The 72089-nt window shown below is 40.6% G+C and overlaps 2 protein-coding genes across 2 annotated transcripts in view; one reads left to right on the top strand and one right to left on the bottom strand.

The window, feature by feature from the left end:
• LOC102226750 (hexokinase-2-like) overlaps window positions 1-23048 on the top strand; it is a 79198-nt gene extending 56150 nt beyond the window's left edge. Inside the window, exons 14-18 of the mRNA XM_005802139.3 lie at window positions 17455-17554; window positions 17696-17879; window positions 18679-18834; window positions 21282-21518; window positions 22219-23048. Of these exons, the coding sequence (XP_005802196.2) occupies window positions 17455-17554; window positions 17696-17879; window positions 18679-18834; window positions 21282-21518; window positions 22219-22363 (822 nt within the window). The 3' untranslated portion in view covers window positions 22364-23048. The remainder of the gene's footprint in view (window positions 1-17454; window positions 17555-17695; window positions 17880-18678; window positions 18835-21281; window positions 21519-22218) is intronic.
• Window positions 23049-33171: 10123 nt separating this feature from the next.
• On the bottom strand, window positions 33172-61184 carry LOC102234104 (neuropeptide FF receptor 1-like). Its single transcript, XM_005802168.2, has 3 exons — window positions 60824-61184; window positions 43517-43616; window positions 33172-41423 (listed from the first exon to the last, which is right to left on the bottom strand). The coding sequence occupies exons 1-3, from the start codon at window positions 61164-61166 to the stop codon at window positions 40421-40423; spliced, it is 1446 nt and encodes a 481-aa protein (XP_005802225.1). The 5' UTR covers window positions 61167-61184; the 3' UTR covers window positions 33172-40420.
• Between the last annotated feature and the right edge of the window lie 10905 nt (window positions 61185-72089).

The following is a 72089-nucleotide window of genomic DNA, read 5'->3' as shown; positions in this document are numbered from 1 at the left end:
AAAAACTTAAGCAAATGAGCATTTTTAAATATCATAAAGACAAATCACACCGAGAAAAACTTAAGCAAATGAGCATTATTAAATATCAAGAAAACAAATTTCACAGAGAAAAAGTTAAAGACTTAAGTAGAAAGAAATACCTTGATCCACAACATAAGATCCACAAAATATCAAATGTAGAGCTAAAAAGACGGGAGATTAAAATAAAGTCAAAAGAGTTTGATTTTGTTGTTGCGCAATTTCTAGACAAAGTAAAAGAGGGACCCAATTTTGTATGTTGTGTGTGCTTTCGGTTGTTATTCAAACATCAGGTGTTAAATTGTTGCAAAGATTCCTACAGGAAAACAAAAGAAATGTCTTTAATCGCAGATAAATGTATAAGTAATGATTATATACATATATGTAACAATGTGTGCATTTCACCATGCAATCTCAAAACCTGTCGAAATAAGTTGTATATCTGTTACTGTTGTCATCACAAAATTAGCAAAGGTCAAATGCCCCCAGAAAGTTCATGCAATAATTTGACTGTTGATGACATCCCACCTCAGTTGGCATGCTTGAATACTTTGGAGCAACATTTAATAGCTTTACATATACCGTTTATGAAAATGTTGGCTTTGCCCAAAGGTGGGCAAAATGGAGTGCATGGTCCTGTTACTTGCGTCCCTGCGAATGTTGCTGAAACCTGCAGTATTCTACCGCGTAGTAATATGGAAGGGTCTTTGTTACCTGTTAAGTTGAAGCGAAAATTGACATACAAAGGTCATTATGATTATCAGTATGTTGACTCAATGCATGTCCAGGAAGCTCTTTGGTACTTGAAACATTGTAACTTTCATTATAAAAATGTAGAGTTCAATGAATCTTGGATCAATGAGTTTTGTCAGGAAGATAATAATTCTGTTTTAAACAATACTAGTGTTAATGAAGAAAATGAGGACATGTCCATAGATGAAAATGATGATGACCTTTTACATGACAGACAGCAACACTGCATGTTCCAGGACACTTGTCTTATGCCGGTAGATATAGGACAAGAAGCGTTGGATCTTTATGTTGACAATGTGTTGAATGTTGCACCGGGGGAAAATAATAACCCTATAAAACTGCTTTCTGATTGTACTAACGAAGCAAAATGTTTCCCTGTGTTGTTCCCATCGGGTTTTAACACATACCATGAAAAGCGGCAGTATCGTTTGACTTTAAGTCGTTATTTTAATAACAGACTTCTTCATGCTGATGGTAGATTTGCACGTAATGTGGAATATATTTTCTTTGCACAGTACATGTCAGAACTGGAGCAGGTTGTCTCTAAAGTTTCAATAGCTTTACGTAAAGGTACAAGTCATACACCTCAAAATATGAGTGAGGTTTTAAGGGATGAACAGTCCATAAGTAAGTTGTTGGAGTTTGATGATGGCTATCGTTTCTTGAAACCTATTCGAGGCACACCAGCTTTCTGGCAGACGGCTCAACGCGACTTGCTAGCTTGTGTTAGAATGTTGGGGAAGCCCACATGGTTTGCTTCTTTTTCGTCTGCAGATATGAGATGGACTAATCTGCTTTATAGCATCTTAAAGCAGGAAGGGCGAACGCAGACTTTGGAGCAGTTGCAATGGGCAGAGAAGTGTGAATTGTTGCGTCGAAACCCTGTTACTGCTGCTAGAATGTTTGATTTTAGATGGCATGTTTTTGTAAGAGAAGTCCTCATGTCTCCTGCTCATCCGATTGGAAAAATTGAAGACTACTATTATCGTGTAGAATTTCAGCAGCGTGGCTCTCCTCATTTCCATTGCCTTTTTTGGATTTCTGGTGCTCCAATTTTGGACAAGAACACAGATGAAGAGGTTATAGCATTTATTGATAAGTATGTGACATGTGAAATTCCATCCGAAGAAGATGCATTGTCTGAAGTAGTTACATCTGTACAACAGCATTCAAAACGACATTCAAAAACTTGTAAAAAGAAAAAAACTGTGTGTCGTTTTAATTTCCCTAGGCCTGTGTCGTGTCGCACATTTATATGTCGTGGTGAAAAATATCAAGATCCGGTCAAGACTTGTAAATGCAATTTGGATAAAACTGATGGTAGTGCAGATTGTGAATGTCTTGATAAGAATAAGAGGCATCCGGAACAAATGGACAGTGATGTAGCAAGCAATATTTTAACAAAGATAAAGAATGCCATTTCAGGTGACAACTGTCCATATAATACTGTGGAAGAAATGTTTGAAGGCTTGTGCATGAATCAAGATATATTTGAAACGGCATATAAACGATTTAGTAGGAATACACATGTGGTTTTGAAAAGGCAAATTAATGAAATCTGGATTAATCAATATAGTAGACCGCTGTTAAAAGCTTGGGATGCAAATATTGATATCCAGTATTGTGTTGATGCATATGCATGTTGTGTTTATATTGTATCTTATATGTCAAAAAGTGAACGTGAAATTGGTCTTCTTCTAGGAAATGCACAAAGAGAAGCAGCGAAAGAAGGTAATGTTAGTGCTAAAGAGGCTTTAAAGAGACTTGGTAGTGTCTATTTGCATAATCGTGATGTTTCTGCTCAGGAAGCAGTGTATAGACTCACCAACATGCATTTAAAGGAGTGTTCTCGGAAAGTTGTTTTTATTCCAACTGGGGATAATATTGTGAAAATGAGTTTACCCATTTCTGTTTTGAAACAAAAAGCTACATTACAGGATCTTACTCCAGAAGACATGTGGATGACTGGTATAGTTGACCGCTATAAGAACAGGCCGAATGATGATGTGTTTCCTGATATGTGCCTGGCTAAGTTTGCTTCAGAGTATCGCGTTTTGTCCAAAAATGAGAAGTGTAGAAATCCAGTAAAATTGAATAAGGATTTTGGATTTGTTGTGAAAAGAACTCGGACAAAACCAGCAGTTGTTCGTTATGCGCGTTTCTCTGAAACAAAAGAGCCAGAAAGGTTTTATCAAAGCATAATGCAGCTATTTCTGCCTTATCGCTTTGATAGTGAACTGAAACCTGCACATTGTGAAACTTTTGGTGACTTTTATCAAACTGGTGTGATTAGTTTTGTTGATGGAACAAGGCATTCAGTAAAGTCTGTTGTAGATTTAAATAGGAGTGAATTTGAAGTGGAATCTGATCATTTTGAGGCTGTGGACAATGTTACCGGTGATGTAATGCTGGAAGATGCATGGGCTGAATTGTGTCCTGAGGTTGAATTGGAACGCTTGGAATGTGTGGAATTACAAAGAGAAAGACAAATAGAAAACAGTGACCAGGAACAAATCCCTGATTTAAGTTTACAGTGTAAAGAATTTTCAGTATTTGAGAAAAGAAAAATTACTAGAACTGAAGGCCTTGCATTAATTAGATCTTTGAATGAAAAACAGTTCTCTGTTTTTTATCAAATCAGGCAGTGGTGTCTAGCCAAAGTTAATGGAAAAAATCCTGAATCACTGCATATTTTTATTACAGGTGGTGCTGGCACAGGAAAAAGTCATTTAATCAAGGCAATTGAATATGAATCCAAACGGTTATTGTCCACTGTGTGTCAGTCTCCTGACAACACATGCGTGTTACTGACAGCTCCCACCGGCATTGCCGCATATAATTTAGAAGCAACAACAATCCACACCACATTTTCTATTGGAAAGGATGTACGCCTACCGTATACTCCTTTGAGTGAAGAGAAATTAAATTCGTTGCGTGTCAAATATTGTGATCTCCAGCTTCTTATTATAGATGAAATATCGATGGTTGATCACAATCTCTTATCGTATGTTCATGGTCGATTGCGTCAGATAAAACAAACCGTAAAATCATATGGGAATATTAGTATAATTGTAGTCGGTGATATGTACCAGCTTCCACCTGTGAAAGGCAAACCACTTTATTCTGATGGTGTTGCCACAAATATATGGTCAGATTTATTTAAAATTGTAGAGTTAACTGAAATAGTTAGACAAAAAGATGCTGTGTTTTCTCAACTGCTAAACAGGATGAGAACTCGCTCCAAAGGCACAGCAATATTGGCTGATGATTTACAGATTTTAAAACGTTGTGAAACAGGTGAGGTTAGCTCAGCCTTGCACATATTCGCAACCAATAAACAAGTAAATGAGCACAATATTCATCGATTATATGAGACTTGTCCTGAATTTGTTAGCATTGGGGCACAGGACTATGTCAATGATAAAAAAACAGGAAAATTGAGGTTGTTGGAAGGAAATCATGCGAAAGCTTCAAATACTTGCTTATCGGAAGTCTTGTTATTGGGTAAAGGAGCGCGTGTTATGTTGTGTAAAAATGTGGACGTTAGCGACGGTTTGGTTAATGGTGTTTGTGGTACTGTTACAGAAATATTAATACCAGAAAAGGACAAGTTTCCTAACGTGGTATATGTTAAATTTGATAATGAATGTGTAGGCATGCAGAAGAGGAAGAGCTGCCACTATGCATCATCAGATTTGGCTGGATCTACACCCATTGGACCTGAGGAAGAGAGAGCCACTGTTAAAGGTGGCATGCGGCGACAATTTCCACTCAAGTTGGCATGGGCATGTACAGTACACAAAGTTCAAGGACTAACTGTTGACGAAGCTGTTGTTTCTTTTAGTAAAATATTTGCACCGGGACAAGCTTATGTGGCTATAAGTCGTGTAAGAAGTGTTTTAGGATTGACGATTCAAGATTTTAATGAAAAAAAGATATATTGTAAGGATGAGATTTTGGTTGCACTTCAGAGTATGACACCTCTTTTAAGTGGATCAATTCAATTGGATCGATTTAACACATCTGTTTTTACTGTATTCCTAATGAATGTGCAAAGTTTGAATCGGCATGTAAAAGATTTATCCTGTTATACAGAACATTGGAAACCAAAATGCATAGCCATAACAGAAACATGGGTGTCTTCAACCCACACGGATACAGTAAAGATAGATGGTTACAGCTTTACTAACCGTCCACGATGTTTTTCATATACTAACAGGCATCCGGAACTGATTGCGTTGCAAGACCAACAACATGGTGGTGTTGGCATCTATTGTGCAGATGATGTAGAATTTGAAATCCTACAGCAACCAGAGCTGAATTTGGAGTGTTTAGTGTATCTGTTTTGTAGTTTTAACATGGTGCTTGGGGTAATTTACCGACCGCCACTATACCCTCTGTCACTATTTAAAAATAATTTAGGTCAGTTACTTGATTGGCTTGAGAAACAAAGTGACACTATTGCACTAATTGGAGATTTCAATGACGATATTTTGAAGTCATCAACTATCACAAAATTTGTTTGTGATAAAGGATACCTCCAAATGGTTGTAGAAGCAACCACTGAAAAAGATACTTTGATAGATCATGTTTATGTTAAATCAAAGACATATAAAGTGGAGGCAGTAGTTGTGCCTACATATTTTAGTGATCATGAGGGTATAATGTGTGGTTTTACCTTGTAATCATTTTAGTAATCATGAGGGTGTAATGTGTGGTTTTAAGCTGTTGCAATCATGTGACATTATGAACATTAAAAAAAGGTTTTGCTTTCTTCATCAAAATTAATTGAAATCTTTAAGACATGAATTAATTTTTTTTATAAAATATGAATAAAATCACTTTATAGTGTGAACATTAGTATTCCAATTTACTCAAAAGTATCTTAGCAGCTGTTATTTCAGCTTTATGTGAAAAGTTAACAAAACCTTTTTAGTTGTTTATAGTTCTTTGATATTTAGTTATGTATTTAGGGGTTTCGTTTCTTGCATTAAGACAGCTTTTATGAAAGTTTGATAGTTAAATTGGTGGATACACACCCAAAAGTAATAATGTAAAAGTTACACTTTAGCAATTGGAATATTATTTATTTGTATTCATATTATCTAGTTTCCCTTTGGGATCAAAAAAGCATTTTTGAATTTGAATAATGATTAAAATGTATGTTGTTAAATCTTTGAAGCTGTTCTTAATGCAGGTTTTGCTTTACCTAGTCGCATAGCACAAAAAAAAGCAAAGGCAGTCGTTTTGGAACTCCACATTGTGGACGAGGTTCAAGTCCTTGGACTGCCCTATTGATTGTGCTGGCAATTGAAGGTAAAGGTTTAAAAGCATTAAACCTCCTTTAGTGGGAACATTGTAAAGTTACTATGATTATGAACTGAATCTATGCATAGCAGTATTATGATTCTTGTGTGATGCATGAGCTCAGAAAAAGGCTTTTTACAGCTCTGAGCATTAAGTGCTGGGCTACGGGTTTTGCTTTTCTCTGTCTTTGTGTTCCTCTCCTTTGCAGGTGTTGCTGATCCGTTGATTTGGAGCACAGAGTATTTGAACCTGGCTCTCTCCACCTTCTGGGTCGCCTTCGGCATCCACTCTGCCTTCTTGATGCTTGTGGGGTTTTGTTGCCAGGCCTCAGCTCCTCTACTTTTGCACATTTGAGTTTTGTCTTTGTTTTTGCACTTCAACTGTTCCATATGCACTCATACAAGACATCCAAGCATTAGCATTACATCACTGATACTGACATCCAATTGTTGTTTTTGTTAATAAATATTCCTTTTTATGCACTTTTACCGCTGCATGGTCTCCTGTTTTCTTATGACTTTGAGCCAGTCGTAACATACAGAAAGTGCTGTGAAATTGCATTTATATTTCTCACTGTAATGTAGTAGTTTTAACATGAATTGATTGAAAAAACATTTGTGCAAGATTTTTTTTATGTAAAATCATACAAAGTTTCAATGTAGTGTCCAATTCTGGATTTAGTCAGTCATGTTTAACCTGCTAAATAGTGTTGAATTTCAATTAGAGTTGAAATTAGTTTTATTTCAACACTAATTATTATTAGTGTTGAAATCACTTATGAGATAGGTGAAGTGTAAATAATCATAATTAAAACAATAGTTTGTATGACGTGGGTTTTCTTGTAGAAGCCTGAAACATGCAGAAAAGCGCCAGTCATGATTGCATTACACAGGCGAGCTCTGTCATTTGTAGGGCAATGCTGTGCTCTGGTGTCGAATTACTGATAGTGTCCTTATTTCAGTAATTCGACTCCAGAGGGCAGCATTGCCCTGCCCTACAAAATGACAGACATGCACTATTTAATGTGAAATTAAACAGACAATCTCTCTCAATAGTTCTGAGGGGGCGGCGCTTAGATGACGTTATAATATGGTGACAGGATTTTCAGGCCATCCCTCCAGGATCACTCATGACAAGTTTGATGCAACTCTAGTCTCCAGAGGCGCAGCCTGCTCGCCACCGCAGAAGCTCTGCCGCAGTTTCCAGCACCACCGCCCGCCAGCCACCGCAGTAGCTGTCGCATATTTTCCCCGCCCGTCCACCGGGCGACACACATGAATGCATTCGGCGGTGCTCCCCGACGACTGTCAAAAAATTTGGTGCAGATCGGTCGATGCAGGGAGGAGATAAAGCCGAGTTATTAACTTAGGGGTCGCAGTGGAGTCAAATTAAATCTCAAACCCGTTGGGCTCTTTAGAGGTGAACAAAGGTCATACATATCCAGTTTGGCGCCAATCGGATGATCTATGCCTGAATTAGAGCCAAACGTATGAATATGGCGAGGGACTGATATTCGCCATTTGGCCACGCCCACACGGTTCAGCCAGCAGCGAGCATTGACAGAGTTTATCATCCGAATCATCTTGATTAGGTCAAGAGAGCCATAAACGGAGCTTTCCAAGTAAAAAAACGGCACTTCCTGTTCTGAGGGGGCGGGGCTTAGATGACGTCATAATATGATGACATAGGGTCGTCAAGGATCCCACCAGGGTCACTCGTGCAAAGTTTGGTGCAGAAGCTATCGACCGTTCACAGTAAAATACAAGACTTCCTGTTGTCAGAGGGCGTGGCCTACGTGATGTCATCATTTGACCATTGGATATTATTGGACACAAGATAATGATCAATAACTCAAACTTTGGTGTCTCTGTGAGTTTTTGTGTTAGAATTACAAATTATTTAATTTTTTCCTCTTCAATTCAACATTGAACTGTCATTCGTTAGGGCAATGCTGCCCTCTGGTGTCGAATTACTGAAATTACTGAAATAGTTTCATTATTTCAGTAATTCGACACCAGAGGGCAGCAATGCCCTACACATGACAAAGCCCTTTGTATTACACAGTCGATCACAGGGGAACTTTGAGCCTTGCTAACCCCCCTTCCACCTGTTCAAATGTCACCATATTGATAACTTTAAATCAGACATGCCTTATGATCAGACTGACCGAGTTTGAAGCCGATCAATCGAAATCCCTAGGAGGAGTTCGATCAAATGCAAAGGCTGTAAACGTCAAAATCGAGGTCAAATGAACTTCAATCTAAAATGGCCGACTTCCTGTTGGGTTTAGAGCATCGCTCTAAGAGACTTTTTTGTACGTCCTGACAAGATACACATGTGTACCAAGTTTCGTAATTCTAGGTTTAAGCATGGCTTGGGGCTGTTCATTTAAAATACTCTAGGGGTCGCTATAGAAAAATTAGGCCACGCCCACCAAATATCGCTATGGATTCCTGTTGGCGGGTCTATAAGGATCCATCCTAGTGAGTTTGGAGCAGCTCACCCCGAAACTGTGGAATTCAGAGCCAAACAAAATTCGATGGCGTTCGCAACGCCGCCACGCCCACCTGCTTCATCGCAGCCGGTCGGGGTTGGAATCCACAACACACCAACATGTCTTCTGTCTCTGGACACAGTTTCATGTTGATTAGGTCAAAGGGCTAAGATAGCGACCGTTCACAGTAAAACATTACACTTCCTGCTCTCAGGGGGCGTGGCCTACGTAAAAAAAAAATTTCACTGCAGGGTATTATAGGACACCCGATGACGATCAATCACTGAAAGTTTGGTCCCTCTATGTGTTTTTTTATAGGAAATATAAGAGGTTTTTGTTTCATGGCGTGTAGGTGAACTTTGACCCCTGGTAACCCCCCTTCAACATGCTCCAAAACTCACCAATTTGATAACTTTAAATCAGACATGCCTTATGATCAGACTGACCGAGTTTGAAGCCGATCAATCGAAATCCCTAGGAGGAGTTCGATCAAATACGAAGGCTGTAAACGGCCAAATCAGGGTCCGAAATGGACCTTCAATCCAACATGGCCGACTTCCTGCGATACTTGCACTATGACATTACTTGTAAATTCTGAGCGTCTTAGTGAGCTCTACAACTGTACCGAATTTCAAGTCTCTACGATGAAGTAAGTGAATAGCAATGGGTCTTTTGAAAATTGCTAGTTGCTGCCGTTGAGCAATTTTTTTTGCGATTTTTGCGGCGACCTTAAAATTCAAAATTTTTAAACCGCCTAGTCGCTTCCGCCAAGTTTGGTGAGTTTTTGAATATGATAAAGCCCCCAAAAAGGCACACGAAGAGGGGGGCAGAATCGTAAGAATAATTAAAGCTGCAAGCAGCCTCGGGCGGCCCTCGCAGCAAGCGCCGCTCCGGCCTATTGGCCACCGCGGGGGTTCCGGCCACCGCAGAAGCTCTCGCGCGTTTTCCAGAGCCGCAGCCCGCTCGCCAGTGCGGAAGCTCCGGCGCAGTCTCCAGCACCGCCGCCCGCCAGCCGCCGCAGAAGCTGTCGCGCATTTTCCCCGCCCGTCCACCGGGCGACACGCGTGAATGCGTTCGGCGGCGCTCCCCGACGACTGTCGAAAAATCTGGCGCAGATCGGTCGATGCGTCGAGGAGATACGGCCGATGTATCAACTTAGGGGGCGCAGTGGAGTCAAATTACATCTCAAACCCGTTGGGCTCTTTAGAGGTGAACAAAGGTCATACCTATCCAGTTTGGCGCCAATCGGATGATCTATGCGTGAATAAGAGCCAAACGTATGCATATGGCGAGGGACTGATATTCGCCATTTTGCCACGCCCACACGGTTCAGCCAGCAGCGAGCATTGACAGAGTTTATCATCCGAATCATCTTGATTAGGTCAAGAGAGCCATAAACGGAGCTTTCCAAGTAAAAAAATAGCACTTCCTGTTCCGAGGGGGCGGGGCCTAAGTGATGTCATCATTTGACCATTGGATATTATTGGACACTCGATTATGATCAATCACTCGAACGTTGGTGTCTCTGTGAGTTTTTGTGTTAGAATTACTAATTATTTAATTTTTTCCTCCATTACAACATTGAACTTTCATTCCGTAGGGCAATGCTGCCCTCTGGTGTCGAATTACTGAAATAATGAAACTATTTCAGTGGGCAGCAGAGGGCAGCATTGCCCTACAAACAACGAACATGGACTGTTTATTATGTAATTACACAGAAGATCTCTCTAATTCATTCTGAGGGGGCGGGGCTTAGATGACGTCATAATATGATGACATAGCATTGTCAGGCATCACACCAGGATGAGTCAGGCCAAGTTTGGTGCAGCTCGTTCGAAATATGTGGAATCTAGAAGCAAACGTATGGCATCGGCCTTACAGGTCACTTCGCCACGCCGCCACAGCCAGCTGCTTCATCGCAGCCAGTCAGGGCTTGAATCCTCAACACACCAACATGTCTTCTGTCTCTGGACACAGTTTAATATTGATTATGTCAAAGGGCTAAGATAGCGACCGTTCACAGTAAAACATGACACTTCCTGTTCTCAGGGGGCGTGGCCTAAGTGATGTCATCATTTGACCACAGGGTATTTTTGGACACCTAATGATGATCAATAATTTAAAGTTTGGCATCTCTGTGAGTTTCTGTGCAGGATATATAAGAGTTTCGTGTTTCATGGCGAGTAGGTGAACTTTGACCCCTGGTAACCCCCTTCAGCAAGCTCAGGCAGAATCGTAAGAATAATAATAAGAAACAGTACAGATACAATAGGCCTTCGCAGCGCTTTGCTGCTCGGGCCTAATAATAAGAAACAGTACAGATACAATAGGCCTTCGCAGCGCTTTGCTGCTCGGGCCTAATTAAAGCTGCAAGCAGCCTCGGGCGGCCCTCGCAGCAAGCGCCGCTCCGGCCTATTGGCCACCGCGGGGGTTCCGGCCACCGCAGAAGGTCTCGCACGATTTCCAGAGCCGCAGCCAACTCCCGACCGCAGAAGCTCCGCCGCAGTTTTCAGCACCGCCGCCCGCTAGCCACCGCAGAAGCTGTCGCGCATTTTCCCCGCCCGTCCACCGGGCGACACGCGTGAATGCGTTCGGCGGCGCTCCCCGACGACTGTCAAAAAATGTGGCGCAGATCGGTCGATGCGTCGAGGAGATACAACCCATGTATTAACTTAGGGGGCGCAGTGGAGTCCAAATTACATTTCAACCTCGTTGGGCTCTTTAGAGGTGAACAAAGGTCATACAGATCCAGTTTGGCGCCAATCGGATGATCTATGCGTGAATAAGAGCCAAACGTATGCATATGGCGAGGGACTGATATTCGCCATTTGGCCACGCCCACGCGGTTCAGCCAGCAGCGAGCATTGACAGAGTTTATCATCCGAATCATCGTGATTAGGTCAAGAGAGCCATAAACAGAGCTTTCAAGGAAAAAAATGGCACTTCCTGTTGTGAGGGGGCGGGGCTTAGATGACGTCATAATGTGATGACGTACGATCGACGGGCATACCACCAGGAATTACTCATGGCAAAGTTTGATGCAGCTCGGTCAAAATATGTGGAATGTAGAGGCAAACGTATACGAACGGCGTTGCCGCCATTGAAAACACTTGGGACTTTAAAGCAAGCGAGATCAACTTCCTATCTGTCATCCAACACAGAATCAACTTGATTAGGTCAAGAGAGCCATAAACAGAGCTTTCCAAGGAAAAAAACGGCACTTCCGGTTCCGAGGGGGCGGGGCTTAGATGACGTCATAATGTGATGACGTAGGATTGACGGGCAAGCCTCCAGGATCACTCAGGCCAAGTTTGATGCAGCTCGGTCAAAATATGTGGAATGTAGAGGCAAACGTATATGAACGGCGTTGCCGCCATTGAAAACTCTTGGCACTTTAAAGCAAGCGAGATCAACTTCCTATCTGTCATCCAACACAGAAGCAACTTGATAAGGTCAAGAGAGCCATAAACAGAGCTTTCCAAGGAAAAAAACGGCACTTCCGGTTCCCAGGGGGCGGGGCTTAGATGACGTCATAATGTGATGACTTAGGATTGACGGGCAAGCCTCCAGGATCACTCAGGCCAAGTTTGATGCAGCTCGGTCGAAACATGTGGAATCTAGAAGCAAACGTATGGCATCGGCGTTACAGGTCACTTCGCCACGCCGCCACGCCCAGCTGCTATCTCAAAGCCGGTCGGGGTTGGAATCCTCAACACACCAACATGTCTTCTGTGTCTGGACACAGTTTCATGTTGATTAGGTCAAAGGGCTAAGAGAGCGACCGTTCACAGTAAAACATGACACTTCCTGTTCTCAGGGGGCGTGGCCTAAGTGATGTCATCATTTGACCATATGGTATTGTAAGCCACCTGATGTCGATCAATCACTGAAAGTTTGGTCCCTCTATGTGCTTTTGTATAGGAAATATAAGAGTTTCGTGTTTCATGGCGAGTAGGTGAACTTTGACCCCTGCTAACCCCCCTTCAACATGCTCCAAAACTCACCAATTTGATAACTTTAAATCAAACATGCCTTATGATCAGACTGACCAAGTTTGAAGTCGATCAATCGAAATCCCTAGGAGGAGTTCGATCAAATACGAAGGCTGTAAACGTCAAAATCGAGGTAAAAAATGGACGTTCAATACAAAATGGCCGACTTCCTGTGATAGTTGGCTTATAACATTAAATGTAAGTTCTGAGTCTTTTGGTGAGCTCTACATGTGTACCAAATTTCATGTCTCTACGATGAAGTACGTTCATACCATTGTGTCAACAGAAAATTGCTAGTTGCTGCCGTTCAGCAATTTTTTTTGCGATTTTTGCGACAACCTTAAAATTCAAAATTTTTAAATTTTCTAGTCGCCACCGCCAAGTTTGGTGAGTTTTTGAATATGATAAAGCCCCCAAAAAGGCGCCTCTTTGGGGGGCAGAATCGTAATAATAATAATAAGAAACAGTACAGAAACAATAGGCCTTCGCAGCGCTTTGCTGCTCGGGCCTAATTAAAGCTGCAAGCAGCCTCGGGCGGCCCTCGCAGCAAGCGCCGCTCCGGCCTATTGGCCACCGCGGGGGTTCCGGCCACCGCAGAAGCTCTCGCTCGGTTTCCAGAGCCGCAGCCCGCTCCCCACCGCGGAAGCTCCGCTGCAGTTTCAAGCACCGCCGCCCGCCAGCCGCCGCAGAAGCTGTCGCGCATTTTCCCCGCCCGTCCACCGGGCGATACGCGTGAATGCGTTCGGCGGTGCTCCCCGACGACTGTCAAAAAATCTGGTGCAGATCGGTCGATGCGTCGAGGAGATACGGCCGATGTATTAACTTAGGGGGCGCAGTGGAGTCAAATTACATTTCAACCTCGTCGGGCTCTTTAGAGGTGAACAAAGGTCATACAAATCCAGTTTGGCGCCAATCGGATGATCTATGCCTGAATAAGAGCCAAACGTATGTATATGGCGAGGGACTGATATTCGCCATTTGGCCACGCCCACACGGTTCAGCCAGCAGCGAGCATTGACAGAGTTTATCATCCGAATCATCTTGATTAGGTCAAGAGAGCCATAAACAGAGCTTTCCAAGTAAAAAAATAGCACTTCCTGTTCCGAGGGGGCGGGGCCTAAGTGATGTCATCATTTGACCATTGGATATTATTGGACACTCGATTATGATCAATCACTGAACGTTTGGTGTCTCTGTGAGTTTTTGTGTTAGAATTACTAATTATTTAATTTTTCCTCCATTACAACATTGAACTTTCATTCCGTAGGGCAATGCTGCCCTCTGGTGTCGAATTACTGAAATAATGAAACTATTTCAGTGGGCAGCAGAGGGCAGCATTGCCCTACAAACAACGAACATGGACTGTTTATTATGTAATTACACAGAAGATCTCTCTAATTCATTCTGAGGGGCGGGGCTTAGATGACGTCATAATATGATGACATAGCATTGTCAGGCATCACACCAGGATGAGTCAGGCCAAGTTTGGTGCAGCTCGGTCGAAACATGTGGAATCTAGAAGCAAACGTATGGCATCGGCGTTACAGGTCACTTCGCCACGCCGCCACACCCAGCTGCTTCATCGCAGCTGGTCAAGGCTTGGATCCACAACACACCAACATGTCTTCTGTCTCTGGACACAGTTTCATGTTGATTAGGTCAAAGGGCTAAGATAGCGACCGTTCACAGTAAAACATGACACTTCCTGTTCTCAGGGGGCGTGGCCTAAGCGATGTCATAATTTCACCACAGGGTATTTTAGGACACCTATTGATGATCAATAACAGAACGTTTGGTCCCTCTATGTGTTTTTATATAGGAAATATAAGAGTTTCGTGTTTCATGGCGAGTAGGTGAACTTTGACCCCTGGTAACCCCCCTTCAGCAAGCTCATACAGTCACCAATTTGATAACTTTAAATCAGACATGCCTTATGATCAGACTGACCGAGTTTGAAGCCGATCAATCGAAAACCCTAGGAGGAGTTCGATCAAATGCAAAGGCTGTAAACGTCAAAATCGAGGTCAAATGAACTTCAATCTAAAATGGCCGACTTCCTGTTGGGTTTAGAGCATGGCTCTAAGAGACTTTTTTGTACGTCCCGACAAGATACACATGTGTACCAAGTTTTGTAATTCTAGGTTTAAGCATGGCTTGGGGCTGTTCATTTAAAATACTCTAGGGGTCGCTATAGAAAAATTAGGCCACGCCCACCAAATATCGCTATGGATTCCTGTTCGGGGATGGATAAGGATCCATCCTAGTGAGTTTGGAGCAGCTCACCCCGAAACTGTGGAATTCAGAGCCAAACGAAATTCGATGGCGTTCGCAACGCCGCCACGCCCACCTGCTTCATCGCAGCCGGTCGGGGTTGGAATCCACAACACACCAACATGTCTTCTGTCTCTGGACACAGTTTCATGTTGATTAGGTCAAAGGGCTAAGATAGCGACCGTTCACAGTAAAACATTACACTTCCTGCTCTCAGGGGGCGTGGCCTACATAAAAAAAAAATTTCACTGCAGGGTATTTTAGGACACCTGATGTCGATCAATCACTGAAAGTTTGGTCCCTCTATGTGTTTTTGTATAGGAAATATAAGAGGTTTTTGTTTCATGGCGTGTAGGTGAACTTTGACCCCTGCTAACCCCCCTTCAACATGCTCCAAAACTCACCAATTTGATAACTTTAAATCAGACATGCCTTATGATCAGACTGACCGAGTTTGAAGCCGATCAATCGAAATCCCTAGGAGGAGTTCGATCAAATACGAAGGCTGTAAACGTCAAAATCGAGGTCCAAAATGGACCTTCAATACAAAATGGCCGACTTCCTGCGATACTTGCACTATGACATTACTTGTAAATTCTGAGCGTCTTAGTGAGCTCTACAACTGTACCGAATTTCAAGTCTCTACGATGAAGTAAGTGAATAGCAATGGGTCTTTTGAAAATTGCTAGTTGCCGCCGTTGAGCAATTTTTTTTGCGATTTTTGCGGCGACCTTAAAATTCAAAATTTTTAAACCGCCTAGTCGCTTCCGCCAAGTTTGGTGAGTTTTTGAATATGATAAAGCCCCCAAATGGGCCCACGAAATGGGTGGAAGAATAATAATAAAACAGTACAGATACAATAGGCCTTCGCAGCGCTTTGCTGCTCGGGCCTAATAAGCTTTTTGTTGCCTCGGACCTCCAGGGAGGACTTGTTGGATTCACAGCGAGAAAGGCGGCAGTGAAAGACACATTTTTATTTTCCCTGGACGTGTTTAGGTCACTCTTATCAAACCAAACGATGTGCTTGAATTTTTTCTTTTCTTTAACAACTTAAATCTAATCGTTTTGTGGAAACAAACAAACCTCTTTATCTTCCCAGTTGGAAATAATCTATGTCTCTTCCTGGAAACTGTCACACAAATTCAGATTTCTGCTCGTTACTGGTCCAATTTTTAAACCACTTCCTTGTTTACGTGGTCTTTGCTGTGGAAACAGTGCGCAATAGTTCTCAAGGAAAATTTGGACTTTATTTTTGATAAATTTACCTTTTACTACGGCGGACAGTTTGATCTAATTACAAAGTTTCAAAGTGGTTTTACAAAAAGCGAGAGTTCAGTCTCAAATATTGCTGAAGGCGTTCACATGGACGAGGTTTCGGATTGATCTTTATTTCTCCAGGTAAGCACAGAGCTCTGCTGCTTTAACATTGACCTGGACACTATTAGCTGGTCACTATATATTGAAAAGTTTAAGGGTTGTGAGTCAAAACTAATAACAATTATTATTAGTTTTTTTTTTCTTTTAAAGGGTTGGTACAGAATCTAAGACGGAGTGAGTGAACAGAGAAATGTTTCCTTGCCTCTTAGTTCCAGCAGTCAGCAGCTAAAGAGTGTGAAATTACAACAGAGGCCCTGGCTAATTCCTGGTTAGGATACAGAACACTGGTCAAGGTGGAAAAAAGTGTCAAACTTGTTCTTCTTATTTATTTATTTTTATGTGGCCTTCAATCCAATCTCTGCTTCAGCTTCCTGACAATTTCTCTTGCCCTTACTTTTTTACGTAAGTTTGTTTACTGAAGCAGATCTCGGTTGGATGCTTAAAAATTAAGTCATGGTCAAAATGTGATGAGTGGAAGAAAAGCTTCAGGTTTATGCATAATCATTTGAGATGCGGCGGGAAAACAGAGGAGAGAGAAAAAACAGCAAGATGCAGAAAGAGAGTTAGCAAAAGGACCTTTTAGTAAGTAACCCCACTGTTATTGATTACCACTTCAAAACTTTTAGGCATATTTGATGTGAGTGTTTCCAGTAGGCTGCTACATGCGGACGAAGGTAACTAAATCTCATTTTTTGTAAGCCTTTACCAGCTTTTTACATGAAGCAACTGAAATGTTTGCCAATATAAGGCAAGAAATCCCACTTATTAACCTGACAGGGCAGGTTGACCTATGAAGTGAAAACCATTTCAGGTGACGACCTCTTGAAGCTCATCAAGAAAATGCAGAGTGTGTGCAAAGCAGTAATCACAGCAAAAGGTTGTTACTTTGAAGAAACTAGAATATAAGGGGTATTTTCAGTTGTTTTACACTTTTTTGTTTAGTGCATATTTCCACATGTGTTATTCATAGTTTTGATGCCTTCAGTGTGAATCTACAATGTCAATAGTCATGAAAATAAAGGAAACTCATTGAATTAAAAGGTGTGTCCAAACTTTTGGTCTGTACTGTATATATAATCTGTATTTTACTTTTTTCCCCTCCCAAGCTCTCATTGTTTTTTTTTTCTTTGTTTCTTTCTTACAGAATTTCACGCTAACACTTGAACATTTTATTATTATTTATCTTTTCCTAATTTTTTGTTTTTTTACTGTAAATTGGGTTTGTGTTTCTTCCACATCCAGAAATTTGACCTAAGCTTTGTAGCGGTGGTGAACGACACGGTGGGGACCATGATGACCTGTGCCTATCAGGACCCCAAATGTGAGCTGGGCCTTATTGTAGGTAAGTCTGTCTGTTCCTGTTCTTTCCTGCTTGATTTAAAATAACAATAATAATAATAACGTGCTCACTGTGGCCAATGTGTTTGTAAATGTGACGTTTTTATCAGGACTTGTCTAAGAGCCGTCGTTTTTTTTACATCAGGCACAGGGACCAACGCCTGCTACATGGAGGAAATGCACAACATTGAAACGGTGGAGGGAAATCAAGGCCGCATGTGCGTCAACGTGGAGTGGGGAGCATTCGGCGAAAACGGTGAACTGGACGACTTTTGCACAGAGTTTGATCGTGCTGTCGACGAGTCCTCCAACTACCCTGGGAAGCAGAGGTACGTGAAAATCAGGAATAAGAGCAAACACAAGAATAAAAAGTGTAAGACATGATGAGACTTAAAATACCTTTCATTGATTTAATTGATTTTATTTGACCAAATTCTAGATTTTACACTGTGTTCCAAATTATTATGCAAATTGGATTAAAGTGTCATAAAGATAAAATTTTTAGTTGTGCTATTAAGTTTATAGATGGTATTGTGTGTCAGGGCTCTTTGAATCACTATAATAAATTTCAGAGCTGGTTGATTAGTTTGTCTGGTGAGGAATTGCTTTGTAGAAATCAGTTTTCATTTTGACATTAAAGAGTTTTTTCATACGTTTTTTTTTGTCAAAAAAAGCCAAATTTAGTTTGGTTTGTAAAAGCAATGAAGATGGTAAAACATTCAGGAGGATAGATAATTATCATAGACCCTGGATGTGTTTAATTGTAATATAACAAAATAAAAATCCTACTTTGGGTCAATCTACATTGTTTACTACTTACATTCGTTTGAACCTCTTGAATATTTTTCTGTCGGTTTTGACAGTGAAGCTTCTTCTCTCTTCCGCTGCTGCTGCGTTCGGTTCACATGGCTGAATTTGAAAACTGAACACCTTTGTGCTGCTCTTTAATCACACCTTAAACTTGCATCTGCAATAAGTGACATAAGTGAATCTGCCATGTCATCAAAAAAAAAAAAAAAGAGCTGTGTGCAGACAGTGGAAAAAATGGCTGTGAAGAAAAATGTCTGACTGTACATAATAATGTTGTGTGGGTGTGAAATCCTTTTGTTGTATGTCTTATTTTTGAAGATATGAGAAGATGATCAGTGGCATGTACCTGGGAGAGATAGTGAGGCATGTGCTGATGGATTTCACCACCAAAGGTCTGCTGTTCAGGGGCAAAATGTCGGAGCGGCTGAAGACCAGGGGCATCTTCGAGACCAAGTTCCTGTCACAGGTTGAAAGGTGAAGTATCCAAACAATACAACCGAGCCAGTGAAGGCTGCACCATATGTCACTCAAACCGGCTCTCACCGACGGGACACTAAACTAAACTAGTGTTTTGACACTAGTTAAGAAGAGACATAATCCAGAACACACATTGTTGTTGAAGATTCTTGTTTTTTTTCCTGTTTAGTTTTATTAGATCCCTTTGTTTTCCAGAGGTAGACGTTAATACGAGATGGAATGAAACTCTGTCACAAAGTGGACATAAAGTCCACAAGAGACCAGCGATATTCAGCTCTTGGAAAACACTGACATGTTCCGTCGTTTGTCAGCTGGCTGTCCGTGTTTCCAGCTGGAGTCTGCAGAGGAGAGCGATGTGATGCGAGATAGGCTCCGTGTGTGGGAGGGAAACCAACACGGAAGACATAAACACACACGGGTCCGGTTAAAATTTCAGTCACACTTGACAGATTTTTTGGACGCCGGCGTGACCGCCACGGACGCACTTATGAGCTCAGTGGGCATGTGTCAAAATGAACGCATGAGATTTTATTTGCCTGGGTCCTATTGGATACGTTTGTGATTCAATTGTAGTTTCATACATTAAGAAAAAAGAGAAAATCTATGTGAATGTGACGTGGAGTTAGATTAGCGATTCATCTCTCCAGCAAGACTCAGGATTTGGTGGAAGACGTCCCTTGTAGTTCGTCGCTAGGTGAACAGGCAAAGAAGATGACAGGAAGTGGCGGGACGATGGCGTTGCATGTTTTCCAGTGACTTATCGCGTGAACAAACCTATTCACGTGTGATTTTTAATCGTGCTTCTTATTTAAAGGAAACACCGCAATTGCAAAATTGTGTTTTTTTGGTATTTAATGAATATTGACAAAGATTTGCGCTCACTTGTACTCTAAACGCAGCCACTGCTAACTGCAGCCTGTACACACGGCTTCTAAAGCGGGCCAGCTGTCGAAGCGTGACGTCTTCCTCCGTTATCAGCCATACTTTTTGTGTCGGTGGCCCCAGGAGCTCCAGTCATTAACAAAAGCCTTCCTCTTGATTATACTTCCCCCCAGGAGGCCCTGGTCTTGCATGGAGCTTAAATCTGAGGGCCAAGGATTGACATTTTATTTTTCTTCTATTATAGAGTAATCAGACCAGCAGTTGTCACCTTCTGACTAACCTTCCTGCTGACGGAGTTAAAGCCTCTTTAAGCCTCGCGCAAATCCAACGTGTTGCTTCTGACGTCAACACTCTATTTTTAATTCCCATTTAAGGCGTTTATTCATGAGTTTGCTTCATGTCACATCTGTTTCACATCAAGTGAAGCTGCCGACTGATCACAGAAGTTAGCTAATCGCTGTGCAATTCAGCCTGTTTGATTCCAGCTTTGAGCTGGTTGGTTGGAGAACAAACAGGACAAAGACCCAGGAACGCAGCAGACGCTTCATGAATTGTAGAGAAGTACGGTTAAGTTACATCAAATCATCCCAAGCTTTCAACATCGGTCAACAAAGTCATAGTTGAAAGAAATCCCGCTCGCAGTTTGACACAAACCATGTTGGAGATTGGAGAGAAGGTGCTTTGGTCAGACGAGACCAAAATGGAAGGAAATGCAGAAAGGTACACATAGCGAACATGGTGGTGACGGTTTCATACTGTGGGGATTCGTTTCCTCTCTAAAGGTGGAGAAGCTGGTTTGACTTGATGGGAAAATGGGTTCAGAGGAGGGCGAAATCCAACACCGTATTTATTTTTCTTTTACCTTTAATTATCCATGTAAGTTGATTGAGAATAAATTCTCGTTTTGAACAACGACCTGTTCAGGAAACATTCCAACTTCATGCAGCAGCGCATCATATGGGGGGAAACAGAAGAATATCATAAAACAAAAAGGAAAAAGAGGATAAAAATACAGCCATGTTTCTGCTGACCAAATGTACTATAATTCACATACACGTCATTGGTTTTTAAAAGAAGCCATGTTGATTATGTTTATGATTTTTACCGAGTTGATTAAAGTTGATATTATAGTGAACAGTTTTGTTTTTTTTTGTTAAGTTGTTTCAGCCATTGGGTGCAGCAAAATGAAAAGCAGGAAAAAAATCATAAAAGCAAGGGAACTTGATTTGGCTGAAAGTTTTAATGTTGGTGGAAAGGTTGCAACAGCTGCTGAATTACACTAAATATGCAGCCAGAGTTACAACAGAATGCTTTAGCTCAAAATATAGCCATTTCTTATAATAGCCCAAAGTTCACAGTTCAGTCTACTTGAGAATCAGTAACAAGACGCCTGTTCAGACACCTTCCGTCTAATCAGTCATATTTTTAAATGCTAAAACCAGAAAAAGTGGGAGAACAATTTCCAAACGTTTTGCTCTGCATTTTAATAACAAATCTTGTTGGGGGGAGGAAGCACCTGCAGTTGTCCAGTACGGGTCCCTGAACTGCCCCTGTTCCCACAGCGACCGGCTGGCCATGCGTCAGGTCCGCTCCATCCTGCAGCACCTGGGCCTCACCGGCTCCACGTGCGACGACAGCGTCCTGGTGAAGGAGGTGTGCAGCGTCGTGGGTCGCCGTGCAGCGCAGCTCTGCGGCGCCGGTTTGGCCGCTCTTGTCGACAAGATCCGGCAGAACCGCAACCTGAACCAGCTGTCCATCACGGTGGGAGTGGATGGTACCCTTTATAAGACCCATCCACAGTAAGGAACATTTTAATTTATTGAAGGTGGTCACGTTGGTTTCACCTACGCTGTGTTCCCAATTGTTAAGCGAGTTTTAATTTTAAGGAGTAGTCTTCTCTGTTAATTTAATGGGTTTTAAACCTCAAACATGAACCCTTAAAGGGGCAGCGTTGTGTATTCTCCAAGCACGTAGTGCCATTTTATAGCACAATCTAACTTCTACCTTGAGTTGTTATAAAAATGCTATATAAATCACATGTGACGTAAAATAAATTTGACTTCGTAATTTAACGCCAAGAAATTGGATCTATGTCTAGTCAAGAAAAACTCATATTCTTTCTGAAACTCCGCCTTCAGGAAGTCACCACAACATGGCTCCTCTATTAACTCTTTAGCATCATTTTTACCAGCATTTCACTAAGACGTAGCTCCTATAATGAGCTCAGCAGACGCTCAGTTCTACCAGGTGTTTGCTAATTGCTGCTAGCTAGTCTGAAGGAGCTGAGTGGGTTAATAACATTGACTTGATGTAAAGCTGAAAAAAGTTGATTTTACATAACACTGCCCCTTTAAATAAGTGAGTTACCGATTAATTAATCGTGATGAATTCACAGCAGCCCCTTGACTAATCAGATTCAAATTTTTAAGCACTCAACGGCCCTACTGCGAAGTCTTAACCTTTGTGTTTTGCTCTCCGCTCCCTCCTCGTGCTCTGAAGTTTCTCGAGGATCATGCAGGAGACCCTGCAGGACCTGGCCCCGCAGTGCGAGGTGACGTTCCTCAAGTCGGAGGACGGCAGCGGGAAAGGAGCGGCGCTCATCACGGCCGTGGCCTGCAGGCTGAAGAGCGAGCAGCTGCTGTGAAACCTGCAAAAACCTCTTACTGTGGGTCGACGCGCGCTTCTGTTGAGTCGGTCGTCATTCTGCAGTCTTTAGCGTTTTGTTTCGACGTGAGCGCGTTCACACGAGGGCGTGCGTTTAGCGGCACGAGGCGAAGCTGTGACGGAGGTTCGTTCGGGTGCAAGCTGAGCTGGGAAATCACAGCTCTGCTGGTAACGAACCCGCACCTTCAGTGAGACCCCACTGTTACGAGCTCCTTGCTTTTGCTTTACACTCCGTCGTTGTCTTTTACTTTTATATTAGTTCTGTTTTTTTTTGGATGAAACTTTTACTGTCTGGCAAGTTTAGAAAAGCACATTCCTGAACCAAAGAGAAGCAAACCAATACATTCAGCAGGTAAATGAAGCAATAGTTTTTCTTTTCTTTCATTCTTTGTCATTTTATTTAAGTTTTAAAGCAATTTGACTTTGTTACAGGAAGCTTCAGAAAATATGCAAAATTGTGATGAAATGTTTTTAAGCGATGGTATGTTTTTAAAATTTAAACACTAGCCACAGATCGGAAACATGAAGATGTTTTAGAAATTGCTGAGGCTCCACATAACCGGAGGTATAAATAATTCATGCTGTGCAGTTGTGATTGTAGCAAGCATATTATGATGGGCTGTGAAAAATATCAACTCCAAATAAAGTGAGAAATTGCCAGTGTCTTTATTATTATTATTTTTTTTTTTATCAATAAAACCAAGATTACCCCAACATGGGCTCACTTTATTGCTGGGATGTTGAGAGAATAAAGAGAACAATCTGCACCTTCATAATTGGCCCAATCAGTTTAATTTGTAGTTTTTCTCTTCACAAAGCCTTTTGTAATTGGCTTTTTTAAATCAAGCGATTACCTTACAATGGAAAACTGCCCTGAATACACATCATCAGACAGCTCTGGAAACACTGTAACGTGTGTGATCTTCATTTTCACTGTTTTCATCCAACCAAACCCAACTCAGTAAATCTTACTTGGCTACGCACTGTTTTTTCTTCTTCTTGTTTTGATTCTTTTTTTTTTTTTCCTTCCTGTGTTTAGTTATTACCGTGGAGACCAGCAGCAGGTCGCTGCCTGGTCTTTTGTCATTTTTAGATTTGGGTATGTGCAAGCCAACAAACGTCAGCTGGTGGCCGGGTTCAGAAACAGGCTCACAGCAAACTGCTAAAAATGTCCATGAAAGCCTCCGTAGAGCTGGAGACGTTGCAGCACATCACAAAGACTGTGGGGGGGGAAATGAAAAGTTTTACATCAAAGCCCTGACCAACGCTGCGTTTTTTTGTTGTTTTTTTTCTCATCTGGTTTCAAACCTGAGTGAAGTTGTGTGTGTGCTGCTTTGGCTTTGAAGAAGCCATAGCACAACACACAGCACACACAATTTTTTCTGCACAAACGTGTTAATTGACACCCATTTCGTCTGTTTTGAGGAAGGTCTGGGCGGGGGAGCTGGTTGACCTTTGATGACCTCTAGAAACATTTCTTTATATCTTTAAAATGATAGCAAACAAAAAATTTGCTGCACAAACGTTTGACACCAATTTTATCTGATTTGAAGAAGCTGGGGGGACAAACTTCACTCAGGTTGCTTTCAATCCCAGATGCAATTGCGAAAATATATTTTTATAGACCGGCTGGAGGTTCTGACCCATATTTTTCCTCCTTTCTTGGAGTAGAAAAATTCTTTTTTTCGAATTTTTGCATTTCACCCATTTCTGGTCAGTCCTTGTTATAAAATATTGAACAAAAATAGATCCAACATTCAGGAGGATCGAGGCAAAGAAACACAAATGGAGTGATCATGTTTTAGTCTGCGATCAAAGTTACACGATGTCTGGAAAATATTCAAAGCCTTCGCTAATTAATGATTGAGAGGCCATGTTTTCTTCTTCGAGATGTTTTCTAAAAGGGACAAAACGGGATTCAGATTCTCGTTGAACAAAAAGAGTGGAGGGAAAAAAAATCTCTAATGTCTTCTGAACCTGCACCTTTTTTTTTTTTTAGTAAACTTTTGTGTGCAGCAGAAAAGCAAAAAGAAAAAGCAGAAAGAGCCAAGCGGCTCTAAGTGCTACGTGCTTCGGAGAGATGCGTCGTGCTTTTTTTCCCTTTTTCTTTTTGAAGAAGAAGAAATATGGCCGCGCTTTATATGCTCTACTTAAGAGGGTTAGTATTTCCCCCCTCAGCTAATAACTGTCAACTGCGCATTTGCATAAATATGCAGCCCAATTAGTGTTAATGTACTCGGCATTGAGCTCCTCCTAATGAGCCTTTGGTTCTTTTCAGTGACATTTGCCACACAAGGACGGCGGCGATTGAATTACCGAGATGCCTCTCATGGATGCGGCCGCGAGCCGCCGAGTTACTTTGGCCACGTCGCCGTCTGCGAGCGCAACACCAAACAGGAAGTGCGGACAATTTTTAGCATTCCGTGAAAATCATTTTTCTGAAAACGTCACTTTTAATTAGCGGCCGGGGCTTTCAGTATCGTAGCTGCGACGACACTCTGAGCCAACCGCATCCATGGACGGCTGATAACAATGCGGAGACTTATTCCACCAAATCTTTGGGACGAATATTAAATATAGGCAGATTATATTTAGGGGGACATTGAGTTCCGAGGGTTTGTTTTTTAATTTGTAAGTTATTGAATGTTGCTCCAGCTTTAAGTAGAACCTCTTGTTTGTTTTTTTTCTATTCAAACAGTCTCTCATACTTGAGGTATGCAAAACATGGCGGCCAAATGTCATGTTTAATACGCGGTATAGCCAGTGTTTGATCTCGCTTGGTTACAGTGGAAGCTTTATTCACTTCCTTTGCTTTAAGGGTCAGACTGACATTACAAATGACAAACTGCGACTGGAATGAAAAGGTGCTTTTCAACCTTTATGCTTTCATGGATAATTTTCCTTTTCATACGTCTCACTTCCTGTTAAACTAGCTACATTTTCCTTTCATATGATCAAAATAGATTTAGAGTTAGTCCCTTACTTAAATTCCCAATACTAAGCAATTTAAAAATCACCCCCTTGAAAGCAATAAGGACATTCACAACCAGTGGTGGAGAAAGTACTCAAAAAATGTACTTAAGTAAAAGTACAAATACACAGGCAAAAATGTACTCAAGTAAAAGTCAAAGTACCACATTAACATTTTACTTAAGTAAAAGTAAAAAAGTACTGGCTTTTAAAAATATTTAAGTATTAAAAGTAAAAGTACTTGCTGAATACATAACCTAATCGCTAATATCATTAAGTGTGCCGATAGTATTTAATTTGAATACATCATAAATGTGCCATTTTAATAAACAATGTCACAGATTAAACATGTTCTTATTGTGTTTATTCTCTGTAAGAGTTTAGACTTAGATATGTGATTCTATGCATCATAATTTCAGGGATGGAAACATCTTATTTCCTGTCCTAACGTAGCATGAACTACATTAGTGACATTTATTTAGAAAGAAATCCAACTGAAAGGGGATGGAACGAAGGTGTGGGGGGGAAGACATGCAATCGAGGAGCCACGTAGCAGAGTTGTAGTCAAGACCACTGAACACGAGACCAAGACCAGCGCCCTGCGCTACATGACACAATAAAATGAAGTGCACCTATCAAAATTGGTTCTCAGATTGATCTGAAAGATCCACATTTCCATAAAAACACATAGATATAAATACTTAGAGCTGAAATATATTTAACCAGTATCAATTACAACTCATTTCATTCTGTTTTGCTTTCATCGCTGTGCTACAATCCGCAGAGGTCGCCTGCCATCCCTATAAAAATAACGCCCTGGGCGGTTGCCCATATTGCCCATGTCAGAAACCACAACTGTCTGCACCATTAAACCACGAAACATAGCAATTAACTGTAATTGCTATGTTACAATTACAGTTGTAATTGTAACATTACAACAACGCTATGAACACTGTCCAACGGCGCAACAAGCAGAAGGAGCACCATGACTGTTCTCATCCTCCCTCCCACTGCATGTTTGCCACCATGACAGGAGACAAAATCAATCAATGAGCAAGCTCTGTGTTCATACGTTCAACTTTTACTTATTCGGCAATTAAATAAATGTGTGTGTGTGTGTGTGTATATATATATATATATATATATATATATATATATATATATATATATATATATATATATATATATATATAGCTATATATATATAGCTATATATAGCTATTGCAGTGTATACAAGAACAAAGAACGGCTCTCAGTGAGGCTTCAGTCCCATCAACCTTAGTAAAGATCCGTCCAGAAGAATCGGATCGTTCCTGAATCCACACAATAATTCAGCGCATGAGTGACAACTTTTTTTCATCGCAGATGCAACATGTGTCTCAGTACAGCTAGCTTTGCTAGCATCACGTCCACAGATCTTACCTTTCTTTAAGCTTTCCTTCCAAGTGACGCTAAAAGTTGGACAAAGTCCCACCGTCTGTGAAAACGAAGCGCTGCTGGTTTTACATGTCGTCATATCTTATGATTTATGCAGCTATTATCGATTAGTTAGACATCTTCTCCCGCTCAGAGGAAACCACTGCGCATGTCTGGAGCTCCGCGTGCTAGTAAAGGGGGAGGCGATGGGTGACAACAGACACTAAGTCACGTTATTGCTTGGATTTTACGGCGCCACCTTAAAGTCCCTGAACTTCATATTTTAACGGACAAAAAGAGAGCAGTGCGACTTGGATGTAACGAGTAACGCGACACTTTTGTAGAAATGTAGTGAAGTAGAAAGTACAGATACTTACTGTAAAATGTAGTGGAGTAAAAGTAGAAAGTACCCATTATTAAATCTACTTAAGTAAAGTACAGATACATGAAAATTGTACTTAAGTACAGTAACGAAGTACTTGTACTTCGTTACTTCCCACCACTGTTCACAACCTATTCCTGCCTGCTGCTGTGAGGACGAACAACCATTTGTAAGTTCTATGGTAGAAAGTGCTTTAGTTCATTTTACCGCACTGGGAAATGGCAAATATTACCTCTCTATGAAAAATGACCAAGTCAAAATGAAGCATGTCAGCCCTAAACAAGTTTTCTGAATTGTGGACTAGTATTAGAAGTTGGGGACCACTGGATATCGCAGCGCAGAAAATTGACGTCATCGTTCACTACTTCTCTTCTGTCTCTTCTGATTGTCTCCGGTCAAAAATTGACCGGAGACAATCTGAGTGAAGAAGAGGAGGCCCAGACTGTGCTGCAAACGATCATGTTTTTTCGAGCAGAGTTTCACAGGAAGGCGGCGGCCAGGCGATGTTCATCCAATGACTCTGGTTCTGCCCTCAGGTCGTTACAGGGACATGAATTATTCCAACCACATGTTTACAACTCAGAAGCTTCCCGTTGATACAAAGTGTAAAAGCGACAAAATATTCTGCTTAGAATATAATCACTTATCTGCGCTTGAGTTTTATTTTTTTATTTTTAGAAACACAAGTCTCATTGTGTTATTTTTTTCTTTTCTTACTTTGACACTGAGTCACGATTTTCCGTCATCCTTGATGGGTCGAGGATCTGGTCAGCCTGTAAAATGTATTGAGACAAAGCAAGAGGAGACCAACTCATGTCCATGAGAACAAGAAAAACATGGGAAACTCAAGGACCCTTAAAAAAAGAGCATAGTGGAGCTTTTAAAGTTGTCCTGTTCTGGCTCCTGCCTTCCACTGACACTGAGGTGCCAAGTGTCACTCTGCATTAATTACGCGCCTACATTCCTCCATACATACATCTACCATCTGTGACGCAGCGAGAGAGTCTTTGAGTGAAATGTATCCTCGCAACCCGAGCAAATGATTTTCCAGCAGGCTAATGAGAACGTTGCAGTGGTTAGAAAGGTCTGACTCACCACGCCGAGACAGAAAACAAGCTAAAGGAGGATCTAGAACTAACGATGAAAAGCTCCGTCAGAAAGAGATGCGGGGAACGTCGAACGTCTCGCGTTTTCGTTACAATTGCAAAACTTTGTAAATGTTTCCACTAATGTACAAAAAAACAGACACCACTGCACAGTTTCGGTGTTTCCGTTAAATAAGAAACACCATTTATAATCACAAGTGAATAAGTTTGTTCACATGATAAGTCATTAAATAACCCGCTGCACCATCGTCCTTCTACTTCCGGTCGTATTCTGCTCCTTTTCCGTCGGCTGTGACCTCCGGCAGATGATCGTGCGATGCGTGAAAAATGTTTCCAATGGAATTTTACAAAATAAACTAATTTGCAGAAAAATCACCTCATCCTAGTGCTAAAGCTTTTTATCAAAAAATGTGAGTTTTTTTCAAAATTGCCTTGCCTCCGTTAAGCAAGTTTATCTTCATAATTCCAACTTGTGCAATTCTAGCGTCAATGGAGATGCAGCTACTGATTGCTTCTCCACTGGCTGTTGGGGCCGAGATGCAAAAACAATCGTACTGGTGAAATGTACAATTCCTTTTCAATAACTTTTTAGCTAAAGGTGAATGTTTGTGCCCTTCTGATTCTGAGGAGGCCTGGAAAAAAAAACCCATCTGCTGGAAAAGTGATTTCACCATTAAAGCGAAAAACTGCAGGGTTTTTTTTTTTTATTTCCATTTCCATCTCAAGCTACTGCTCAGTCATTTCCGAGAAAGTCGGGGAGCTGCGACGTTGATGCTTAGCGTCTTGATCAATTAAAACTGTAGGAAAGCAGATGTGCTAATGAGGAACTTCAAAGAATGCTAATTCTGAATTGAATTGCAGCGCTGTGCCGCTCCGTCACTGAGCCTGACTTAATGCTATGTAGATTAACTGGCAACAGACTGAATCTTTTCGGCTAGAGAGCGGCTATGAAGGGAAACGCGTCTCTCCAGATCAGGAAATCCAGACAATAAAGTGATGAGTTGAAGATTTGGCTTTTATTTCATCACAGCCATTATGAGCCCAACATGTTCCGTATTTTGTCGTGTCAGCTCAGCGTCTTGTCGAAGCTCCTGTTCTTGAGTGTCATAATAATCCAAAAATGATTAATGGGACTTGTTTTTGTAATGGGATTTATGCTGAGATTAAGGGTTATTCAAGATGATCGTGTTTTTTTTTTTCTTGTTGCAAACACATTTCTGAGATAAAGACAGTAGTGATTTAAGCAAAAATATTTCTATTTGCTTAGTGTCAGGTCAAGTTTGTTTTATTAGTAAGTGAATTCAGAAGCATTTTTCCTCCGTATTTATTAGAACTACATTTTAATCTATGTAGATTTTTTAAAAATCCCCCATTTTTAAACAGCAGAAGAAGAAAGGAACAGATTTTTCCTTCCTTTTTTTAAGTAGGTGTATTCTCGGCAACAAGAACAGGATTCGAGTCGCTCATATCCCAATATTCATTAAAAATCAAATACTTTTTTATGTGCCTGACATAGTTCATTTTCTAAATATTTGTCACTAAACATTTTACACACACACAAAAAAGGTCTTTATCTTCATCAACCACCTGCACTAGCAAGCCCCAAATATGTACAGTCCTGGAGTTGCAATCAGGGGCCACAAATGGGCCCCTGGCCACACTTGGGACACCACTGTTACAAAGTAATAGCTTCTGGCTCACCGAGTTCTCTGGACTTGTTTAATCTCAGATGGCAGCACACTCTTCCCAGCTTCAGCCAACCGCTTTTAAAAGATCATTTGGTTTTGCTCTGAGGCAGATCCACTCAATTTGCTCCAAAACATCTTCCTGTCTGGGACACTGAACTTCTTCTCCTTCCTGAGCTATGGAGACTACCAGGACGTTCCCATGCAGTCTCAGAGAGCCTGGCTTTTGGCCCTCTTTTTTTTCTTTCTTTTTTTTTTAAATTGGAGCACTTTGGAAAAAAACTCGAGTGCCAAGTCGCTTCATCTAATCCACATTTTCACTTTGGGGAGTCCACCCCGGACACGCCCGGCCCCAGGGAGTTGCGGCCGGCAGCTGAAACGACAAGCTTGTAAGCGGCGCTCTCGCTGCAGGTCTGCCGATGTAGCACGTCTGTTTCAAAGTATCTCTGGTAAAGTTTGGGAGGTTTCGTCACCCTTGGTGCCTTTTTTTCCCGCTTCTGTTATCTTGGACTTTCAGACCGATGAGGGGAAAAACTTTTGAAAGCAGGCTGCGGTGGAAAGCGGAGAACACCTCTGGTCGCCAAGAATTGACATTTGTAATTCATGGATTGAAGACCGTCTGGCTTGTTATGAGCGGTGATGACACTGCAATCCACATGACTAACTTGTACATCTGTGAAGGCGTCGTTATTGCTGAAAGATATATACAGCGCACATGGTTTGAAGGGACATACTGTATGCTGCCACAGACATGGCCTTGTTTACTTATGCAGATCCAAACATATATGCATCCGGCTGCTGTTGCAGCTGCCTGACTCAAAAAGGAGAAAGGTGCCGGAGCTAAGCCTGCCGGTGCGCGGTGCAGGTGGGAAACCTTTTAGTGCACAACAATGCAGAAGTGTTGAGGTGTGTTGTTGCCAGAAATATTGGTTTTTCGATTTATTTCTGAACATATTTTGCACTTCACACAGCATCCAGATTTTAATTTAATAAAAAAAAAAAAAAGAAGAAGAAAAGTGGTCATGTGTGTGGGGAGGATCAGGTTTTTGTCACTTTGACTGGAATAGGATGAATTCAAAGTCATCTGAGTAATGTGAAACAGCTAACAGGGGTTCTGTTGTGATATTGATTAGAGCTGCGATGTGGCTGAAAAACGTATCACAATAACAATATCCTGACTATTTTTATCGACGGGTATTGATGAAATATCTGTTGATTAAATTACATGCGTCCATTGATATTGACCGCATGTCTATCGCGATATGTATTGTTATTGATCTGTTGTCCAGTTCTGAGACTTATTGCAATCACTTCCTCCAACTTCCCTGTGATATTGGAAGGTAGGAGATGGGCATATTTATAATTAAGTTAATCAGATTACATGTGAAGCACCAATGGGTGTTCTCACACCTGATAGTCTAGTAGAGTTGGTTCAACTTGGGACCAGAATTGCGATATTTATTAGATTTTCTTCTGGTGTGGTTCACTTTCACACTGCACCGTTTTGAAACAAACCAAACTCTTTGGAAAAACCCGTTCGCCCTCCTCGCCTGTGGTGGCGCTGCACCAAGAACCACTGAAGTAAACAACACAAAAACCTCTGCAGAAGACGCAGAGCGCAACTTTCTTCTACGCATAATGTAAATAAATAAATGGCACAATGTCAGGTTTTAGGGGTTGTAGGCCACGCCCCTCAGTAGAATGTGTGCTTTTTTTCTGCTTAAAAATCTTCAGTAAAAATTTAATTAAAAAAAAATCACAGAGTCAAAGTCGGTATCGCTGGTTTATTAGAGGTTGCAGCTTGTCAAACATTTTCTCATCGATGCATTTGCCATTAAAGCAAATAAATAAATGAATAAATAAAAAGACCTCAAACGAGGAACAAAAAGAGGTTGCTGACGTCAGAAACTCAACACTAAGGAAAGCATGAGGGGTTGAAACCGTTTTGAGACGGATACGAAGAGCAGCTGCGAGCTTCACAACACAGGATCCACAACACCAGAGAGCTCAGAGAACCACAGCAAACACTGTTCAAAGTTTGCACTGCGAGCCACAGACACGGACCGAAACGTTTGCTTTTCCTGAGTTTTCATCAGGGAACACTGACTCACCGGAGGGGGAAAATAAATCATACGGGGCTTTTTTTTTTTTCCTTTTCTTTTTGACACCTGTAATACATTCACAAAAAAAAAAAAAAGTTCAACAGCGATAACAAAACCAAAGCCCACTGCGGCTTAAACATTCTTTGTCTATGACACTGGAGGAAGTAAGCACACGTTCTAACAATACAGACGTTTTGTCACGTTGCGCGGACAGTGAGCTGACTCAAACAATGACGATGACGCACGTCTGTTCTGTGCTTTGATAGAAAATGATTCTGCTAATGAAGACACAGATGTGACCTGGAAACATTAACACCACATTTAGTCACCAGTCGACAACAAACTGCACCACTGCGAACCAACAAAAATGCCATTGACCTAAATGTTACTGAGACTCGCAAATGTTTTCCCATCCCTGCAACTTTTCCGCGTTTTGTCACATGACGACTTCGATGCGCCTGACTGGAATTTTACAGGACAGAACCAAAAATCAAAGAATTGACATTATTGTCGAGGGAAACGAAAAAGAATCAATGTTTTTTTTTTTTTTTCAGAACTAAAAATAAAAAATATTTTGCTCTTTTTTTAAATAGTCATTCCTCTTTACTCTTCCACCCCTGAATAGGTTTTGTTGAAGAACGTCGGTGAACAAGCGGCATCATGAAGAACAGGAAGCTAATTCTGCTGATGTTACACATTGTGTGTCACAAACAGCGCTGGTCTTTGGGAGTCTAACATTTTCCCCTCCTGGTTCTAACTCACATAGAAAGGCATAAATCTAAACAGCTTTTTAAAATTCATCCGAGAAATGCCAACTGCACAGCGGCAGAGTTCTGGTGACAAATCTTCCTTTGAGAGGATCGACATATTAGATGGATGTTAAAAGTCTGATTTGTTCCTGACCTGTTACAGTCATTTACTGGATAAACTAAAATTGTGTAAAATTTGACTTCAATCTTCTAGAGCCAATGGCCTGATCGTTGTTGCTTTCCAATTTTATAAGAATAAATTTATGCTTAGTCTATCTCCCAAAAATAAAAAAATATATCAAAATGAAATAGAAATAATCAATAAATAAATTATTAAATAAGACAAAAAACATGAAAGAGAATAACCACAATAAATAATCACATAATTATGCCTTTAAAAGATGACTCTAATGTGACTTAGTCTGTTGCGTTACGTTCCAGTCGTCTATTTCGAACACCTCACATTTGTCTCTCTTTGCACTATTTGGAAAAAAAGCAGTAAGGTTTAATAGTTGACATTTCTCCACACAGAACTTTTACATATTGTGCTCACCCACCTTATTCGCTTTTACAGTCATCTTTATGATGAAAACATAGAACTAGAAACATACAATTTTTACAGTAATCACATCTGCTCAGAGTTTGCAATTAAGATACTATCATCATGTTTCATATTTGTTCAGTTTCGTGGTTGTTGTTTTTTTTTCAATGCACTTTATCCCTGTTCATTTTGGGAACACAACAAGGCACAGCCAGATTACCAAAGCATTTATAATTAGGAATCTGGCTTTAAGTTTATGGCTAACCAATACTAAGCCACATCAACACATGACTGCTTAACACCACACAGGCCTTGGGTTGCTCACCCTTACAGATACTGGCAACGGGTTTAACCCAGGGTCATGATTTGGGAAAACCACTTTGAGGTGCATATTTCATGTTGGGTTCTGTGAGAAAGGCTGGGGTTACACATGACGAAAAGAGGAACTCTATCTAAAGGTGAGTTGAGGTCAGTAGTTTTCCATTCATCACATTGACTGAAGAGTTTCTTACTTCTACTGGGCTCAGCTTTATGGGCATGCTGATGTCCTAATTTAATGTCCATTTTCATTCTGCCTGTGCTAATGCAAACATATACTACTCACAAAAAGTTAGGGATGATCCCACTTGGACAAAACAAAGATGGGAGCCAGAGGCGGCCAAAATAATTTCTGACGAAACATGGGAGGGAGTCTGGACTGAGGCACATCGTGTTACAAACTCAAATACGTGGCGGGAATATAAATGGAAAATTATTAGCAGATATTTCAGGAACCCAGATGTAGTTGCTAAGATGGATCCTAAAGTACCAAGCTTGTGTTGGAGAAACTGTGGCTCAGCGGTCCCCAATCATACACACATTTTTTGGTCATGCCCCAAACTTCAAAACTTTTGGGATGAGGTGCACAGGGCTATAAACCAAATCTTTCTGAAAGTTATACCAAAGGATATTACAGTTGCGTTACTTAGTATTTATACCAGATGGTTTGCAAGGACGGCCAAAGTATATCTGTTGAATGTCCTTTTTACAGCAGCCCTGAAATGCATTACAATCAAGTGGATGCAATTGGAACCACCTTCCTACGACTTATGGGTTCAAAAAGTAAGGGAATTGTATAAAATGGAAAAAATAACCTACTCATTAAGACTTCAAAAACCTATTTGTAGCCTGCGCTGGGGGCCAGCAGAAGTTCTGTTGATGTAAATAAGTCCAACAAGTTTGTCTTTTGGCATATGGTGTTTAGCTATCCCACCCAAAGTGTTATCCTTATTTTATAGTTGTAGGGTGATGAGTCTACAGATGTGATACTGAGGTCGTAAGATATCATGCTAAGATGTTTATTTTATGGAAAGCTTCATATTGTCAACACTTGTGTTATATACTACTGATGTATGGCTGTATAATTGCTCGCATCTGTAAAAATAATAAAAGTGTAAGTTCTAAAAAAAAAGTTAGGGATACCCCACTTTTGGGTAAAATGCATAGAAACCATGAAAAGCTCATGTTCCTATGATGTTATATCATAAACGTATGGCATAAATGGAGACGAATGCAATGATGATTGCAACATAACAGTGGTAGGCATGCCACAACAAAAAATATTATGGATTTGATTCCCTTGGGCATTATTTCCAGATTGGCAGCAATGTCTCATGATGTTCACAAGTTGACTCATTGTCTGTTCAGGCATGGCATCCTATTCATCTTGAAGAATGGCCTTCAAGTCATTGAGGTTCTGGGGTAGAGAGTTATGATCATCTTCATGATGACTCAAGTCTGGAGAAATGCAGCCCACTTAATTTGAGGTACTCCAGTTCCCCTTAGACGTTCCCTAATGATGTAACTTCAATGAGCTCAATGAAGAGAAAATTAGGCCTGTGTTGTTCATGCGGGGGCACAGTAAACAGATTTATAATGCTATTCAGGTGGTACGGGCTGGTCACTGTAACCTTGACAAAATGTGGGGTAGTTCTGTATTGACTAGACACATCTGCCCGTTTTTTACCAACACCATCACCTAAAACATCTCATCTGCCAAAAACAGTGGCTGATGCTTAGCACTCTCATTGACAAGTCCAACATCATTGGTGGCTATAATTTCTGCTCAACATAAATCAACTTTCATCAGAGAGCAGTACTGAGGCCAGTGTAAACTCTCTGGCCCATACAAGTCGATGAAACCTGTGCCTGGTGGTCTGGTACCCCCACAGGTCACACAGATGTGAACAGTTTCGAATGGTCTGATGTGACATTTGGGTGCCTCTCAACTCCCTTATATGTGGTTCGGCGGGACACTACGCAATGAAGCGGCTATCAGCGTAAAGTCTGGCCAACGGACGTTCACTTCTATACCTTCCTGTGTCTCTCCCAGTCTTTCTGATGACACACTCTAAAGTGGCCACTTCCATCTAGGAAAAACATCCCGTTCGAATCCTGAGTACTGTTGACCAGTTGTTAGGTGACGTGTTGGTCTTAAGAATTATTACCGATTAGGAAACTAGACGTGGAAGGATACAGCTCTGATCAGACATTTAAACAACATACGGCAGCCACACCGTAACATCCAAAAAAATAGTCTCAAGAGGAAATGTATATATTTATATATACAAAGAACTGCTGGTGTTCTTTGTAGATCTAAGATTTCTTTAAGATTTATTGAATATCATACTATTAAAAATGTGAATAGTATGATAAGGAGAACTCTTTAAATACCAATTCTGATTGAACTAGGAAATGTATTGGTTGACCAATGGATCAAACACCTGTTGTGAATTTTGTTGTTTGGCTCCTTGTTAAAGAACAAAACATAGAGAAACATTGAACAATTGGACATGGGAAATTGACTGTTTAGAGAAAATCGCCTTAAGTTCACCTGTAAAGGTTGTTGTGAATCTCAGTTTCAAATGTCACCCAAAAGGAGAATATCTCTAACATTTTGCGAGTAGTGTACTTTGGATTTACCCAAATGCCATTTCGATAGTCTACAGTGCAAGTACATCCATACGGTGCTGATCCATTTTGTCTGCTAAGACTTTGTGCACAGCTGAGAAATTCCTCTGCAAGTCTGCATAGCGATGCTTCCAGTGTGAGCTGAGCAGTTTCAGACAGCCTGGATGTTCTGCCACCGTCATCAAGGGAACTAACCTCAACTGGGTTCAGCGAACTGAAGTAAATAGAAGCTGACAACGTCCATGGAGAAGTTTTACACTTTAGAGTTCTTGGACAGCTGGAATTCAGCCCAAAACCAAAAGATGTGACACCTTTCTAACCATTTACGATGACTCCAAGCAGCCCTGTCAGTTAACTGGGAGGGTTTTTTTATTTTTATTTTTTGGCTCATATGTAAATTCTGCTGTGAAAGTTTGAGTCACTTGTTGTGCCAGGCTGTGGTTGTTTAAATCTTCACCGCAAGAGCCATCTAAGTGCAAATTTGGCAACTGAAACATAAATACAGTCTAAATCCATCCAACTTCTAAGAAAAATATTCGTAAGCAGCAAGTAATCATGATTATCAGTTTAGACTGCCTTTTTAGTATGCTTAATGTCATAAAGTTGCACGTGAATAAGCTCGAGTTATTTATCATTAATTGTTATGAAGCGTTCTAATTTTACACAGCAGTTTGCATATTATCCAAATGCACAGTTAGTTTATTCATGCATCAGAACACATTTGCATTAGAAGAAGCAAGAACATTAAATTAGACAACACCTAGTAAGCTGTACTGTTTAAGTATTTTTTATAAATTGAACTTTATGTTGGCTTCAGCTCATATTTTCACTTTTCACTTTCTTACTTCAGTACTTTGTCCATTTTTACTTTGGTTTCTTTCGACACATCTTCTTTCATGTGTCCAAGAACCTTTTTTTTAGGTTTTTAGTTCTCACACCTTCATCTTTAGCTAGTTTAGAGAGATTCCTTCTCTATACCTGGATAAAATAGAGTTCAATTTAATCATTTTCTCTCCTCTCTGCTGACTCTCACACAAAACAGCAGGATGAAAAGTCAAATTAAGAATGATGTCATTGAATCTTTATTCTCCTTCATTTTAACAGATTTCCCCTCCACCAATGCAGTTCCAGTGCCAAACCAGAGCTGGCTCTCAACTGGTTCTAGCAATCTGTATGGGTTTGGTTTTCCACAAACAGACCACGGCATAGTTAAATCACTCAAAATGTTCCTTTCAGTCAATGGATTTCCCCTCTCCTGTGTTACGACTTTGTGGAGAAACAGCGTCCGTCTTAGCATTACCGCTGCCACATTTCCTAACATCACCATTCCAATGCTTAAGCTCACAGTCGACGCCAACGCTCTCTCAGCTGGAAACCGGCATTTTCATCTTCTGACCGATATTTATTGAAGGCTGCTTCCATCTGGAGATATATACTCCGAGCCTTTAACACTTCTTAAACCAATGACGGTGCTTATAAACTCAGGTGCGAAGAGCATTTATGAATCCAGGAAAACATCACTCTACGCGACCTGTTCATCTCCAGCTGCATTCCAGGACAACTGTGTGCAAAATTTTGTCAGTGTTCTGCTATTGTTGAAATAACTCAATTTCGATGCACAATTGTGGCGTTTCCAATAAGTAGGAAATGCAATTAAAGTCACACGTGAATAAGCTTGTTCACGCGTTAAGTCAATAAAGAAATATGCCGCGCAGTCGTCCTCCTACTTCCTGTCTTCTTCTTTGTGGTTTGCAACCAGCGGCAACATCTGGCTGTTGATCATGTGACTCGCCTGATGCAAAACAAAGATTTCTATTGCAGTTTTGCAAAATGAACTAATTTTGATATGGCCAAAGAAAACCCATCTCAGCGGCACAATCTGCAATCAGAAAATTAGTCTGTTTGTAATTGCCGTGTTCCCATTTTTATTTTCGAATTGTCAAATTGTGCAATATTCTGGTCAATGGAATTGCAGCTGCTGATGATCCACCACTGTTTAGTGTTTTGTGGGAGTTTTGGTACGGTGTGAAATTTACAGTAATCTGTTACAGACTGATGAAGTTACTTTCCGCATTTTTTCTTTGTTTCTTTCTTTCTTGACTTGTTTCTTCACTTCTTTCCTTCTTTCTGTCTTACAACCATCTGGATACTCTGCACACACACAAGCTATGACCACTGCCCCCCAGTGGTCAAATAAATATTAGCTAACTTATTCAATTGAAAGGGTGAACTCTAAGGCAGTCACTGCATCCAGACTGAAACAAAATGTCAACGTTCGTGGCACAGATTCTTACATGTATTCATACTGCAGTTAAGGGATCACTTACTCCAGTTTGGCACTGAATTACTTGTGGAAAACTTCAGAAAGGACAGCAGTAACAATAGAACAATATTTATTAAATCTAAAGCAATGTTTTTCGTTATTTAAATGAGATGAAGTTTATCTTATTTTGGGATTCAAGCTTTGTTTAAGTCAGAGTAGCTCAGAGTTAAGGCGGAGGCTTATGTAACATTACATTATGTAAAGTACTTATGATCAGCAAGGATTTTCTGATTTATTTTCAATGGAATTTGGATCTTTTTTTAATTTCAAAAATTGAAGTTGGTGGTGCTAAACTAGCTTGATGATTCAGTTTATATACAAATTACCCTGGTGTGAGTTGAGGTAGTCGACTAACAGTTTTTGTTTTGAGTTCTTAATTGTGTATGAAAGCAGTTTTCACTGACTTTTGTGCATTTACAAAACAGAGGTAGTTTTATTTTCTTTAGAGGCACATTTTTCAGTGAATGCTAGCTGTTTTATGTTGCAGGATCTGACATTGTTTCACGACAGAGAACAAGCTGAGCTTAACGTACCGGTTGAAAATAAAAGAACGGCAAACAAAAATGGCTGTCAGAGAAGAAAGGAAGGCATGGCAGCTGAAATGAGAACGTAAATGCTCCGTTTTTATAATGTACAGGTCAGGCTGATGCTGAGCTTTAATATACATGAATGGAGAGGGAGAATTAATTGATATAAATTATAGTGGCAGAGTGATGAGGCTCTTTTTGCACTGACTACAGTGCATCTTAAGGTCACCTTTAATGCTTTTAATAGTCATTTTATGTCCATTAAGCAGACTGGGGGACAGGTTGTGTAATGTTTAATATGTGCACATTTTTCTTAAAATTACTTTCATATAAGAGCCTCAAAGGTTCTGCGGTTCTTCTCGAAGGCTCTTTGTAGCCAAGCCGAAACGTACTTGACAATATGGCGGCTAAGAATATCTCAGACCTACATAAATGTGTGTTTAGTTTGTGTTTCCATTTGAAGTAGTTGATGATTTCAGGTCCAACCAGTCGCCTTGTTGTTTCCTCATACGTCTGATAGTTTGATCTGGGTTTTATTCAAGATTGCATTCTTTTACAGGCATTTGCTTACAACACCCACAATGGAGTATTTTACCTCTTAATTCCACCATGCCTGCAAAGAGGCAGCAATATTCAGCTGAAACGACTTAAAGCTGTACCTTTTACAAAAATATTTGTTAAAACTGATAGACAGCACTAGTGGTGCGTTCACACGAAACGCACTGCGTGCATCAAAAACGGGTCTGACGCTTCAAGTTCGACAAGTGTGCACTTTTGGTGCGTTCGCGCCAAATGTCTTTTGAGCGTCAGGTCTGGTTTACGTTTAAAGTCTCGGTGGAGCGTTGGCCGCGTTGGATGAGCTCGACGTGTCAAACGCTCAAAATGGTTCAAATTGTGCCGCGCTAGACGCTCGATATCGCGCCTCCACATAGACTTTGAATGTAAACCAGACGTGCCTGACGCTCAAAACGTGTTTGGTGTGAACGCGCCATAAGACCCTCCTCCTGGCTCTGATTGGTTGTTTATGATTGAGTGTTGTATTTCTGTAGTTATCGCAGAGAACTGAGAAGGCAGAGGAGTTCGATTTTTTTCACAGATTAGCTGTCTTAAACTTTTAACAAATATGTAAAAAGCATTTTTTTTATATATATACTGCAGCTTTAACTGGAAAGTTTAGACCTGATCCAGGGTTTGTGGGCTTTGAGTGAGAGTCCTAATAATGACGTTGTCTTTACCAATGCACTGTGTTATGGCTTTGTTTGATTCATATTTTGTTCCAGGCATTCCTCAGTTATCCCATGCCTGATACACTGAAACCGCTAGTGAGCTGACCTTCTCAGAGCCTTCGTCATTACTGCTTTTCTTATGTATGGCTACCATTTCTATCCCCTGATCAGAGAGACTTCTGCCTTTGTGGACCACCATACACCCCATTCTCGAGCTCCTGTTTATTTCTGGCGTTTCGCTCAGTTTGTTGTCATTGTGAACGCGGTTTCTTAGTCCCAACAGAAAGTTGCTGTGGTTGTTGCTGCCATCTCTCAGTTCGGTCCCTTCCGACAGCGCTTGTGCAGATCTTCCTCTCCGTCCCCATTGAGGCATTCTGCACTGCAGCCGGGCGACGCAGCAGAAGGGCTTCGTCTTGCACACCGCCTGAAAGCCCCTCTTGAAGTTCTTATTGTAGTAGCCGTAGACGATGGGATTGACGCTGGAGTTGGAGAAGGCCAACCAGTGGGCGAAGGGGAAGATGTAGCTGGTGAGGAGGTCCAGCTGGTCCCTGTCCAGTCCACCATAGTCCGCCATCATCATGAGGGTCCAGAGGGGCAACCAGGACAGCATGAACAGCAACGCCACCATGATGAGCATCTTTATGACCTTGATCTTTTTCTGGGATACCACTTGCTGAGCGTGTCTCCTGCCTCCCGCCTGGACCGTGATGTTGCCCAACTGGGGCTCTCGGTTCGCGACTGCGGAGGAGCAGAGTTTGACGCCGATGCTCACGTACATCAGCGTGATGACGGTGAGGGGAACCAGGTAGATGTGGGCGAAGAGAACCGCCGTGTAGACCTTTCTCATGTGGGGATTGGCAAAGTTTTCATAGCAGGTGTAAAGGGGCAGCGTGTGATTGAAGTCGTCATTGTAGACCATGTAATGGAAAGGGACTTTCTCCACAGTCAGTGCTAATGCCGCGGGACACATAATAGCCACTGCTAACACCCAGATGGACACAATGGCTACCTTGGCAACGAGCAGAGTCAGCTTGGGCTGGAGAGGATACACAATGCAACGGAACCTACAGTGGAGAGGCAGAGAAGAGCAATGCTGCTAATTAGTGAGGACACAACTTTATGAGAGGTTAGGAAAAAATACAGTTAAATATTGAACTACAGTCAATGTTGTATTTGTACAAGACTTTAATGTATGCACTCCCTCTGTGTACATTCATGATCCAAGTGTCTTCCTGCTTAACCACAACAAGAATTCTGCTATATCAGGACTGTCGCAATGTGCTCATCTGCAGAAACCCATTTCCTGAAAGATTTGAGACTGCTCTGGGAATGTCTCCAACTTGCATGTACATTTTGGAACCAAAATGCAACTGACATGTTCGTTAATCCGAGTTAGGATTAACCAGTGGCGCAGTTGGTAGGACGGTTGCCTTGCACCAAGAAGGTCCTGGGTTTGAATCCCTGTCTGGAATCATTCTGCCAGGAGTTTGCTTATTCTCCTGCATGTGTGGGTCAAACAGCCCCAACACATGAGTGTTAGGTTTACTGGTCTTTAAATTGTCCTCAGGTCTGAGTGTGAGCATGGTTGTTTGTCCTGTCTGTCTCTGTGTTGGACTGGATAATGGCTGGATGGATAAAACTCTGGTCCGGTCTTTCAAGTTTTATTTGTGCCTCTGGTTCTGCACACCTGAATCCAAAGGAAGAATTACTTCCTTACCAAGTAGGTGAGCTCCACAAACTCTTGCTGATATGGTCATTATTGGAGTCTGGTGTGATGAAGCAGAGACACATCTGAACTCGTTCCTCTAGGATTTAAGTCTGTAACTAAGGGGGCACCGAAAAATCAGCACAGATATCCTTCATTTTGTGTGATCTGCAATCGGCTGGTACTAACATGAGAAACCGATTTTATGTACCTCTGCAAGAGTCTGACAACCAGCCACCGAGGGAGGCTTGACTAACAGACCCGCCCACTAAGTCCCACCTCTGAATGTGCCCAGTTAACAAAACTCAACTCAATGTTGCCAATTTAGCAACTTTTCGAGGAAAAATTTATATTGGCCAAAATTGGAATCGGGTTTTTTAAAGCTCAGTAATTGGCTAGGAAATTGCAATAGGTGCACCTTTCTTTGCAACCCCTGTATAAATGGTTAATGTCCTCACCTTCCTAAAATAATGTCCAATAATTTTTTGCCAATAGTATTTTTGTTTTGCCTCAGAAACATCTTGTGGAAAGAAAGAGGTGGTGATTTTTTTAATATTATTATTATTTTAGGAAGGTGACAATGTGACCTCTCTAAAACGTTTGCTATGTTTTTCTTATTTATCATAGATTTCTGATGATTAGAGCCTAATCAGTTAATTAACACAGAATACCTGTAGAGTTTTCCAGAACCTTTAAATGGTCTCTCTCTCTCTGGTTCATAGTCCTGGGGAAGACGGAATGTTATTTTACAGTAACATTTGTAATATTTTCTCTCTTTTTGGCTTGAAATAATGATTTACAATGTTTGACTTTTTGTTGAGCTACAGTTTGCTTAACATCTCTTACAGTGCGTTCCCTTGGCGATAATAAGGGTCTCTGTTTACACTGAGAGGCAGCAGCTGCGGGTCACCAAATTCCCACACCCGCCTTGATTATAACTCTACATGCCAGCAGAAGTGGAGACATGATGGATGTGTGAAGAACAAGGAGGAGAAATCACAAGCTTTCTCTTTCAATCGTCAGGGGAAATTTAAGCTCCTTACTACAAAAGATGGATAGAGGGCATGACTTCTGAGAATACTGTATAATGTTTTTCTCCAAACTCTGGTTGAAGAAACATAATATTTGATGCATCTGTATTTGGATTTTTGGCACAGATTTCGTACATTGCTCTTGTGGATGTGGGAGAGTTGTGGTGAATAGCAGTGATTTTTTGCTGTTGGATTCGGAGTCTGATATTGATTTTAATGCATTGACAGTTTCTAATTCACTGTCAGCTCAGACTCGAAAGGTCACTGATATCCTACAGTGGTTCTGCTTTTGGCCTTTTTTGTGTCAAGATATGTTTAAAATGTTTGAATCTTTCCACAATATTTTCTACAACTGGTCCAAGAACCACATTCTTTGGAATTATGAATTTAGAAAAATTATTTTTATGGTTGCCAAACTCACCTTTCAATGGCAATTGCTACCAGGGTGAATACCGAGGCTGACACGGACACGCCCTGCACAAACCCACTCATCTTGCACACTGTGTTGGAGAAGGGCCATCCTAAGGGTAAGACAGAGAAAGAAGATTAAAAACATGTGCTTAATGTTGGAATAAGAAATGTTTCACACAGTCAGACTCAGTTCTGTTGGGGATCAAAATTGCAATGTTTGTTACTTTTTCAGCTGGTGTGTTTTGTGTGTCAAACCAACAAAACCCTTTGAAAAACCTGTTTTCCTCCTCGCCTGGGGTGGCACTGCAACAAGAGCCATTGAAGGAAACGGCACAAACTTCTGAAAAAGGGATGAGTGCAACTTCCTTCTTCTCAAAATGTAAACAAAAAGTGGAGTGTCGTCACTTAGCGCTTGTAGGACTTCTCTTTTGTCGTTGGTAAAAAAAAAAACACTAGTCATTTCTCCTGCTAGCGCTTTTGCTGTAGTTGTATTTACCCAGGATGCCCCACACTGTAGTCCACTTCCTGCTTTTGGAGCGGTCTCTACTCCACTTGGTGGTCACATATGCATTCAAACTGCTCCATAGTTCACTTCAGTCAAACAAAGACCGAGGCTTTCAGGCGGACCAGATTTAGCTTTTTTTTATCCGCATCAGAGTTCATTACACATTCACACCTCCTCAAACGAACCGGACTTTTCTAGACAAATGAACTGGAGTTCGATTAAAGCGGACTAAACAGGCCTGGTGTGAATTCACCGCAGATGTCATCTTGTCTGTTCTGTTTTGAAGTTATATATATTTTGTTTTTAGTAACTAAGGTCATTTATGTAGGTCAAAACGGGGGAAAAGCCTGCCCTCATGTGTTCTTTACAGGAATTGCAAACCCAGCAACCTTTGGTTATTTGAAACAAAACTTTATTGAACAGCAGTAGCAGTCAAGCAGACAATATGGCGTCAGTACCCACTTTGTGAGGTCTGGTTGGAGTGAATATCTGCAGACATTGTCATTTATAGCTGCATTGCCGGTGTGTACTGCGGGAGTAATTCTGTGGGATTATTTCCGTGCCAGATGTAGTTTACTAATGTGTTATTTGACTGTACAATAAGTTTCTTTGTTATGCAAATTCAAGCGATTCGAGAGGTTATCACATATGGTGTTGGTAGCATAGATTTATAGATGTATTTAGGATGGTATTTGGCAGAAACTGAGTGTAGAAGTGCATTCTATGCTGCACATATTCATGTATTTATTGTATTCTTTGTCTTGGTTTCAGTTTCACCCTTTTGGTCAATTAACCTTCTGACAACGGTCTTCGGTCTTTAGGGTTTTGATTAGAGAAAGGTGTTAGCCAGCCTTTGCATCAGACATGCATCAGTAACGGCACACTGTCTTTACATTTTAAGAACAGTATAGGTGAAAACTTTATTTTTGGCAGTTTGGATCTTTCTTAATCTCTTTATTTACAGATGATTTATATATATATATGTATTCTATTAACATACTGTCACAGTCTAATAGCTAATACCTATAATAGAACATGGGAAACTCTGCTGAAGCACAGACACATTGAGAAACATGTACATGAATTGACATTGACCTCAGGGAAGATAAGATTCCTGTTCAATAGGGAACCAGCACTTCTTCACACAGCTACCTGCAGAGGACGGCTGAGGTAGCAATGGTCTCAGTGATATTGCTCTTCCTCTAGCGTAGCACTCACTCCAACGCTTATAAACAGTAGTGATTTGATTGTGATAATTGCATCCAAAAATGCTGTAGACTTGTGAATCATGGCTGAAACAAAACAAAATGTTTTTTAAGAACAGCTTAACATGACTAATTAGGTGGTACAGTATAAAATACACTCAAAAAACCATATAATTGCACCTTTTAAAGGAGCGGGCTAATAGGCTTTGTACCACAGGGGGGTCTGAAACCCTGAGGGGCGGCGTTTTAAAAGTGTCCGTGTTCTGAATCACACCAATCAAAAGGATTAATTACCTTCTTAGAATGTCATCGAATTCAGAAAGAGGCTTGGCTGTGAGTCATTCATTTCATTTGGGTGCTTAACTGGGAAGAAATCTGAAGCGTTCTTGTTGTTTGTCATGTGTAGTAGAAGAAAGAGTAACAAATGTTGAGGTGTATATTTTTGGAGTAAACAGAAGTATATTAAATATACTTTTAACTGTCGCTTTGACGTGGTTTGGTGTTCAAGTTCACCATCTCAAATTCTAGTGGATATATTCAGATCATCTGATGAAATAATGTGTGTGTATCCTTGGAAGGTTTTTATAAAACCATTTTTAATGTGTCTTTCATTCAAGTACATTCATTCATAATTAGATTTTTTTTTTTTGTTTTGTTTTTCTATATTTTACATTTTCTCCACCTGTCCAATTATTCTACGCCTGCTGCTAGGAATCAAAGCACCAAAGTCATTGGATTATATGAGATTTCCCACTAACATTACAAACTTCAATGTGTTTTATTGAGATTTTACACCAAAAAAGTAGCAGATAATTGTGAAGTTGAAGAACAATTCAAGATTTCCAATAGTTCTTCTTAAAAATTTGTATTCAGGTCTGTGAACTCCTCACAGAGCGCTAGCGCTCATCGTATCAGCCATCAGACGAGACGTCGGCGTCTTATTCAGGCTTTGGGGCGACAAACCTCTCATACTCGGGAGCGGCTTCTCATGTAGCGTCTTTGGAAATTACAGAAAAGTTATGGATTCAACACTATGGAATGACAGACTCAACTTTTGATGAACTAAGTGATGCTGAGGGAGCTCTGGAGGAGCCAGTGCCTACAAATAAGGCTCATTGCTTCTGTATGCAAACTTGTGTGATGGGGAAAAAAAGTGTTTCCACTGCAGTTTTGCAAAATACACAAATTTCGATGCAATAATTCTCAAAAACTGTTATCGAAACATTTGTTTATTCCAAACTGGCATGTTTCCATAAAGCATACGTATTTTTGTAATTTCAATTTGCTACATGTCCATTGACCTTAAAATTGCACAAATCGGAAATGCAAAAATAAATTAACCTGATAAAAACACAACAATTAAAAAAAAAGACTCCTGTTTTCGCTAATAGGTTTTGGTGCTTGGATGAGGTGGGTTTTTGGCTCTATGTAAATTTATTTATTTCTCAAAGCTGGAATGGAAACATTTTTTTTTTTGCATCACACATGTCGCATGATCAACAGTCCAATGTTACTACTGACAAAAACCACAAAGAAGAAGACGACAGGAAGTAGTTAGAAGATTAGAGATTAGATAGCATTTATTGTCATTGAACAGAATTCAACGAAATTTCCATTGCAGCTCCCGTGCAAAAGGTCAAATATATACAGTATAAATAAAATAAACAAACACACAATAATAATAATAACAATATATACAACTAAATTAACTAAAGGCACTCAACCACACCAAAGAAGTAGCAGCAGGTCCAATTATGGCAAAGTACAGATAATGTGACAGTGCAAAGTGCAGAACAATATGGCTGTGTGGGGGTGGGGGATATGTATGTGTGACTGCGAGGTTATGATATGTGTGGGAGGGGGGGGCGGCAGGGAGTAATGGCTCTGACGGCTGTGGGGAAGAAACTGTTTCTCAGTCTATTTGTTGTAGTCCGTATATTCCTGTACCGCTTGCCTGATGGCAGCGGCACAAACAGTCTGTGGCCCGGGTGGCTGGAATCCATCGCTATGGATCCAGCTCTCTTCTTGACCCGGTCTGTGTAAATGGAGTCCAGGTCTGGGAGGGGGCATCCCACAATGCCTTGTGCTGTTCTCACCACCCGTGTCAGTTGTTTCCTCTCCAATGCTGTGCAGCTACCATACCACACAGTCATGTTGAGGCAGAGGATGCTCTCGATCATCGCCCTGTAAAAGTTCACGAGCAGCCGTGAGGAAAGTCCAGCCCGTCTCAGTTTCCTGAGGAAGAAGAGCCTTTGTTGTGCTTTCTTCACCAGGTGGGAGGTGTTTGTGTTCCAGGAGAGGTCAGACGTGATGTGGAGGCCCAGGAACTTGATGTTGTCCACACGTTCCACCACTTCTCCATCTATGAGAAGGGGAGTGTGAGCCGTCCTCCTGGACCTTCTGTAGTCCACAATGACCTCCTTGGTCTTCCCTGTGTTCAGCACCAGGTTGTTGGCTGAACACCACTGAGTGAGCTGCAGAATCTCCTCTCTGTAGTGGGTCTCGTTGTTGTCTGAAATGAGACCCACTACTGTTGTGTCGTCCGCGTACTTCACGACTGTGTTGGTGGGGTGGATGGCCACGCAGTCGTGTGTAAACAGGGTGAAGAGAGCTGGGCTGAGCACACAGCCCTGCGGCGTGCCTGTGTTGAGGACCAGTGGGGACGATGTTGAGCCACTTATTCTCACCACCTGAGGCCTGTTGGTAAGGAAGTCTCTGATCCAGTGGCACAGTGAAGCGGGCAGCCCCACCTCGAGTAGCTTCAGCACCAGCTTGTCTGGGATGACGGTATTAAATGCTGAGCTGAAGTCTACAAATAGCATCCTGACGTAGGTGTTGGGATGCTGCAGATGGGTCAGGGCTGTGTGCAGAGTGATGGAGACAGCATCCTCTGTTGACCGGTTCGCTCTGTAGGCGAACTGAAGGCTGTCCAGGTTTGCGGGGATGAAGTCTCTGATGTACCTCAGAAGAATCCTCTCAAATGGTGGCAGGCATGCTTTTTAATAACTTATTGCATGAACAAACTTCTTCATGTATGAGTTTCTTATTTAATGGAAACACCACAGTTGCTAAATAGTTTTTTCCTTTTTAACATTAGCAGAATACCGACAAAGCTTTATGCACATTTGCAATGGAAATACAGTTTTTGTGTGGCAGAAAACTGTCACTCTACATTATCCCGAATATGCCTCCTCTACTGTGAAGCATAGTTGTGGCTGCATCATGCTGAGGGGACGTAAAGCTGGTAGACATACCTCAACAGAGCTACGTATGTTAACCACGGGCAAAGGTGGATTTACAAAGTATTGATCCAGTGTGTGAGAACACAAATCCTCGCCCCACTTTGTAGATTTTTATTGTAAAAAGACTAAAATAATGCGCCGCTTTGCTGCAGTCGATCACAAAATGATCAACGACATTGTTTTCTGGTTGAAGCTTGACACAATGTGGAAGAGTTGAAGAGTGGTACCATGTTAAATTTAACTTGATTCCAAATCCTAAACACTCCTGCTGCTCTTGCCACTGCTAAGCTATCCAGGCGTTGGATCTTATTCTTCATTCTCTCTTAAAAACAGAGAGTTGTGAACTGCATGGTGCAAAACGTTCAAGTTGAAATACTGTAGCTCTGAGCTAACGGCACAATAGTGTACAGAACAATTGACACCTGAAAAGAACTGCTGTTGGTGGAGAATTTCATTATGTTTGTGCTGTGGGAAAGTGGAGCCTTTTCTGTCACAGCAGCTTCCTCACGAACACATCCCTGCGACTAAAAGGCAGAGCATTTCATTGATTCTGCCAGGTCAGACTCTTCAACATGCAGAGTGCTGATCATGTTGAAAAATCACCGGAGAGATGAAAGTCAGAAATTCCTACCAATTCACCATGCCATGCCCCACCTTGTTTCTTACCTTTCAATCAATCAATCAAATTTTATTTGTATAGCACATTTCAGCAGCAAGGCATTTCAAAGTGCTTTCCATCATATCAAACACAGAAACACAAAGCAACATAGAATCAACAATCAAAACACGACATTAATTCAGGTTCCATCAATAAATTTGTAATTGATTACGTTTCAAACACAATCCTGGGTTTTTAGTCGAGTTTGCATCCATAAAGGTTTACCTGTTACACTCCTACTGTGTTATATGGAACAAAATACCTGTTGCTATTATTATTCCCGCTCACAATCACAGTTTAAAACGATGTAAACAGCATTTTAATGGGCTTCTGGCACAAGGCTCCGTACAACTCTTTCACAGAATTTCGAGCAGGGACTCGCTCGTCCCTCGCGGATTTTTGTGCAATTCTATGGTACCTGATAGTGTCTAGAATTTATAGGGTTTCCGTTACGCACAGTTTTCCATATCCGCTATGAATAGAGTCTGGCAGTTGCTGCAGAGCCTTCTATTCTGGCTTTCTTTGAGGTCAAAGGCGACTGGATTTTCATTATACTGAATTGCATCTGAAAAAATATAAAGTCACGCAACCTCTCAAAAAGCTCACCATATCTTGTCGCGCCTAATTAAATGAATACAGGGCTGAACAAAATGCTTTTGTTTGTATCTTTAGACATTCTGTGTGGTCTCCTCCACACTTTGGCATGATGCGGGTTCAACATATTTAGGTTTTCTTTGACAAATACAGAATAATTAACTCTGTGATTGAAGTGCGCACTTGTTTATGATATTACAAAGCTGGAGGGAGAGAATAGGAGGGCGACGAGGAAGAACCCCCCCCCCCCCCCCCCCCCCAAATCCAAATCAATACACTTCAATATCACAGTCATATTTCTGAAACATTAATGAACGTAACATTTTGTTATTGCAAATGTTATATTAATGATATTTGCTCTATCTATCTATGGAATCCAATTTCAAATATATTTAATTGCTAAAATCAATCAGGACCGATCCAGTAGTGACTGATTACTATCAAGAAGAAAAATGTAAAAAAAAAAAAAAAATCTATTTTAAATATTGTAATTTTAAAATATAACATATATATAAAATTGTACAGTGTTAAATGTAACCAAAAGAGAAAAGAGAGAAATAAAAGAATGTGAGAACAAAATAAGTTAAACATATGCTTAAAGATATGCTTTGAGTTGTCCTTCAAAACTGAGTAGCCTTGAGGTCTCCAGGAAGATCATTCTTTTTTTAAAATAAGAAAAACGGCTGACATTAGTTTCTAATCCTGAGATTCAAAAGGAGTCAAACTTGAATCATTTTTGTTAAGACACAAATCTATCATTACTCCTGCGACACGTCTCTGACAAAGATGTTCTGGTAAATAAAACCCAGCAGAGTAACCAGATGATTTTTCATTTTCTCAAGCTATCAGTGGCAGAGCTTTTAGCAGGTTTGGTCTCCAATCTAAAAACTTAATCCGGTATGGAGCAGGTCCTGCTTCCAGCATAAGTTCCCATGGGAACCATGTCTACATAAGGATGATTGACGGCACTGAAACTCACTTCCTGTCCTACTGCCATCTGCTGAAACACACCAAGGTTTGTACTGTCCAGACATAGTTGCAGTTTTAGAAAATGTATAAAAAGATGGTGTTTATAAAAGTCACTGCAGCTTCAAGTTTCATTGTTAAAGCTTGCAGCTAATTAAGACATAATGTCCTAAATACTTCAAAACTGAAGTAATTATCCAATATGTGCAGACAAAGTTCTGTTTAGACGAAGACGAAGAAAAAAATGATAATTTTTTAATCATTGTGGACTGTTGGTTTCAGTCCTGCAGAGTTCCAACCAGACACTTTAGCAAAAAAAGTAGAGAGCAGAGTTCAATCTAAACACTTCAAGGCAGAGGTCAGGAAAAAAACACATTTATCATACAAGAAATACCAATAAATAAAAGTAGGATATACAGTAAACAGGACTTTACTGTGGTCAGATCATGGTAGCTGGTCAGGACTGAACCTTTGCTGTAACTAAATTAGAGCAGGTTTTGTGCCCTTAGTTCTGCTTCCGGTTCATGACTTCCAGTATTACACCTCCTACACCTCGGCGTCTGCAGCTAGGACTTCACTTTGGCACTCTCGACGTAATTAACATACACCTCAGCATGCCGCTGCTCATGTCGGCCGTGGAGAGCAGGCTCATGTGCGTAGTTTCATGTTGCTACAGTAACAGAATAGAGACTCAATGAACGATGAAGCTACGAAGCCCCGTTGGATCAGCCAGTCGTTGAAGCAGAGATGAAGAGATGAAGGTTCTTCTGCTCAGTGCAGATTCTCAACAACTTCAGTGTTATTACTTATTAGCACTTCCACTCATCTGTGATATTTCTTTATTCACATCAACTTCAATTGCTAAAGGCAGCGCTCGTTAACAGTTGCATTCGTTTCATTCAACTCCAAAGACCTCATTTGCTCTTTTTTTGCTTTTTTTTCTTTGAAACAGATGTCAGACATGAACTGTGTTCTGGAGTTGAACAGCTTGATGTTCTTTTGTTTCTTACTTTCAAGTGTGAATCTGAGATTGCAAAAGGACAAGTGTGCAGATAAATATGAAGTGCCAAGATGAATTAAAAACTAAAATAGTCCTTGTTGTTTATAACAGTTTGCACGCAGCTTTAAAAGTAAGACAGAAGCTCAAGCAACTTCCAGGTGCCAGTAATCATAAAACTGCACAAATTGATATTAGAAAAATAAATTTGCCTAATGGAAATGGAACAATTTTGAAAATAACTCGTGTTTGTTGATTAAAAGTTCTTGCACTTGGATGAGGTGTATGAGGTTGATGTATTTTGCCAAAGTTCAATGGAAAGACTTTTTCCACATCACAAGTCATGTGATCAACAGCCAGTTGTTACTACTGGCAAAAACCACAAAGAAGAAAACAGGAACTGGTTGGTTTGGTAAAATTATCTATGGATCACTACATCTTCCCCAGAACGCCGCACACACAGCCACGCCTAAGTATGATGGACTTGTTGCTCCAACGCCTGAATAAAAAGCTGACGTCTCCTCTAATGGCTGACAAGAGCTAGCGCCATGGCTGAATTGTGAATATATCTCTTTTTTTTATTTTTAATGACTTATCATGTGAGCAAGTTTATTCACATGTGACTGTAATTTTATTTCTTATTTAATTAAATCACCGCAATTGCAAAGTTGTGTTTTTTCGACATTAGCCGAATTTGTGCACACTTGTAACGGAAACACACCTTCTGTCTACTGCGTTGTTTTCATTTCTGGGCCACAGATGTGTTTTCTACGATGAGGATGTCTTTGTTCCAAATTGCTCTGTTCATCATTCACTATTCCAGATACTTCCAGTAGTGATTTAAAAAGGTTTTGCACTCGCCTTCCTGTTATTTCCCCAGTTATGTGTAATTATGCATCCCAGTTCCTGTTAGCTTGTAGGAGCCCTCTTTGGATTCCCACACTTCCTCTTTCAAAAACAGATTGTAATGAGATTTAATAAAACCGGGCTCTGATACTTGGGCTATAAGTTACATAAGTTATAAAGCCTTCATAACTTATGTAAAATAAATAAATATGTTTCATTAACTGGAAAACAAGAGGGCTCACCCTAAGAACATTTTTCACAAGTTCAACAACATAGTGCTTTCAGTCAGAGGCTGACTGAAACCCACAGCCATCACTGTTATTAGCTCTCCAAGAAACATATATGAAGATTACCATCTAAATTACATTTAAGTTTAATTAAGTATTAGTGAAATGAACTGAATTAAATTCAGCTGTCAATCCTCCTAGTTAGTGAGAGTTCCACTAAATTATCCACAAGGTCGGACTTTGGGGGAAGCAAATGGCTGCAGAGCTCCACCATCTGCTCTCCAGGTGTTAATAAGCATTAGAAAAGTCAGTTTATGACAGTCCAATTAGGAAAAAGATTGAATAGTCTTAATTAGAGAAGGAGCAAATCTACAATGAAATGACTGAAAAAGTAAAGAATGAAAATGTGACAAAGGGCCCAGTCAAAGTTCAGATCTAAACAAGGCTGATGTTCTGTGATGGGATCTTAAGTGAGCTTTGCACAAATGAATATTTTCCAGCCTCAAAGAACTAAAGTTATGCAGTAAGTAAGATTTGAGAAAAATCTCAACACAGCTCATCTCCTTCAGCTTTCTGCAACTAAAAGTGGTTCTTAGTGTTGGTGGTGGTGGGGGGTCTTCCCCTCTGGTGTGGTGGTGGCTGTTGGGCCATAATGTGGAGTCGTGGGGTCCGGGATGGTCACCTATGGCTTCTGGGGACGGGTTGGACTGACTGTGAGCTGTGGGAACTGAGCAAAGTCCTGATAAGGATCCTGATCCCTTAATCCCACTGGGGGAAATCCAACATGTGTTGGATGACAGAAAGACCGGGTCTTTCTGGGTCCTAGTCCGTGACAGAGGGCTGCTGCGTCCTTGTGGAAAACCCAGAGCGGCGGAGATATCAGAGGCTTACAGCCCAGTGCGGCTTATATATGTACGTTTCCAGTTGTTTGTTTTTTTTACTTTGTGGGTGCGGCTCATAGTGAGGTGCGCTCTGTAGTCCAGAAAATACGGTAACTGGTTAAAAGTGGAATAATGGAAGGAGTCTGCAAAAATTCATAATAGGGTACATTTAGTAGAATCCCACTAATTCTACTGTGATGAAATGAACTTATTAGTAGACGGGACCTTTCGTCTTTATCTATTTTGAATGAAAACCATTTTGTTCCTAAGAAATGAGGAAAAAACAACGTCTAATTTCAAAAATAAAGGATTTACTCAAAACTCTACAAAGTGAGTAATCTCTATCTTTGAAAAAGAAAACTTTATCAAAGGCATCATCAGAAATCTGCCAAATGTCAGATTTATTCAGCACAAAAAGAAGACTGACATCTTACATTCTCTTTTTTTATTAGAAAAGTGGACAAAAACCCCCACTTGCAACAGAATTAAAAAGCGAAAAGTTAAAGAGCAATATAAAGCAGTAGTTTCAAGTTTATAGACACTGTGACAAATCAGTAACATTTTAAACTTCAACAACGAAACCACAAGATACTGAACTTAGTGAAAACTTGTTTTTTAAAGTTCCTTTTCAATTGGGATGAGAGTAAACCTGAGACTTCAAAGAAGAAGGGTTTTGCTGACATAAGAGTGACGGTCCTCCAAACATACAGCAGACAGACACACTGCTTTGCACTTCACTGCACTCAATCTCAGACGTACGCAGCAGAGATTTGATGAATCTTAAAACGGCATCCAGCAAGGTTTTACCCATGAATCCATGACAACAGAATATTATGATGAAACAAATTCAAAATCATAAAAAAAACATCTTAAAGTCAGGCTCCAAAGTGGAATTGAAAGTTGCCAGTGCCAGAACAAAAGCTTCTAGTTCCTGAAAGACAACTTCTGTGCAATCAGTCCAAACACCATTGATGGCTGAAGAGCTTCAAGTGCCAACTTTTCAGATGCAACACCTGGAGGGACAAAAGCAACCACGATTCAGGTTGTTCTCCACCTGGGGAACCGCAACATAACAGCTCAACTAAAGCTGCTGCTATGCACAACAAAGAAACAGCAGGGTTGAGTTTCTTTTATCATCCTTTGTTATTTATCTTCATCATTCGTCAAACAGTCTTTTTGTTCTTTCAAATAAAGTTCAAATATAACAGTTCCCTTCTATGTGTCTGCAGCCTTTCCTGTATTTCTTTTTTTTTTTTTACTGTTTTCTATTAGTTTAATGATACATGAGCTTCATAGTTAAGGCATCACACAAGATTAAGAAACAACTACAAACCTCTGTCTCAGTTCGGTTGAAATTAACTCTTGTGCGGTTTGAATAGGTATGTGGACGCAAGTGGACTGGAGACCACTCCAAAAGCAGGAAATTAATTATAGAGCAGGGCATTCTGGGTAAATACAACCAAAACAAAGGCCAGAGTCCAGTGCTATCGAGGGAAATGACTCATGGTCTTTTATCAAAGACAAAAGACAAATCTTACAACTGCTAACACATGACGCGACTCCATTTTGGTTTTTGTGAAGGAGGAAGTTGCGCTCAGTGTCTTGTTCAGAAGTTTGTGTTGTTTCCTTTAGTAGTTGTTGGTGCAGCGCCACCACAGGCGAGGAGGTGAACAGATTTTTCAAGTAGTTTGGATCGTTTGACAGAGTGCAGTGTAAAAGTGAGCCACTGTAGAAATGTTGCAATTTTCAAACGGAGTCCACTGGACTATCAGGTGTGAAAACTGCCTAAATTTCCTCTGTATCCAAGATGGCTGACAAGAAGGCACACTTGCTTGTTGAGCATTCCCAGAATATCAGTCTATCTATAAAGATTTCATACATTTTAAGCAGGGTTTTAAAGAATCTCTGTTCAGTGTAAAAATAATAAAAAAATAATAATTTTTAGCGTTTTGTGGATTAGGCGTCTGCTCTCATAAGAAGCTGGACTTAAGCTCCAGGAGCCAGCAGCTCAATGATCTCTCACTGCGTTCACAAATCATTTGTGTAAAAATGACTGGAAATATTTGAGGCATTTTTGATATAAAAGATCCACAAAGGGGAGAGGTTTTGTGGACAGCTATTAGACACGAGTCATTCGTCCAAAAATTGTGTCTTTGCTTCGGCGGCCGCGACACTCGGCAGTTAGAAATGAAGAAAAGTTCATTTCATAGTCCGACTCTTGTCTCACGTTGTAATTTTCCTCCCCATGCAGCCCCATTTTCACATTATAAGCGGCACACGGTATAAATGGCTTAATAAAGAGCTGAAAATAATTATAAAGATATTGTATAAGAAATAACTACAGTTCTTGTCTGAGGCAGTACATTATTGAAAAGACTTGAATGTCAGAGTAATCTTACAATAGGCAACTCTTCTCAGTAACTCACACAAACCTTGTACATCTACACAAAGGATCTCATAAATCACAACATTATCACATTTTCTGCTTTTATTTTGACATATATGACACCCGCTCCTTATGTCAACAGCGATGAATCAGAAAACAGGGAGAAAAATGTCATAAAGAGATACAAAGACCTTTAAAGAGAATAAAAGACATTTTTTTTGCAATAATCAGCCATCTTTTTAAAAGTGTCGGAGGAGCAGAAAGCAGCCTTGAGTGTCAGATCCCACGTTCCAGTCAGTGGCTCGGAAAAAAATGAAAGAGGTTTGTGTTCACAAGCGGATAAGCCGATTTCTACATGCTGGGAGATGTGATTGTATGTGTGGCTGCTAGAGATGCTAAAAGACATGACCACTGAACCAGCTAGAAAATCTGTTGATTAGGAATCGCTTAGTTTTGTGAATACACAATAGGGAAAGATACACTGATTTCAGTTTCAAAGTGAAGTGAATAAATTCCACAACTTGCTGCAATCTGTTCAACAGCAGGATGCAGATCGAGCTCGGCTCTTTGTGGAGGAAAAGGAGAACAGGATGGATGAGTTCTGTTCATTTTAAAGGGAAATCAAAAACACACCTGGAGTACTGCTTTGATTCTTTCATGCATGTTTGAGAAATCCTTTCATCTCCCATGGCAACCATTAGGCTGTGCATAACACCTGGGAGACCTAGCATCGCCTTCAGAGCTGCAGTTTAAAATTTCCACACTTCTGCCTGACAGAATCCCTTACCCCCACTCAGCTCCACTCAGCTCCTTCAGACTAGCCAGCAGCAATTAGCAAACACCTGGTGGAACTGAGCATCAGCTGAGCTCGTTATAACATTTCTAACAACCGAAGGTAACATAGTTACTTGATTCTGCTATGAAACACATAATATTGCTCCTTTAAAAGTACTTTATTTTATATCAGCGTTGATGTAATGGTAAGCAAATATACCTTAGACTTGATGTTATCAATAGTTAAACATTTTTTTTTCAAATACTACAAAAATCAGCAGAAGCTACTCTTTCAGAAAGTAGCTCTGAAGAAAAGTAACTTCATAATCCAAATAGTTGTTTTTTTTACCAGCCACCATATATATATATATTTATATATATATATATTGAATTTTATGAAGAGTCGCCAGCGCAGTGTGAGGATGATGAGGTCGTAGTCTTTGTCTGTGGACACTTTAAAATCAGGAGACGTTGATCATGTGATTGATTGCCATGAGAAATCAATCACATGGCAAGGCAAACGTTCCCATCCCTGGATGAATTACATTGCTGTTAGCTGTGGCCGAGGGGATTCAACCTGAAATGTGTTTGGGTAAGGCTCTGACCGCACTGCCCACTGCTGTTACACGTCTCGTCCGCTCCCTGAGGAGCCACCTCTAACCTCCGAGCGCTGGAGGGGGAGCGGAGCTGTTTATAAAAAAATCAGTTCGGCCTTCGGGTCGGTCTCACCAGGCTGTACTTCCCTGAGATGCTGTAGCAAGTTTTAAAGTTCACAGAAGTTGATATTACTTCCAATCACTGCTCCCCTTATTAAAAGCACTTTAGTTAGCTTCAGGGTGACCATTGAAACGTGCGAGCTTAGCCAGACACCTGCTGGTGCTTCGTTTCATTCTTAAATTACACTAAGTCAGCCATTCAGGGGCTCAGATCTCATTAAGCAGAGCTCTGCGGGAAGGAACACTGACGCCTGAAAGTGCGCCTCCTCTCATCACTGTAATCAGCTCTGCTCTCGGCTCACCAGGCTGTCTGCAAACACGGCACCCGCCTAAGCACTGCTGGCGTTAACCCTTTTAAGAACGGGCTGCATCTAACCTGTGCAAAAATATGTTCACATAAAAAATATTCTCTTTAATACAAAATTTCCTGATGGCTCTTAGCATTTATAATACAGTAATAACTGTAGTGCAGCAAAAAAACACACAAAAAACCCCATAAGCCACGACATATTTTCTTTTCAATACCTTAAAGCTACAAGATGCAAATGCTATAAAAAAAAAGTTGTTTTGTTAAACATATTTGTTAAAACGTATATGGTATGAGACAGATAATGAAAGACGTGAGCTCCTCTGCCTTCTCGCAGTACTAGTTGTAGAAACATGCCACTAATCAATCAGAGCCAAGGAGGAGGGTCTTAATGCTGTTAATCATCCCATACACTGAAAAAAGTCGGAACTGAAAAAAGGTATTAAGCAGGCCAAGCTCCAGTACAAACAGCAGATTGAGGAACATTTCATCAACAACAACCCCCGAAGCATGTGGAGAGGCATTAGAACCATGACGGACTACAAACACAGCACTCAGCTGACCAGCCGCGACCCCACCCTGCCTGACACCTTAAACAGTTTCTTTGCCCGCTTTGACACGGCGGGCAGCAGAGAAGCCGCACATCTACCCCAACTGGAAGAGCAGCACCAGCCCCTCGTCTTACAGAAGCATCAGGTGACGTCCACCCTGAGGAGGATCAACACCCACAAAGCTCCAGGACCGGACAAGGTGTCAGGCCAGACGCTGAAAACCTGCGCCGACCAGCTGGCAGGAGTGTTTCTGGACATTTTCAATCTGTCCCTGCAGCTCGCCATGGTTCCTGAGTGCCTCAAGTCTTCCACCATCATCCCTGTACCGAAGAAGAGGTCCATCACCAGCCTGAACGATTACCGGCCCGTCGCTCTGACCCCGGTGATCATGAAGTGCTTTGAGAGGATTCTTCTGAGGTACATCAGAGACTTCATCCCCGCAAACCTGGACAGCCTTCAGTTCGCCTACAGAGCGAACCGGTCAACAGAGGATGCTGTCTCCATCACTCTGCACACAGCCCTGACCCATCTGCAGCATCCCAACACCTACGTCAGGATGCTATTTGTAGACTTCAGCTCAGCATTTAATACCGTCATCCCAGACAAGCTGGTGCTGAAGCTACTCGAGGTGGGGCTGCCCGCTTCACTGTGCCACTGGATCAGAGACTTCCTTACCAACAGGCCTCAGGTGGTGAGAATAAGTGGCTCAACATCGTCCCCACTGGTCCTCAACACAGGCACGCCGCAGGGCTGTGTGCTCAGCCCAGCTCTCTTCACCCTGTTTACACACGACTGCGTGGCCATCCACCCCACCAACACAGTCGTGAAGTACGCGGACGACACAACAGTAGTGGGTCTCATTTCAGACAACAACGAGACCCACTACAGAGAGGAGATTCTGCAGCTCACTCAGTGGTGTTCAGCCAACAACTTGGTGCTGAACACAGGGAAGACCAAGGAGGTCATTGTGGATTACAGAAGGTCCAGGAGGACGGCTCACACTCCCCTTCTCATAGATGGAGAAGTGGTGGAACGTGTGGACAACATCAAGTTCCTGGGCCTCCACATCACTTCTGACCTCTCCTGGAACACAAACACCTCCCACCTGGTGAAGAAAGCACAACAAAGGCTCTTCTTCCTCAGGAAACTGACACGGGCTAGACTTTCCTCACGGCTGCTCGTGAACTTTTACAGGGTGATGATCGAGAGCATCCTCTGCCTCAACATGACTGTGTGGTATGGCAGCTGCACAGCACTGGAGAGGAAACAACTGACACGGGTGGTGAGAACAGCACAAGGCATTGTAGGATGCCCCCTCCCAGACCTGGACTCCATTTACACAGACCGGGTCAAGAAGAGAGCTGGATCCATAGCCATGGATTCCAGCCACCCAGGCCACAGACTGTTTGTGCCGCTGCCATCAGGCAAGCGGTACAGGAATATACGGACTACAACAAATAGACTGAGAAACAGTTTCTTCCCCACAGCCGTCAGAGCCATTACTCCCTGCCGCCCCCCCCTCCCACACATATCATAACCTCGCAGTCACACATACATATCCCCCACCCCCACACAGCCATATTGTTCTGCACTTTGCACTGTCACATTATCTGTACTTTGCCATAATTGGACCTGCTACTACTTCTTTGGTGTGGTTGAGTGCCTTTAGTTAATTTAGTTGTATATATTGTTATTATTATTATTGTGTGTTTGCTTATTTATACTGTATATATTTGACCTTTTGCACGGGAGCTGCAATGGAAATTTCGTTGAATTCTGTTCAATGACAATAAATGCTATCTATCTATCTTATCTATCTATCTATCTATACAAGCGCTGCTCACTCTCCCCCTCTTGCTCTTGGCTACGCTAGAGCTTCTTCCCTGCCATTAATGCTGAGGTAAGGTGAGTTAGGTAAGGTAAGGTTTTTATTTTCAGCAACAAGGCAGTTCAAAGTGCTTTACATGAATTAGAAGAAAATGCAACAAAACAACAAACCAAAGGAAAGACAAAAAAGCAGCAAAAGAAAAAAACCCCCAAAAAGTACAAAATGCTAATGCTAACGCTAATACTAGTGCTAGCTAGCATAGCCACCAATAGAGGCGGATAATCGGTTTTCTTGTAACAGCAACTTATTTCTCCGCACATTTAGAATCGCGTACATGAGGATGATTGACAGCGCTAAGACTCTCATCCTGGCTCTAATTGGTTGGAGCAGTGCATTGCTTCAGATGACATTTGTAGCACTGGAAGGAGCTTGATTTTTTTTCTTTTTATTTCTTTTATTTTATTTTTTACAAATTGTCTGTGAAACAGTGACAGTTTTAATAAATGTGTAAAACCTTTTGTTATATATATAAAAGTTACACACTGCAGCTTTAAATGATCAAACACACATTTTCAATTGTATATATTTTTTTTTACCAGTAAGAAGTCCATAAGTTTGATAACCGAACACTTACCTGTGATGAGGTTGTCCACCAGAGTTGTAGGGATGCAGAAGATCCCCACGAGGAGGTCGCTGACCGCCAGGTTGAGGATGAAGAGGTTGGTCACTGTGCGCATGCATCGGTTCTCCATGACGATCAGACACACCAGGACGTTTCCCACCATGCACAGCAGGAAGATGAAGGAGTAGGCCAGGATGTAGCTGGCCGCTACGTACAGGGAGTGTTGGTAGTAGGGGAAGAAGGTGAGGTTGGTGAAGTTTGCAGAGCCATCCAAGCTGCCGTTGAGAAGGGTTGCCATGACGGCGGACCCCTCCGTCTCCATGGCTCCCTCGCCCATGTTCTCCAGGACCTCCATCTTTTACATGTGGCAGCACGAACTGCACGGGAGCCAAACAGAGAAAACTGAGACGATTGACGATTCCCTGACTGACAACACAGTCAATGGGGGAAAATGTAACAGGAATAAACTAATAAAATTCTAACATTTATATTTTTAGAAATATAAAATAGCGCTTGCAATGGCAGCTAACAGCAACCTCTATCTATGTGTATCCTCTATTTGAATAGGTCAGTCAGTAAGATGAATACCTGTTTGTTTTTTTATGTGGATAAATGTACACATTTTGTTTCATTTTTTTTCATGCTATAACCACATAATTCTGTATTTTATTGAGATTGTATGCAGTAGATCGACAAAAAGAATTGTGCAGTAGAAGACATTCTTTAGATCGTTTTCAAACCTTTTCACAATTAAAAATCTGAAAAGTATCTTGTAATTCAATACCCCTCACTAAGTTACATCCACAATTCTGTTGATTTATATCTCTACCATCTTTGCACCTCTGTAGGTTAACATTTTGCACAGAGATTTATCTGAAACCATTTTAACTTTTCCAATTTTAAGATGCAAAAAATGTTGAACACCATTTATACTTTTCATTTTACTTTATGACTATGTACTAGGCATCTGGTCTACTACATAATATCCTAATAAAACGCACAGTAGTTTTAAGGTGACACATTGTGCGAACGTTAAATTGGTCTGAATTTTAAAATGAAATATTTTTTTTTAAAAATGCATCATCTTTGGTCCAATTCTTGTTTTAAATATTGTTCCCATCTAGAAAAGCAAGCCAATGCAACAACAATACTCCAGATTACTCCAATATAGTTTTAACAAAATCTTCGAGCAGACGCCATAAGATGTGAAATGGTATTAAGAGATGCACATTTTTTTCTGGGAAACAACAGAAAACATTACTCCGCAGATGATTGTGGTGTTAACAAAAGCTAGCATCAACATGCTATATTTAAAAAGCTGACATAAAACAATTCCCAGGCTGACTCATTCAGTAATTTACAGAAATATCAACCTGAAGGCAAAAATATTTTATTCAACGCTTTGTTTCATTTATGAACTGGTCATTATTACTGCCACCTACTTATACTGCATCGTGTGTGTGTGTGTGTTATTAGCACAGAGAAGCCAAGAGAGAAACTTATAGCTAACTCTAAGCTAACTTGAGGCTAACGGCTAGCCCTGATTTGCCCTAAGAGTCACAACAGTCTTTAAATTCCCTTCATTCGCTACCTGTCTGTATTAAAGTGCTATAATAATACTAGTCCAGCCTTAGTTTTCAGATTACTTTGTTCCTTCATGTCCTCCAGACCCCTCAGGTTTCCGGTTGATACCATGCAGTTAATTATTTCTCTTCCTGTCATGGCCCTCCTGAACACCAGGGGGCAGCTCAAAGTTTGGATACGTTTGAATGCAAACTAATGATACATCTGTTCAATCTTATGTTTTTTGGCTCAGTATTTTTATTTCCCTTTCAGTTATTAACAAATTAAGCAATTTTTATATTGTCACCTTACCAACATAAGTCCCATGTTATTTTTTTTTTTGCCAAAAGACAGTTTAGGCAAAAACAAAATCACTTTTGCAAAAAAAACCAACAAAACAACAACCTTATTTTTGGAAGGCGACAGTATAATTGATTGGTGTTTAGATTATTAATATTCTTGTCAGTTTTGATTGATGCTGTCATTTGTTGTCTTAGATTTCATTTTCTAGCAATAACATTTTTGTAATCCATACTTATGGGTTGAGATCACTATCTGTAAGATTGAATTTCCATAATTCATCTCCCATGTTTAATTAAATAAACTATCTCTTTAAATTCTTCAATATTTTAAATGATTACAAAAACACTGCATTTTTCCATGATTCTGTGTAAAGAACGTGTTGCACTCGGATCAGTATTAAACTGTTCTGTTAATACAGGTTAACTGATTTATGGTGTGAAAGAGTTAAGATTTCTGAAGAAAAGATACCAGCAACACTTTAGGATTGACTCAAACAATAACACTCTCTCAAAATACATTTCCAATTTTACCAGCTTTACCCACAGGCACACATCAACTCCCAGCACACTCACTAAATCATTTCACAATGGCACCATCTTGAGTCGTTTAACCCAAACTCAGCGACAGAGACAGAGCGAACGCAAAGCAGAGTCCACTGACGATCAGGACGCAGATGGTCTGAAGATGCACTGAGTTCCTGCGTCCTTCAAAGGGATAATTAGGTTCTGAAAATGACTGAGAGGTGAAACTGGAAAAAGAAAAGTGGAACAAAACTTGTGGAGTTCTTAAATCTGCTGGGATTTAGCAAACACTCCAAGTGTGTTGGGCACAAACAGCACTTCTCGCCTCCTTATGCAGGATGAGTTTCTCTTTGGGATTTTGGTGTTTTGAAATCCTTAGAATATCTAAAACATGTGACTATAAACGTGGTGGAGTACAGCAGCAAGTGGCTCTTTCAATTTGTGATCTAAAACAAGGCTAACCTTACAAAAGAAAAAGTTTCAGACAGAAAAGTTGCTTTCTTGGTGAAAGTAAGTAAACAAAAAGTATTGTATTGCCACAGTTTTAACTCCCCTGATTTAAAGCTGCAGTATGTAACTTTTGCATGATTCTTACATACATATTTTTTTAAGCTGTCGCTCTGTTGTGACTGTTTGGTAGAAGACAGATAAAAATTGAGGTCCTCTGCCTTCTCCCAGCACTAACTAGAAACAACCAATCACAGAGAGGAGGCGGGTCTTTGTGCTGTCAGTCATAATCTGGTGTGGTGTTGCCCATCCACCTCCCATTTCCCCCCTTGCTATCTGCTACTGCTAAATCTTTTTCCCATCAGAATATCCTATTGTGAATGCTAAAGCTAGTTAGCATAGCCACTGACGACGTCAGATAAACGGTTTTCCTGTAACAGTACGTTGTTTCTCCAGCATTAAATGCACATTAAGTACATAAGTTTAATCGACAGCGCTAAGTCCCGCCTCCTGGCTCTGATTGGTTGTTTTTGGTCGGGAGCTGTGTATTCCTTCAGGAAGAAGGTTGATCTTTTCACAGATTATCCATCTCATATTACAACATCACGACATGGTGACAGTTTTGACAAATATGCCAAAAACATATTCTTTACAAAAGTTGAATACTTTTATCAAGAATATTTTAATGAAACTGAGTTGGTCATAGTTTTTACCTGTAAGGTGTTACCGTGTGATAAATCACCAGAACTGCTACAGAGTTGACTGTTATTATGTTTAGCATTTCTTCCTACAGCATGTCACTGAACTTAGCTGTAGCTTTAGAGGGACTCGGCATTTTAAGTCTGATAGTTTTGACACACGAGCCTCAAAATTTTGAATATGCTGTCATAGCAGTGACATCAGGATACATTTACTACAACGTCACATGCGAGGTGACTGTCACCCGTGGCTGGAGTTTGGTCAGTTGTCATGTCTCTGCCTTCTTATTCACTGACAGAAATCAGCCACGGTTTCTGTCAGTCGCTTGTTTTTGTGATCACAGGAAACAAAGGTAAAGAAAGTTGTCGTGTAAATAAACTTGGTTCATCCTTTTAGATAAAGTTAAACAATTGTAAGCTGACTTCTTGTTTTAATGTTTCTACTCGATGATACAAGAAAATATAAAACACGGCAATTAACACGGCAGCAGGACTTGAGGAGTGTGACTGACAGACGGACCAGGGTTGGTAAACTGGACTAACAAACGGAGACAGAAAGACAGAAGCTATAAATACACAGAGGGGCTGACAAGGCTGGTGAAAGCAAGACGAGGACACGCTCGCACCAAGCAGTCAAAGTAACTGACAGCAGGGATGGATTGGCATCAAATTCCCACCAGGTATCAACAACAGACCAAGTAATCCACACATACAAAAGAATCAGAGAAAATGAGTCATGAGATGAGATTATGAGTGAAATGTGGAACACCATGGTGAATAAGTATCAGACACACTTAAGAAATGGAAAATACGTCTTGTTTGGAGACGACAGATTCAAAGACTCCAGCATAGAGAAGCGGTTCTCAGCAGTGATTTTTGACGGCGTTCTTCCACATGAACTGTCTTGAAATCTTAAAAGTCCTGCGGGTCCTTTATATCCCCTCTGAGCTTCAGCGTTTTATTTTTCTTCACTGTGACTTTGGGTCTGTTGTCTCGACTCTTTCACCCTTAAAGTTGTATCAAGAATGTTCTGGTCCATTCTTCCGTCAGTTATATAAAGTCCTTCAGCTCATGGCATGGCGCTGAGTCATCCTGCCTCCAAACATAGTGTGAGTGATGACACAGAGATTTTACGTTAGGCCTCCTCCAACCAGACTAAATTTCCAGAGCATGTTGCTGGCTTGTTCCAATCTTCCACAATAAACTTTAAACCAGCCTAAACATTCCTTTTCTTCAACAGTGGAGTCTTTCGAATTGAGTTTGCTTTGAGGTTCCATTGCAATGGACTGAATTACTTGTTAGTTTCATTAGAAAAACTAAGAGAAATAGAAACCTTTAACTATTTTCACTGTCTTAAATCTTCCAATTGCCATGCCAGGTTGACGGTGAAATTCCACTACAAGATGATGGCTCATGAGAACTTTCAAAAATCTAGAAAAGCTATAATCATTCCCAGAAGATGTCGTCGTAGAAGACAGATAACGCTTTCTGTGGCTCTGTTTCTACAAAATGTGCGGGAGATTTTTGCATTTCCAAAGCCTGGGCATAAACGATGCGGATTGTGAATTTATCTCGGTGACTTCCTCGTCATTTACCCTAAGTTTGTTCACAAAATTAATGGACTGACAGTCAAAAAATTTGTTAATGGCTTGGATACGAGTAAAAAATATCTTTGGGTACAAAAAGAAATGGAAAAAAGTACAAAATACCATGGACAGAAAATGAATGCAATGGCAAAAGTGCCTCTTATCTTTTTAAACCAAGTTATTTAACTGTGCTGTCCCATCTCCAGCCCCCTGCAGATGGTGGATTGAAATTAACCCATCAGTATGATGATCCTCATCACTTCCAGGAAAGAATAATAAACCTGAACAAAATATGAACTGTAAGGGCGACACAGGATTGCAGAACAGACATAACACAGTCCACAATGCAACACCAGGGTATTTAGTCAGTGGGTGCATGAAGAACAGAGACAACATGTCCTATGTGTTGTGTCTAATCAGATAAATATTTTGATTAACATAAATTATGACATGCAGAGAACGATGCTTAACCAGAATTTACATCTCTGAAAGAGTCTGGACTGCTCATTTCTGATTCTATATTTACACCCTGTTCTATAGCCTATAGATCGTGCTGATGATGTTAGTGCATGATATATCGGCACTAACATCGGCATCGAAATAAGTAATTTTTTGACTTACCGGTATTAATCAGGCAAATCCAACCAGGCCAATATTAATAACCGACACTGGCTTTTATTTTGTTTCTGGCCATTTTTTTTCCAAAGGTGTTGAAACAGTCGAGAAATATATACAGCATTGGTAAATATTGGTTATAAAAACATTAATATCCCTACAAGACTGTTCAATATGAACTGCATAGGAAAGGGTATGAAGAAAATCCATCCATCCATCCATCCATCCATCCATCCATCCATCCATCCATCCATCCATCCATCCATCCATCCATCCATCCATCCATCCATCCATCCATCCACTTGTTTTGTCTCAGAAACATCTTTCGTCTTTTGGTTCCCAGATCTATTAAAAGAAAAACTGTGTCTCATAATTTTCCATGTGTCATGAAAATGAGTCAAATATTCCTCGCCAGCTGAATTAACCTTACACTGTCATTGGGGTTTTGCCAGGTGTCTGGCAGCTTAGCTGGCTGCTCTGTTTTTTCTCTCATTACATCTGTCTGTCTGTTGGTCTGTCTGGATGTAGTGGCTGTAAATCTCTCACAGGGATCAATAGAAACAACAGGTTATTTGGAAAAATGAAAACTAACATTTTTTTAGATGGGCAGTATTATGTGTTTTCCAGACACATAGTGCCACTTTATAGCACAAGTAAGTAAAAATATTACCATCAGATTCTTATAAGAATTTATATATATATATATATATATATATATATATATATATATATATATATATATATATATATATATATATATATATATATATATATATATGACTTAAAATAAATTTTACTTTGTAGTTTAATGCCTTGAAATTGGGCCTCTGTCTCTTTAAAAACTTCTGCTCTTTCTGAAACACCACCTTCAGGAAGTCATCAAACATGGCTCCTCTATTAACTTTTTCGCAATGCTTTTACCAGTGTTGTACTAAAAGAGATCCTATAATGAGTTCAGCTGTTCCACCAAATGTTTGCTAATTGCTGCTGGCTAGTCTGAAGGAGCTGATTGGGGGGAACATCAGAATTTCTCAAACATGCATAAAAGAATCAAAGCAACACACCAAGTATGTGTTTGATAAGGGGATATCATTATAGCATGATGTAAAGCTCAAAAGCATTGACTTTATATGATGCTGCCCCTTTAAAGTTTAAGAGATGTATAGAAGCTTCTTAGCCACATAGAAAAACAACTTGTTACAACAATCATCTATGCAGGACATGTGGCTAAACCCAGTGGATGTAAAGAGATGACGGATGATGAATTTCCTCTCAGTGAAAAAACCCCAAAACAAAATAAGCAAGAACCTTTACGAACTACAAAGCAACTCAAATCTTGAATTTAGGGGAAGGAACAAGAAAAACCTGAGGAAGGAAGCAGAGCTGTTTATAGTTTTTGAGTTTATCAGGTGTGAAAATAATTTTGTATAGTGAACAAATTTCTTTCATGTTCCTTGTCCACTGGAGTGAATCATACTCATCTCCTGACAGGTCCCTTTAAAAACGTCTCCAGGGTGACACACACACACCCCAACACACACGCACACACACGATTCTAAATCAATAAATCATCAGTAATATTAATGCAGATAATCACATTTTGTTTCTACATACAATACCCACTCTGGGTGTTAATTTTTGCTTCAAAACAATCTGGTGGGACGCTGGGAAAGGCTATTAATGTGTTGAAGTTGTGCTAAAGGTAGTTAGCCTACCACTCAATGCTCAATGCTAAACATGCAGCAGCACAGACGTCCCCAACGCTTTATATTGTTTGCATCAATAATTCACTTAACTAAAGAAAACGCCCCATGAATGATCGCGGTTCCTAAAACACCATGAAGCTGAACTGGATTTTACAGGTATGGCTAAACAAGCTAAATAACAGATAAAAAACGTAATATATATATTTGTGGTTTGGAGGATGAATCTGGTTATGTTTTATGAGATATTTGAGGCTTGTGATATTGTTTTCTAAATTAAACCTAATGCCGTCACAAACCAGCTGGATTTACACTGAGATCAAATCTTGTTTATATGCAATTAATTGACTAAATCTGTGACTTCCAACAGCAGTTGTTTGTACTCCGACATGCAAGACTGAAATACAAATACGTAGCTCCGTTTTCCTGATGTTAATTTTTAAAACCATCTATTATTTTTCTCCCACTTCAAAACATTGGTCCTTGTAAGTGTAACCTGGCAAAATACGGGAAAGTTAAGCCCAGATTTTTATGTCTGGATTGGCTCTGTGAGGAAACTGAAGCAGTAAGAGCCAAAATCAGAGGGTGGTGCCAAACACACAGCGTAGAAAGACTTGAATGGAGCAGAAGAAGAAAAAGAAACACATCAAAATCTGTTACTTCCCCAAGTGTGGATAGCTTATCCCTGTAGAACAACAAGAAAAGAAAAAACAGCATTATTATTATTTTAGTGAGAAATCCATTAATTAGTCCTGTTGTTCTCCTGCTCTAGGCGTGTGAACCTGTCCATCATGAAAGGTTGCAGGGAAAACTCAATTTGTGTGAGTTCAGGTGAGTTAAGTAGCGTGAAACGGGGTTAGCTGCTTGTCTGAAAGGTCCAGGCTGTTCGTTCGCACCAGCACCGAAGCTCCTGTCAAGGTTTTAAGAATTACAAGGATTTGTTTGTCTAGATTTTCACAAAAGCAGCCTCAATAAAGCTCCACTACATATCCCTCAAATCAATGCAGAACAAAGGCTCCTTCTTCATCTCTTCTCAGTTTTAGCATATTGGTGGGAAATTTCCAGTCTCTCCAACCATGTGTGAGTATGCTAATCTCTCACGGCTAAACAACCACAATGTTCTCTTGGGTTAAGCGTCATTGATGCTTTACCAAAATGGCATATGATTGGTGTTGCTACATTGCCCAGTTTCTAAAAAAACCCATGCTCAGTTTGTAGACTCAAACATTGACATTCACCAGACTCCAGATCCAACCTTTCAGAAACTCTTAGCAGCACCGCCTTAATCGAGACCTTTCAACTCCTACCGCCCTTCACCCAAGGCCAACATTTTCACCAAGACCTTTGGTCTCACTTTATTTTGTCTCTTCCAGTTCAATCGTTTCCATATTATTCTCAGTTATTGTGCTTTTTTCTCTCCATCGTTCGCTACGTGACTAGCATGTGCCGTGGGTTCACCAAAGGTCAACCTATTCCCTATTATTTTTTTTTTAATGTTTCTAATAGATTCATAGAGCTGCAGAGGCGTTGAAGAGGCCCAAGGCTTCCTGCTGATCACATATTCAAACGTTCACTCCTGCTAATTATCACTCGGGTGATAATTGCTCCACAATCAACAGATAATCACAGAACAATACAACAGTTTGGAAATGAAAAAAAATGGACAGTGCTAACAAATGAATGACTAAATACATTTGTGTTTCTGAAATAAAAACCCCCAACTGAAACTACTTTCAAACTCTACCACTGACGTATAGTTTAAAAAGGTTTTAAGTGCTAAGAAATTGAAAAATGTTGCAACGATTCAGTGTTTAGACTTCATACAGAAACCAGTCACAATCACAACATAATATGTTATGATTGTAAATACAATCGCAACATATGTAGTTGTAAATACAACTAAATATGTTGTATTTACTGTTTAGTTGCTCTGCAACATCTATGCTGATAACCAACACTATAACTTGTTGCTTTGTCTATATATTCATAGCATCAGACATGTTTCTGTATCGGATGTGTTTCTGGTTATAAGAATAATTTGAGGCTAAGAATATAATTATACTTGTGTGTTTATGGAATCAAGAAGAGTAAACTTTGGTCCTTTGAAGAGATGATGCATACTGTATGTTGTGAATGAAAACACTATGCTAAGGGTGCTTCAGTTTTTCCTTTTTAATTATCATACATGCTAGTCATTTGGTCTTTGTGATTATTACCAGTAGGAATGTCGGAGTATCTTTTTTTTTTTTTTTGCAGACTCAGTATATATATAAAAATCAATTAAAAATAATAAAAGTAATTTTTTCTTTCTACAAGTACAGTTTTCCTAATCATGGTGCTTGCAAGCATTTCTATTGAAGTGTGAACTGTAGCACATCTCTATGATGGCAGATTTCCATACTGTTGTTCACTAAGTTCTTCTTGTTTCTGGATTATTTGCTGCAACGTTGGTTGTTCTCTTTGAATCCTGTGTTGTCGAATTCTTTATCAGTTCTCAAGTGTTGAACGATTCTTTTTTTCATCCCTCCTCTTCACAGCTTAGCTTACCAAAGCAGAGGAAACTTATTACTTTGAATTATCTCCAAACTACGGACATTTTTGCTTTCTCCTAGTATCTAGCTTCTCTTTTCTTCTTCTTCTGTTTATTTTTTTGGAAGATCAGCAAATAATGCGTTGGTGCATTACCACCACCAGCTGTTGTCTAGCCTTTAAGTTGCAGTTCAACTCAGTCCAGAAGGAAAATCAAGCACAAAAGAGGCATCTGTTCGTGGTATTTCTCATTTTCTTTTAAACATATTGACATTCCTCTCATTTTCACTTAGATAAGTTTCAACTTAAGAGTTGAATTATCTTGTCGTGTCCCATGATTCAGTCTGCTGCTGTTGTTCTAGAGCCGTGTGGTACCGCTGGTGATGGCTGCTGACGCGCTGAATAAAAAAGATTGTTTTTCAATCCTTCTTCGAGACAGTTTACATGGGCTGAGTCGAAGAAAATGCCGGCCCATGTGGAGCGAAAGATCCAGCCAGAAATATTCACAAGCATGTGTTAGCACGCGGATTGTCTGTTCTCATGGCAAAGCCTGCTTCACGCAGAGAGAAACCTCCTGTGCAAAATACCCCCTACTGCGGCTCTAAAGACCCAGGCAATGCAAATACAAAGAGCCGCCAGAAATGCTCCGTCTCCAAAGGCCTGCGCTGTTTTGATCCAATTTCTTTGTGGGGTGGATTTCTCACAGGCTTCCTAATCCTTGTGGCAATGCGACGGCCTATTCTGCAGTAATCTGCAAACGACTGCAGAATTAATTGTCTATTTCTGACAAAGACCTAAGACTCTCATGTTTTGTGGTCCTACAAAAGTGTCGAATGTTATATCTAAATAACAGGAAGTCGTTCAAAGATGTTATCCAATCAGTGCTTTCTTATGACCAGCCATCTTGTCACTAGCAAAGCCTCTTTGACGTGGTTGTTGATTTTTTTTTTTCCTACAGCATTTTTAGGGAAGAAAGTCCAACATCAAAGTACTTTGTATCGAGTTAAGTTCATATAAAAAGTAATATTTTTAGAAATGTTCTCTTAAATTATAATAAACGTGTTTGAAAAATTGGTGCAAATATGTACATAAAACAGTATGGCATTAAAAGCTTGAAGAATGTACAAATATGTAGTTTAAAAACAGCATATACATGGTTTATTATTCTCATTCAGAGCCATATTACTAGGTGGAAAGAATTTAAAGCGCTAGTGTCTTGTTACTCTCCTACATCAGATGGGTGGAGGTGAGCTACACTTAAATTACTTAGGCTGTGTAGCAGGATGTACTATATTGCCAAAAACAAATTGGCA

Source organism: Xiphophorus maculatus, chromosome 11 (genome assembly GCF_002775205.1).
Source record: "Xiphophorus maculatus strain JP 163 A chromosome 11, X_maculatus-5.0-male, whole genome shotgun sequence".
NCBI classification, from domain to species: Eukaryota; Metazoa; Chordata; class Actinopteri; order Cyprinodontiformes; family Poeciliidae; genus Xiphophorus; species Xiphophorus maculatus.
The sequence above is the reverse complement of the archived record's forward strand: the minus strand, read 5'-3'. Positions and strand labels throughout refer to the sequence as shown.

What these genes read in the sequence shown, in the direction of transcription:
- LOC102234104 (XM_005802168.2), bottom strand. Translation starts at nt 61,166, where the DNA reads ATGGAGGTCCTGGAGAACATGGGCGAGGGAGCCATGGAGACGGAGGGG. An exon ending in GGTGGACAACCTCATCACAG is followed by an intron (nt 43,617 to 60,823) that starts GTAAGTGTTCGG and finishes TCTTACCCTTAG; the next exon opens with GATGGCCCTTCTCCAACACA. An exon ending in GTAGCAATTGCCATTGAAAG is followed by an intron (nt 41,424 to 43,516) that starts GTGAGTTTGGCA and finishes TCTCCACTGTAG; the next exon opens with GTTCCGTTGCATTGTGTATC.